We start from the raw sequence: 72089 nt of genomic DNA on the forward strand, positions 1-72089 counted from the left end.
GAGGATGTGTTAGATGTTTTCCACCATGGATTAAATCAGGTGGTGTCTTTTTGTCCATCCATCTGTCCTTCTGAGGATCATCTAACTGTCAAACGGCCCAGTTCCAACAAGCAGCAGCCTGTAATCTGTGCAAATTATATTCTCCATTCACAAACCGATTAGATATGTAATCTGTTGAATCATGATGACAGAAGCAATCACATTACTGCTATCTATTGCCTCTGAAATTGTTCCCAGAGATCAAAGCATTCTTTAACCTAAAAAAAATGGCACAGATTCATACAGTATTTTAATGGATTCTAACATGGTTTGCTTAAGGTTAAGCGACAATCCATTTTTATTTAATTTGTTTCCCCCCCCTTTCAACAGCCCTATGCCCCATTTTTGACAACCCATTATTTTTAAAATGAGTCATCATTTGCTTGGTGTAGTGAAAAGTTTCACCTCAGGCTTTGCATTAGCCTTAAGGAGAGGGAAATTTAATTTAATTGTGTGGAAATGTCATATATTTTAGACTAATGTGAAATCAAACATCATTATAGACATGTAAGTTCAGCTTTATACAAGCATCTGTCATTATTGTTCAGGTAATGGGGCTCATTGCCATAAACATAATTGCATTTTTGGTGATTTAATTAAAACTATAAGAAAAAATGTCAAGTATGTATGCCTCATATTCCCACTAGTATTCTGCAAATTCTATATTAACCAGTAATAATACTGGAGGCAAAGAGCAGGCACAGAAATGAATATCATGGTGCCAAAATTTAATTACAAGCAACGTGTGCACCCTCTGTTTGACTGGCAGCTTGACTATACCTGAAGTTCCAAGAAAGGGAGCGTTATGTCTGAAATTATTGATACGGGAATAGTATTATTTTTAAGGCACAAAGGAAGAGAAACCCTGAACATATTTAGGAGCATGGAGAGAGCTGCTGCTGCTCTCACTGCTGAGTCCTGTTGCGGGTGTTTGGTTCTCATCCTGTTGGAACCACCTGTTCATGTTTGATATGCAGATGTTAAAGGTGTTCCTGGGTCATAGATTCAACTACATTTTATGCATAGTAAACGCATGATCTCACTCTGGTTTTTAATTCCAATGCCAATTATGATTTCAGAGTGAATCCTCACTCTGAGGCTGATGCCACAGATAATGAGCTAGTTTTTTTTTCCTACAGAGATATACAGATATACAGTATTTAAGCACAAATCCTATATTTTAGTTTTGTTTGTGTTTCGTCTGATGGCCTTGCACCATCCTCACAGCATGGCAATTTGCATTCAAACTGTATAATGCAACTGTTCTGAAGCTTAATTCATTTCAAGGCTTTATATTGTCTGTCATTTTCAGTTCAGAAAACATAGTCATGCATGTTTGATAGCTAAAATGTATTTTAAATGTACATTTAGATTTTGGCATCTAAAATGTATTTTGGCCCACACTTCTCCTCATGTTCACCCAATGAAGGCCCACTACAAACTACCTGAGGTAAAGGTTGCTGCATGGAGAAAGACAAGAGAGGACTGAATCAGGAGTATAAGCTCCTGTAGGTTTAAGTTCTTGTTTATCTCTAAAACACATTTCAGTTAGTCTCAAAGTGCTCAGATGGCATAGAACAGGTATGTGAGGATATGGTTAGGATAAGAAAGGAGTGAACTTATCATGTCCAGCCACTTAAAGATAAATGTGTCAAACACATTATCTCATTCACTTCAGTCCAGAGCTCCTTCACATCTCAGCAACTTTCATTCCAGCCAGTGAGGAGCAAAGCAGATGTGTCACACTTTTAAATACAGAAGCGCATCACACTTCTTCGGCATGACAGGCAACAGCTGTAAAAAGGGACTGCTGTGTTTTCACTGTCACATCCTCAACTTGCTTTGATTAAAATTCTAGGGCTGGATCCCTAAATGTCTTAAATTCAGGACACAAATTAGAATTTAGACCCAATCTGGGCCTACCGACCCGTAAAGGACAGGTCTGTGCTTCATTTGGCTGTTAACTCGTGTTACAGAAAGTCCTGTTTTGCATCTTTTGATCCTTTCATTGTGATGGAATAGGTCATACTAACTGCAGCATGATCATGTTCATTTGAGACTGAAACATAATTTCAAACTCCCAAATTCAATCTAATTTTCATTTTTTGGCAATCAAAATACAAGTATTCAATCTTGCGTTTCAGTGGTGGTTTTTACATCATTACAGATGTAACTAACAATCTAATAACCATAAACACTTTTGGCCATTTGGCATTTTTGCGAATATGAAATGACAGAAACAATTTGTACAATAATGACTGCAAGCAACAATAAGGCAGCCAAATCCCTGTGTCACAGCTTACTCATTTTTTAGCATTTGTTGAGTTAAATGTGAAACAAGTCTCTTTTTTTAACCCTAACCCAACACCACCAGGAAAATGAATCCCACAATTTATTCTGTCATTTTTTATTAGACTTGACCGTTCTGCTGAGTTAGGTGGATTTACATCTGTGGTTAGTCTTTTTTTTCCTTTTCTTTTTCAAAATAAATAAATATTGAGGAAAGACTTTAAAATAAAAACTTAGAATCAAATATAAGCTACATATAAACTAATTAATTTTGAATATCACATCAAGATAAGACTGAACATGTGTGAAATTTTAACTCAATCACTTCTCTTCTTCATGATGAATTAATTTCATCAAGATGAGGCAAGTATCACCTTGGATATGAATAAAAAGAAGGTTGACTGCAGGATTTACATTTGAACACTTTTGGGTGTTCAAATGTAAATGCTCAAATCATTTTGATCAGCTTTAAACCAAATGAATGTTTTTCACAAAATTTCATGGGGGATCAAAAGTAGAGGAAAGCTGCAGGAAAAATAATTTAATCATCAGTAGGATTCATCTCTGGAGACCATGAGTGTTGAATCAAACTTTCATGGCAGTCAGTTCCATATTTGACCAAAGCACTGTACCAACAGACTGATATTGCCACCCTTAAAGTCACACAACTAGCATGGCTAAAAATACCACCCAAAAAGAAAAAGCTACAGTACTAATTCAGGCCCAGTCCTCTTTAATTAATATCTGCATCATATTATCAATGAATGTTGATAGAATGATGTTCTGTCCAGTCTGTTCTTTCTGACTAGAAATCCGTCAACAGATGTTGGCACAAGTCTATTATTCAGGCCCAGTGTGTGTAGATATTGGATGCATTGGAGGTCTGGTAAACTCAGGTAATACCATTTCCCCTAATGCTCAGTTATACGGTAGATGATTGATATTGATCACCTTCTTTTTTTCTTTTTCTTTTTTTACAGCACTTTTATCAATTTTTGGGGTATTTACTATCCATTTATTCCTTGTCTTAGCTTTTATTTAAAGTAGTTATTTTGAAGTAAGGGCTGTACAAAGTATTCACAGTAAGAAAAGGCAGGATTTTGTAAAAAATCAAGTTAATTTTTCTGTTTAATTTTCCAACTTGCCTCCAGCTGTCAGAGGAATCTTGCTTTGGTTTGGATTGACTGGGTTGTGAATGCCAGATGGTGGGATTTCACATAACTGCAAATAACATTGGCAATTGGTTGAAGCTTTTATGTCGGAAAGAAAAACATGGAAATCGGAGAAGCCGACAACTTGAATAAAACGCCCCCTCCTGCCTCTTCTGGGTTTTTATGGTGTTCCAGGATGCACAAGTTAATATAAAATGCTAAACAGAATGGCTTTCATATGATAACAGGTTATAGCTTGGCAGTGTTCAAATACAACTCAGCGTGTTTCGTTGGTTTCTTTTTCTGTGATTCGCTACCTTTACTAGCTGAACATTTTCAAGCAAATGAGCCTGAGTTCTAGCAACAGAAGAAAAGAGGGTTTAATTGTGCTGCTGCATATAAAATTGGTCACATGTAATGCTGATGGAATGAAAATTCAAAAGTGAGCAAAAAAAACCTTGAATCAGTCTTAAAAATTGGAGTATTTAAATTGCTGAAATTGCATGGTGGAGACTAGTCTAGTCACTTTCAATGTCAATCCAGGTATGAAAAGCCAAATTAAGTACAGTATATTGCACTGTCAAATCATTTTTCAAAGTATGCTGACAGTGATTGCTAGTCTTTAGCATGGCTTTGTTGCCCAATCAAACATCTAAAAGTATCCAAATAAACTTGTGTTAAAATCTTAAACTGTCATATCCTGGTGAGCATAAAGTCTGCAATGGGAAGGGGGATTTAAACATATGTTATGGTAATAAGTGTTGTCTGTACAGCCTTTACTTGATTTAAAAAATACTGCCACACTCCAAAATGTCAAAAAAATAGGCCTATAAGAGTGTTAAATAAAGAATAAAGAGCTACAAATTGCTACAAACAGTCTGTATCCCACACCATAGCAAGGCATATTTTTAATGAATCAAAATTGTTTTGCCAAAATGTACCCAACTGGGTAAAACTTGCACAGATGCAATAATGGATTAACTATGTCCAGTCCCATTGAGTTGAAAACCATTAGATCACCAATCAAACTCAAGCTAATAGGTTGTTAAAAAATAGCACCAAGTGTTAGTGCTATTTTTTATATAACTGTTGGGTTATTTATCCAGACTACAAATTGTGTGCTCTAGCTCCTTTTAAACTTACATGTCACTGTGTATTACTGATAGATAAACATGTACCTTTTTGCAGTTTCAAATGTCCTGTGCGTTCATATTTTCATTAATATTGTCATATTTTGTACAGCTAATAATAGATTTGTGGCAGCTTGAAGGTAAAGGTAATCTTGTTGCATATGACACTGGGTCAGAACTATATTTATTAAAGCAACTCATTGTCTTGAGTTGGATTGGTTTTGGCTCAGTGATTTTTAGTGTGAATTTATGTAACTATATTACAGAAAAGGCTAAAATAGAATGCATATCTGGGATGAGGAAAAAATTATTTTACAGTCCCTTAATCATTTGAACCCAGGAGAAACAAACTTGAGGAGTAGTGTTTTAAGAATCGCTACACCGCACAAGCTTTAACATAAATACAAATTATCCCTGACCTGTTGTCAAAATGAGTTCTTGAGCTACAGCGAAAAACAGAGAGAAAGAGAGAGAAGCAGAACACTGGGCTCCACATCACACTATGAAACCCGGGTTTCACTGCCAGGATAATCTGGAGAAGAAGGCCTGGGCACAGCTGCTGTCTCAACCCCATGAGGGTCTCACGTCTCCAGGCTTGAGCCACCGTCCAGCCTCCAACATAGCTCTCTATAAAACTGCCAGAATGGCGGAGGAGTAAGTGGTGGGGACGGAGATTGTTGTGTTTGGTTGAGATGGTGGACAGAAAATATGATGTCTAAATCTAAAGCTCCATGTTTTTGTATCCTATTCTGTAGTTTATCCTTTTTGGGCCTCATACAGTTTTATGTTTCCTCTCTTCCCTCTGCCTTCGTGAAGGGAAGGAGGATGAGGGCAGAGCAGGCAAAGCACATATGGAGGTCCAGGTCAAGATAACCACACCTGATCTGTCTTGAACTGAGCTCTACCCACACTGCAGAACATGCACTCACACAGCATTTTAATGCATCCCCGCCTAGCTCAATGGATGGGCTACCATTATTACAATTGTACTATGTATGACTCACCAATCTTTATGGAACGACTGTGTAAAATTACTCCCTGAGAGGAGTTTGTGGGAGCAAAAAAAGGGAACATCTGAGGAGATGATAACGCCTGAAAAGAAATCAATTTGAAAACATTACTCGTAATCTGTTTGCAGTAAAGATATGTGACAGAGACATGCATAAATAGAATGGAGCGACAATAAAATGAATTATTCTCAAACATACTCACTGACACGTATATACAACCAAGGGGTAAAATTAAGGAATGCAGGGTACATTAGGAGCACCTGATTGTTCAGTGTTATCATGGCCAAGGTGGGAAAGACAAAGAGCTTATTTATAACACAGCAATCACTACTGAGGTATTATAGCCCTGATGGCAGAGGGGAGAAAATGAACACTTAGCCGAAGCCGATGAAGGGACATTACAACTGGGTGTGTCATGGCCCTGTAACAGTGTCTGCCAAGAGGGCAGACATCCATCACTGCATAGTATCCTAAACAGAGGAGAAGGGGGGAGGGGAGCCTCACAACTTCACCCATCATCATACTTTTTATGTTTACTTTAAGTAACAGTGAGGTCAAAACATTTGAATGTGTTGCTGTAAATATTTGAGCTTTTTAATGTTGTGTGCAGGATTTACTTACTGTTGGCAATGTGGCTGGATATCAAACCTCAGTACTTCTTTGGTATGGGTGGATATGTACTGAAATTATTATTGAATGTCAGGTTAGGTTTGTTATCATTTTTATTTGTCATTTGATTAGATTGTTCCTCACTTGAATCACAATTTTTGACAATTTCAGACAGTATTGCTTTAGGATGTTGCCTGAGCAATAGCAATGGCAGTCAGTCCAACACTTTGGTTCAGACTGAAATATCTTAATAAAATGGATTGGCATGAAAATTTCCACAGACAGTCATGATCACAAGAGGATAAATCCCTCTGGTGACTCCCTGAATTCTCTCAAGTGCCAACATGAGGTTCGGAATTTGGTTTTTTAGTGTAATGTCTTATCTGATGGATGAATTTCTGAAGACATTCGTGTCTTTGGTGACCCTCTGACTTTTCATGTAATCCAATCAAATCAAAATGTTACTTAGTCCAATTTGGACAAGTTTGGTTATGACCAAATGCTTGCAAAACTAATGATATTCCCATCAGCTTCGGCTGTGCTTTGAGTTAAGTGCTAATTGAGCTTGCTAATTGAGCATGTCTACAGTCATGACTATTTGTCTTATAAGACATCATTTAACAAATGAGAACTCTGGCATCTTACTGTAGGTAAAAAGAAAAAGGGATTTGGATTAAGTATATATTTATAACTCACAAATGCATGCTATATTTTTTGAATTTTTTTGAGAGGGGGTGTTTTTGTTTGTTTTGTAATGTATTCAACTATAAGTTTTCCTGAATATATCCACTGGGGTATTGTTGTTGTTGTCCTCTTTTGCATGATTTAATAAATAAAGCAGCAGAGGGAGTTTCTGGGCGTGAAGTGGTCAGCCCTACTTTAGATTGCTCTACTGGTGTTGCTCCAATTTGAGAGGTCCCCAGTCATCTTCATGATGTGAGCAGTGTGTTAATCTCTCTCTCCCCAACTCCCTCTCTCTTTTTCCTGGCTGCGAGGAGCAGAGTCGAGCTTTGGAAATAGATCACATCAGAAGGGACACTTGGCTCCTGATGATGGGCACCGTGTTTGTTTCATACATGCATGATGAGTAGCTCAGCTCTCGGCGGGGGCCACAAGTTACGTATGGTATAATGCTGCTGTTCATGGTCAATGCGTTGCCTAGTCGCAGCTCCCTCCTGGGAAAAAGACATGCTGTGCCTCATACTTTTGATATGTTGATATCGCAGAATGTATCCTGATGTGTTCACGTGTGTTTACTGGTGCGAGAGACAACCATGTGAACTGAACATCTAGGCTCATACAGATTGCCAAATTGTTTCAGAATCTTAACAAAATGAAAGCTTTTGTATGAGTCTGTGTTTTGCCTTCTTTTGTGCACAAACTGTAATGAGCTGTGTTTTTACTGTAGCTGTATTTTTAGGCCTGCAACTAATAATAAACCCTGTCAATTATTATCTCTATTATCATTTGGTTAATAAAATGCTGAAAAATAGAGAAGAATGTTGTTTACTTGGAATGACCAACAGTCCCAAACCCAAACATATTCAACTAGCAACAATATGAAACACAGAAAACAGCAAATTATCACAATGGAGAAGCTAGATTTAAAATGATTAATTAATTATCAATATTTTGTTGATTTTTTTTTAAGTGATCAATCAACCAATTGTTTAAGGTCGAATGTTTTTTTTGTTTTGTTCTGCACACATGTACACAATATATGCATATATGTAGCACAGGAGGTATTGGAGGTATAAGACAGTCTTGAGTTCTCACAACGTCTTATGATTAATAGTGACACACCTGGTAGAGATATATTGAATAGGAGTTTGAGCATGTAATGAAATTTTAAAGTGTAATCCAAGAGACACCAAATATCATAACTCATGGTGCAGACGGCAGAGAATGCTCAGGGTCAGCTCAGCGTGAGAAAACCTGCCACAGATGGGACCATGGAGGAGGGATTAGTTTGTATCATTTTTTAATATCTCTGGCATGGCTTGTAATGCATTAATTCAGACATGCACTGGATTTATTGGAGAACTGAGGCAGTGTGAGAGGAATAAAAGACATAGGTAACCCAGCTAGAGTGGTGACCCCCTTCATAAGCCTCAGTAGGCACTGAACCTCAGCAATCACACTATCTTAATAAATAAGAGATTCTGCAGAAATCCGCTGGACATACATGAAGGTCAGGGATTAGATGTGTTTTTTTAAAGAAGATATGCATTCTTGTTTGTTCTTTCAGCGATTCAGGAGGTCCATGGGATGCATTATTGAGATGAAAGCAACACAGTCTGCTTGTACAATCTGTTTTTTTTTTCCTTTTGGATTTGTTTACTGCAGACTGTTTTCCCATGTTAAAACTTTCTTTATATATTGTTTCCTGGACCCAAGCTTAATGGAGGGTGACCAGGAGAATTCAGTAGAGAAGCGAGCACTCCACAGGACCATTTGGTCACAGATCCCTAGTACCTCTCTAAGTCTATTTCTCTATTTCTCTGTCTCTCTACCTCTCTCTCTGTCTTTCATCTTACACCTGTCTCACCCGCCACCTGCCCGTCAAAACCTTCACAATCGAGCCTCTATCTTTCACTCCATCTCCTAGTTTCTCCTCCTGCATGCTCTCTCCACTTCCTCCTCTCCCCTGCTCCCCCACCTTGATACTGGTCATGCCTGGCCTACAACTACTTTGCCAGTGTGTCTGATTAAAATGTAGCCCTAGAAGAAATAAAATATGTGAGGAGAATTTCATAGTTTCAGCTTCCAGCTTCTTGTGCTCTGATAGCTTCTGCTGGAGCGCGCTTGTGGAGACTGGTGGTTTGTGTTTTATTTTTTCCCTTTTCCTCTCTTGGTGGTTTCTGGCTCCAGTCACCATGTTTCTCTCTGGGTGTTTCTGGATCAAAACATGGCAGTTCTCGCTGCTGAATTATATAAAATCTTTGCTTGGTTTTTAGTTAATTAGCCCGCGAAAAGAAGAAGCAGGGGGCATGAAGAGATTGATGGCAGGAGAGAGGGAGTGGTATGTGCGCAGGCGGCGAGGGTAGACTTTCCCTCCTTTAACTTGGTCCAAGTTGCCCCAAAGGAGGTTACTGGGGGGGAGTCTAGGTCAGGCCTGAGGAAGGAGAGGAGAGGAGTGCAGAGCAAACTGAACTTGAGGCTGCGTGGGCACATCAGAAAATCATCTCACATCTTAACTGCCCTCACATTGGGAAATTTCATTATACTCCTCATGCAGAGCTTAACTGTCAGCGTGTGTGAGAGGACCTTGACATGCATTTTACCAATTTATGCTTTTGATGTTATTACAGATTCTGAACGAAGGAATTATCTGTTGAAGGGCTGTCCACAGTTTGTGTGGAAGTTACCAATATGTGAGTAGCCTCGAACAACCAGCCCATACATTTTGTTCACTCACTGTGGTGTAATGAGGCTGGTTTTGTATCTGCATGTGTTATGGGAATCATCAATGGGTAGAGACCACACAAAATCCACCTTTTAAACAATTAATAAATAACCAACAACCTGAATGGAGGATGGAACAGTTTAAAACAACACTTAAAAATGATTTCCTGACAAGTGAGTTTTTGTGTTTTTTTGTCTGAGGGTCATGTGTTTTATATTGTTGATTCAATTATTGTTTTCAACATGAAGAATTTTAATTTCAACTTTTAACCACGGACAAGGTGTCCTTAAAGTGCTCAGAAAATTGAAATTTGAACATCCATGACAGCTGGGCAATTTCCATCTGCTGAAGCTTGTGTAATACAACTGAAAGCTCCAAAACAGCTCTCTGTTGATTCTAATAAAAGCAGTGCAGCCACTGAAATGTGTTTAGATATGCAGTGCCTGTTATTATTCAGAAGTTGGAAGTTGGACAAGTGGTGCTCAGCTGAAATTCAAAATATAGTTCTGTCTATTGCCATAATCTAAACCACTCATCATAGTTCACCCGACTATAGATCATGTCATGGCAAAAATGGAGCTTGTGAGATTTACACTGATATTGAAGAGAATACCATAACCTGAACTGGTGTTTGCCAAAATCATAATGCTGTTGTTTCCAAAAATGTTCCTTTATTTAACTGTCTGGATCTAGCTAATTAAAAACTCAACACTTTCTTTCAATGGATAAAAGTTCAAATTGCGACACACATGCAAACTCTTGCCTTAATAAAGATAGCTAAAACTGCAGTCCTCAGAGTAACAGCTGAATCATATATTCACATTTACAAAAAAAACCCCAGCTTTTTCTCTCTCTCTGGGTCAGGAAACCTTAAATGGAACTAGTTTCCTAAAGCCTCCGTTCACTTCGCTCACCAGATGTCACCCTCCCCTCGCCAAATACTTGGACCAGACCCCAACCTGCATGTAGCGACATGACCAGTCAGTGACATAATGTGGCACCTAGAGAAACAGACAGGGAGAGAATGAGGGGTAGAAAGTGACAGACAGAGACAGACAAAGAAACAGAAACATATGTTCCACCAGTGTGAGAGTGGACATCTCACTGCAGAGAGCTGCATGTCTGTATGCTCAGCTGAGAGAAGTGTGAACAATGTAATGCAGCATAAACAAGGAGGCCAACAGCAGCACAGATTGAATTCCTGAAGGACCAACCCGGGAATGCTGATCTTACTCTTCTTTCTCTCCTTATGACTTTGGACACAGAACTTGGCAGCAGTATAACCTTATACTTTCATTGCAAGTCTGCTTTAGTAAAATGTGTTGCATGACTGAATGCAGAAAGCTCAACTAACTACAGTTCAGGCAGTGAAAAGAAAACATCTTGATTGATTTCATTTGCAGATTCTGTGACTGATGGCCACTCCTGTACTCACTAGGACTTTAAAAACTTTCCATGTTCTACTTTTCTTGTAACAAACAAAAAAACAAAAACATCTTATTTTTGTAATGTGTACTGAATTTGTGCATCTGATATTAAATTGTGAGGTTTTATTCTGCTAGAGTACAAATCTGCTTCTCTGAATTGTAAGTTTTGTGCTCTTTTTCTGAGAAAGATCTGTGCCTAAAAGAGAGTAATTTATATTTTATAATTTTGGTTTCATAGGGGCATCCTGGTCTGTTCAGTGAGGGTGCTGTTGTTTCTTTGTCTATGTAGGCAGAAATTATTTGAATAAGCAGACAAATTATTTTATTATTTGCCATGGTCCACGGGCTTCCATCAGGACATTCATGAAACAAATAACAACACTGGGTTAAGAAAAAAAAACTTAAAAACCTATTCAGCTAAATTACCCAAAACATTGCAAACATAATGTTCTATGCTATGATAATGATGTTGTACCACAAACACCTTTTTAATACTGATTAACAGCCACACAACACAAAAAGGACAATACTTTGTACCATAACCTACAATAGCTTTCTAGCTGATGTCTCCATGATTCAGAATCCCACAGTATCACAGGTACTGGACTCAGAATCAAGCGTTTGCATCTGGACAAGTTTTGACTTCATGCTCATTAATATGGGTAGCAACATTGCTCAGCAGAGAATTTTTGAATGGCTCCAAAGCCATTGCATTGCACAAATCAGTAAATGTTTTAACTTCCAACGTTGAACACCTGCAAAGAGAGTTTCCAACTTTCTGCCAAAATCCATATGCATGTGTTTACCTGACCTTTCCTGCGCTTTAAATTTCTGCTGGTAGGCTACTGGCACCAACTCATATGCTTTAAACACAGCAACTTTGACTGCAGTGCAACTCTGGCTGTTATTCACAGGAAAGGAAGCGTCAACTTGTTCAGCCTTACCAGTTAAGATGCAATGCAAAAGCAACGTACGCTCAGAATCAGGCCACCCTCTACTGTCAGCCACATGTTCAAATAGCGAAAAGAATGTGTCAGGATCCCTTTCACAAACTTTGGCACCAGACACAAATTACCAGCCACATCAAAACGTTGTGGAGACTCTGGAGACACAGAGGAATCATTAGAACCTGAGCCCACTGCCATCTTATCATCTCGAATCAAAGTCAATTTATATTCTTCCAGCTTGAGCTTTTTCATCTCTGTTGCCTGCTTCAATTTTTCAAGAGCCAATTTCTCCCCTTTCTGTTTGCTGCTGAAACTTACCTTGTTCTAACTGCAACAAAAGTAGTTCTTTCTGCAGCACAAAAGTTAAACCACTGTTTAAACTTTCCTCACAAGGAACAGACAAACCCACGATCTTAGGAGCAGCCACATCAAAATGCCTTTCGCCTTTGAAAACCCCATCCTCGAACAAGTTAGCCTTCAGAATTGTAAGGTGTCTATCGCCCAAATCCTTCTCAAAATGGTCAGAGATATTTAGCAACTGCTCCTTCTTACAGTAATTCAAAACCTCCCCTGCTGCAGCATTAAAAAAAATTAAATATACGGCATGACAAAACAATGGTACCTAACCAATAGAGGAATATTATATACTATATATTATACACTAGCAAAAGATGGCTCAAATGCACATCTGCCTGACAAGAAACTTCCTCCCTAGTCCTCAGGTAGTTACTTGTGGCTGGTATTCATGCACCAATAGTCCAATGGAGTGGCGAGGTAGCCAGAGAACTAATGACCTCTTTGTATCCATGGATGTGCCCCTGAGATCACTAATCACGTCCACCACTACACTACAAATTCCCTCTTATCAGCAACTTCCTGGTCTGAAAACTGTTTACTTTCATGAAGTCAATACATTTGGAAATCACTTTGACATCAACCAAGGACTTAAGCAGTTTCAGTTGAGCTTAAGATGACATTCTTACATCTTAGATTGATCACTGCTTTGTTTTTTGTTCTCCATTCTGTCTTTCACCACTCTTCTATATTATCCTATACACCTTTTTTGTTTTCTAGGTATTCATTTCCTTTACAATTTTTTTCGCTCATTTTTTTGTGGTTGGATGTTTTCTAACAGTTGAGATAAGGATCCCAGTGTGATCTCATGTCTTAGTACATCAGACAGCGGAGTATTGAAAGGCCAGTGTTGTGTCCTGATGGCCTGCTGAGCCACATAAATCAAACACATGCACACACAAGGACAGAAAGGAAGAGATTAAAAATATATTTGTGAAAGATTGACTACCCTCTTGCCTTGTGGAATGGAACTGCCAAAAGGTAAAAAAAATAAAAACCAACATACTACTGTATATGTACCTGTTCAGTAGTCTGGTCTCAGAAATCCCTGCACAGACCTTGAATGAGTAAACCCTCATTTTAAGGGCGACATACACCCAGAATTTATGGTGTAGTCTACAATCTGAACATCATTCTTGTGATCAACTTTAGGACTTAACCTTAGAGTAATATCAAAAATGATGTGTCCACAAATTTTACTCCTACATCATTGTGTGCCTCAAGGTTTATCACATCCTACAAAATCTCATCAGGCAAAGCAATTTGTATTTAACTGGATGTGCATTATTTGGAGATTGCCACATCCACTAAATAGAGATTAAAATGAGATTTACAAATGAACGTTGCTGATAAATGTTTTTTTGTAATTTTCCCCGGCGTTTAATCCACGAGATCCTCGCAAGCCCCCCTGTGTCACCCATATCAATCCTGTAATTCACATTCCTCCCCACCATTTTTGTTTTTGCATTTCATATAATATACACTACCTGCTACACTTATTATTAACTACACGACATGGATTACACAAGGCTTTGAAATTTAATGTGTGTTTCAATAACGTGTGTTTCAGGCCACATTAATATTTGTGTATCCCTTCTACCCATAATACTGCTGCACCTTAACAGCTCTGGGTTTTTTTATGCACGTCGCCTCAACAATGATTTCTATTTTGGTAAGAATTGATTTTCATCTGTGATAACAAATGTTCCTCGTTCAGATATCAACCCACCGTCCCATTTTCATTTACCACGTCTGATATAGCAAAGATTAGATTCTGTTGCCAAATCGTTTCGTTAATGATTTCATTTGTGTTCTTCATTGAGATATCAAACCCCAGTGTCTCCTTTACATTCATATTTCCAGTATGTAGAGATTACATTCAGTTGCCAAATCATTTCATACTTGTTTTATAGATCATACTGAATGTCATCTTGGAAGTCAATCCTTCAAGTCTCAGATGTTGCTTGTCTGTATGCACATGCAAAAGAGGATTTGTACCAGACTATTATTGCCCCTGCAGTCAATTTTCACATTTCATTTTTTTCTAATTTTAGGCACCAAAAAAGATGGAAATTTATTTGGCAAACACATAATTGAAAGACATAACTAAGACACATCTAAGCATGAGACAAGAGAACGTCAGTGTTAGTATGTGGAAACATTTGAATAGTTACAGATCCGCAATGGTGTTCACCACCAAAGAGGTTAAATGAACCTTTTTAAACTTGAGGGATTGTACTCCTTCATAAAGTGAAGTTTGTGCCTGGGTACTTTTCAGCTACATTTTTTTTTATTTTGTGGGATTTCTTAAGCAACACTAAATCTATTTTTTTTTAATTTGCAATTGGTGATTTGTGGTAACGGGTAGGTATGTATGTTTTGCAATAGACTATCTATAATGCTTTGAAACTTAAATTATTATTTAATTGCTTTTTATTTAGTAACAAATTTGCTGTCTACTGTGGATTAAGATGTGAGAAAAGATGTCATGCAGCTCTCAGTAAGTGTTGGTGTAAAATGGAATTTGTCACAAGTGGATTCACAAATATTATTCAGTGGCTTCATAAGCTGGCAGTTTTATTTGTGAAATGTGTCATCAATTTAAATTCAGTTCAATGCTGTTTTTCTTTCTTGTTTCTAGTTAGTTTCATTAATAACATGTTCTGTGAACCCTCTGAAAGGGTCATAAAGGAATGAAATGTTTTTTTCTCAAGCTATGAGAACATAGAAAACCATTTTCCACTGGCTGGACAATGGCCCTTTCCAAAATGGAAAGTGCTATTTTTCATAGAATATTGTTCAGAGGGGCATGAGGGCCATGCTGAAACCATTTGTAGGATAAAGGCAAAATGATGTACTGAAATATATTAAAGGTAAACCTTTGATGGTTTCAGTACATAATTTTGGCTCAGTTGTTATTGTTTGTGTTGGAGCAGTAAAAGAGGAAATCTAGTTGTTTTCTCTGTCGACTGTTCTCTCTGTGTTGTCATGACCTGAAATAGCAAAAGCAAAAAGATAGCTTTGCTGTTATTCTAACAACATAAGTGTAGTGTGTCACACATGCAGGAACACTTACAAATAAGAACCAAACTGTATTTTGAAATGGAGAAAAAGCCAATCAGTCTGGGTACAGATTTATTATTTTCTTGTCAGCATCAAAGGAAAATGTTGAGGTGGTATGCTGTTGAAAAAAATCCACCCTGTATTTATTTTGCAGAATTCTTCAAATGCTATTTTTGGATGATTATTACAGCAACTTCTACAAAAAATAAATGTAATTTTCACTACACTTTTATAGTAATTGGCTTGTAGTGGATTAGAAACAATTCTGGCACTTTTCAAGAATTCTCAGTTTCAGTTTAGTTTTCAATTACAAGCTAATTAGGATTGTCCAGGGGCTGTGAGCAGCTTTACCAAGGACCCCAAACAAATGTGTAAAGAGTGGACTGCTGGCTGTATTGACCTGAGGGTATATTGGCAAGGCTAACTCAGTTTGTTTAGACTGTTGTGTTTGTGGGTTAATTGTTCCCTTCAGACCGAGCCTACTGAGATGATCTGAAGAACTCTGTCATCCTTCCTTGTCATTCTGAGGCCGCTGGAAAGGTTGATAAATAAGAAGTGTGCGAGGAAAATGACTGTCTATCTCTGCGGAGAAGATGTGATGACTCTATAAAGGCATGAGAATGTGATAGATTCATATATTTGAGGTTAAAGGGGGAGAGAGAACATTGTGGCCCTCATTCTTCATTCTACTTTTGTAACTTTTTGTTTTAACTCGTGGAAAGTAACTGAGTACATCTAATCAAGGGAAATTCTGAGATACTTGTACTTCACTCAAGTGTTTTATTTTAGGCTACTTCTACACTTACATTTAAGAAGGAACTCTACCATATTCATCTGACAGCTATAGTTTGCAGTTACATTGCATATTCAGATTTTAAAAACCTGTAAAGAGCATATAAAATATGATCAATTGATATACAGTAAATTAAACTACCCAACAGCAGCTTTACTGTGCAACATTAAAATGCTGCGTCCATGTCAATGCATTAGTCAATGTAATGTAAGTGTGATAGTTATGCAATAGTTTAATACAGAGTAATAGAACTGTGACAGAGACCATTTTTGCCTGCATAATGCCTGATTTTATTTCTATATTGAGAGAGAGTTATATGTTGATAATACTTACTGTATGTGCTTTAACTTGGTACAGTTTTATATACAGGATGTTTGCTTGTAGTGGAAAATGGTAAATGCATATATATGCTACCTTACTTTAAGAGACAAACATTTTAAAATGTTTGCCTCTCATTCACCCATACGCACACTCTACCTCCTGAGCCACAGCTGTCCACAAAGTGGAGTATTTTTACAGAGCAGTATGCAACTTTTACTTCTTCCACCACTGTTGTCACTTCACCCTAATTCCAAAAAAATATTATAGTCCCTGAAAAAATTGTTTTCCAACTTACCCATTGTGGTATTGAAGCAATGCATTAGTTTAGAACTGCAAGTTGATTAACTGATTAGTCGATCAACAAAATATTAATCATCGACTATTTTGATAATACGTTTGATTTTGAAACTGTTTTGTTTTGAGTAATTTGTTAAAGCTCCTCTCTAGACATGTTTTAAGACGTATTGTATATAAAATACTTTGAATTATATTATTTGTAAATATGTAAATAACACCTCTTCTTTCTCCCTCATTAAACATTTCTAAATCTATTCATTCAGATATTTGTAATTTCTAATATTTTCCTCTTCACCACAAGATGTATCCTACTTCACTATAAAGTCCATTCTCAGTGTATGTGCACTGGAGGCTTCAAGTTTCCACATCACATTTGTGTAAGTTGAACACTGGATCATGATGGCTTCCTAGCTATTTGTTATGTCACAAATTTTGCATGTAGGCCCACCCTTTAAAATTGGGTCTTCAGTGAGCACTTGATAAACTTTCCGCTTTTAGCAGTTGGATGTGAACTTGCAGGGTGAAGCTCAAACATGCTGTTCAACAACAACAGTAAGAACAAAAAGGAAAACATATTTTTGGATGGTGCTGCTAAATGCTAAAATGTTCTGGTTCCAGCTTCTTAAATGTGAATATTTCATGGTTTCTTTAGTCCTGAAAAACTGAATATCTTTTGGATCTTCATTTTCATTATCTGAGGATGTGATCTTGGGCTTTCAGAAACAGCGACTGCCATATTTCAGACATTTTATAGACTGAATGACTAATCGAATTACAAATGAATCAAGTTGAGTTGAATCACTGCTGTAGTTTTAATTGTTTTTGTTGTATTTAGCGGGTTTCATACAACCAAAGAAATAGTAAGCAGGACATTGTTAGTGTTTCTCGTACATCAAACAAAAGCCCCATTACATAGTGGCAGAAATATTAAAACCTGAGAAAATAAAACCAAAACCCAAAAGAGGGATGTGATGTTTGGTTTGATTGATTTGGCTGATGGCTTTTGATAAAGTGCAAACATATAACATCACATTTACAGCTGTCCATTAATGTAATAGAGTTAAAATGGGTAGAGTTCAGATGTGAATCTCCCCCATTCCTTTTCAAGGTTTGATGCAGTACGAGCAGAAATCAGATTGCTAGAAGTTAGTGTTTGCTTTGCTGAAAGCTTGAGAGTGCAAGAAGCATAATGTCATTACTGATTCAGTCAGCAGAGGGGGTTGTCAGGAAGGATGGAAGGAGTGGAAGAGAAGAAAGAGGGGGAGGAGGTGGATGAAAAATAAAATAAAACAATCTCAGCTAAAATTAAAAACTGCCACAAAATGAAATAAAGATGAGTGCTCCACTGAGCCACAGACTGCATATAAAAGACAATCCTGTGAAATATACATGGCTGGTTGGAGTATTGAGCAGAATGCTAAGCTCAAAACTCTACCTGTAACTTACAATACAGACCTTGATCCAGAGCCTGTTGATCAACTCAGAACATTTGGGGATCAGAGCAACCGCTGTGATAAGTCCAATGGAGCTGTTTCCTGCTCACCTTGGCAACAACAGAGAGGAAGACATAGAGGGGAAGAGACCATCTCCCATATTTAATAAGATTTGGTGTTATTTTTCCCTGTCTGTAATGCCTTTATTATTGCAGATTGGCTTAGTGGTGAAAGGTATCGATTGTGAGGCAGAGCCCCAACTGGGATTGAAGAGAAAGAAATATAGATGGAGAGATGGAGGGTGTGAGCTGTTCCTATCAGGTGATTTGTATGCGCTTAAAAAACATGTTCTTTTCCCATTAAACAAGGTGTTTCTTTCCACCATACTTTAGTCAAACAAGTGGGATGCATTTGTTTAGTTGAATGAATCAAAGCAGCTGTATTTTAGTCTCCGATACAGGTTGTTGTTTTTTCCAGAGATTTTTTCAAAACGAGTGTGTAGAGAGAATACACCAGTTACAATCGGTGTATGGTGTGTTTACTTGCATGTAGCAACATGCCCAGTGAATGCTAGAAAAATACAAATCTATGTGTAATATCATCTACAAGAGACAGCTTGAATAAAACACAAAAAGGAGAATATATTTTGAGTTTAAAATAAAAGAGAGACATTAAATACATCTTCCATATTGATTTGGGAGTTTAGATAATGTTCATAGTTTATTGATGCTTAATTATGTTCTGTTGCTCATTCAATCCCCCTTAAGCCAACATGTACTACAGGAGGATAGTTAATTGTTTTGCTTTCTCCAGCAAACCCTGACCAGAAATAATGACTTGGCGGAGCAAGAAAGAAAAGATATATGGAGATGATGAGTGAGTGATTGTGTTCATGTTCCTATTCTTAGCCTTACAGTGGGGAAGCAGGGCTAATGATGCTTCCTGACCTTAATGCCTAGCACTCAAGGTCAGCCTGCCACTGATGCATTGTGGGCAAGGTGTCCTGGACCGCAGAGGAGCACTGCCAGATTGAGTTTGTTGTTGTTTGCTGTGACTTTGCCCCAGAATTTATCACTGTTCTCCCTGAAAGAATAACAGATACAATCACAAAGCAAGCAATTTATTCAGCAGTGCGGCTGTGAGGGAACTACTAGCACTTGTTGTACAACTTACAAACCCAATCTTTCACTTTCTTTAAGTTATGCAGTGACAACTCTACACTAATGCTAATGGGAAAATAATGCATGAGAGACAAAAGATACAGGATTTTCAGAGAGTCAGAGAAAGTTGTGATTGAGCTACCTGGCTAGCTGTACTAGTAGTTTATCTCTGCCTTTTAGACTCAAGACCATTTCCTCCAAATATATTACAACCAACTTTATTTGCCAAGTATGTACACGAGGTATTTGATTCTGGTTTGTAGGGGCTCTTGGTGTACTCATAACAATGTTAAGGAGATGCACATGGTCATCCATCCAAAACAAGGACAACAAAGCTGAACCATAGACTGTATATATAATGGACGTAACAGCCGTGACAGCCGATTTGTGGACTGCTGCTTTGAGGCCAATAGTATCGGAACTGAGCAGCGCCATATTGAAAATTTGAGGTGCATGTCGGGAAAAAAAGAACACGGATTCGACTTACACTTTAGGAGCAAGGAGACGGAGTGGGGGAGGTTGTGAGGGCTGGATCTCAAGGAAATTGCACGCCTAACTACCACAGTCTACACCGGCAACCTGGTGATGCTAACCAAGTTAGCTGTTACAACTAACTATAACCACAAAACTCCAGAGAAAACTGTCGGTAAGTTCACAGCAATTTCCATATAGTCTATCTGTCCTTTTGAACACAAAACAGTTGCCCCCTGGTGGCCTTTTGATAGAATGCAGTTCTAAGTTACTTCTGCGTTGGCCTCATTGCCTGAGCTGAACAAGTGAACTCAGATGAACGAAAGTATATAGGTAAAACTATTTTTATAAATTGTAAAGAGGATACACGTAGTGCAAAGGTGCGAGTGCAAGGAATGCTGAAATAAATATTAAATGGATAAATATTGTATTTTTCTTGTCCAATAGAGACAAAACTTGAGCATGCAAATTAAACCCTTTTCTCATAATTAATTAATTTATCAGAAACAGGCTGTTTTTGCACACCGTTGCACCACCCTTAAGTGTTTCTCTCACCTGTCTTGAAAGGAGCAAAATATCTGACAGAGATAGAAAAAGGAGACAAACAGAAAAGAAAACAAGACAGAATGAGAAGCCAATGCAGAGGAAGGTGCAACTGGGAGGAAGGCTAAATGTTGACTAGAGGGAGGGAGAGTCAGCCTGTCTTTCTAGCTTGGATCATTAATTTGTGTTCTAATTAGCAGGAATGCCACAGTTGGAATGTGACGCCTGCGTGAGGACGAGGAGTGGGCGAGTGCGTGTGTGTATGTGTGTGTCCTGTGTCTGTGACCTGCCCCGGCTCCAAGTCTCCTGGCTTGTTAGAAATGACAGATTGACGCTCTCCTGCACCCCCCACCCACCAGGCCCACCCCAGTCCCCTACCCAACCCACCCATCTGCTCTGGAAACAGGCCAGATCTTTAAACCTGTCTTGTGTTCGCGCTGTGTGGGTGTTTGTGTGCGTGTGTGTCAGTCAGTTTAGTTTTGTCATTGCAGGGCTGGTTGGACCAGTGGGGAACACGAGCAAATTCTGGTCATTTTTTTGTTGCGTCTATCTTTTTTTTTTTTGCTACCATGAATGCCAAGGCCAAGCTCGTTATGTTGATATAAGCTGTTTTGCCTTTTATGTGCAGTGTCCAAACTGTGGCTCTGCTACATAGAACATAATGTCATTGACAGTTTTCAGTCAATCAAGTCTGTTTGGTCAAGATGCCTTAGATTCAAACTCACCAGCTGAGGGAAACTATGAATTCTTGTGAAGATTCCCACCCGCTAACCGACAGAACAGATCTGTGCAAGAGCTGGAATTGACTTCATAGGTCGTTGTTCATTTCCTGTGTTTTCTCACTCATTGTGGATAAACTGCTTCAGCCAAGCTTTTCATCAGCTGTCCCCTGATTTTTAAAGACCCAGACGGTGCAGTGAGCCTTTGCCTCCCCAGGGCCTGAAAACATTCATTTAGATAGTGCCAATATCCAATCTTCCAATACGTTTCTTGTGGACATATCTTTAAGGAAAAAAAAAAAGGAGAGAAATGTATTAGTGTTGATATCCTTTGGTCAGTGACATCACATTTATAAAGGCTGTGTGTGCATTTGTGTGGATGGAAATGTGTGTGTGTGTGTGTGTGTGTGTGTGTGTGTGTGTGTGTGTGTGTGTGTGTGTGTGTGTGAGAGAGAGAGAGAATGTGTGTGTGTGTGTGTGTGTGTGTGTGTGTGTGTGTGTGTGTGTGTGTTTACTGAAGCTATTCCAGTAAAGCATCTAGCCCAGGGACAGGGGAGAGCTGCCCCACACGGTAATTGAACCACAGATCCTGCTGGACCATTAGTCACAAGTCTTGGTCTGTCCAGAGCCTTTTATCGCTGTTGAATCAACACAAGCAGTGTGAATCAGAGCAGGTCAGTAATACAAATCCACAGCTATCATACTGTAGCAGTGCCATATATTCCTTTATACAAATCAGCTGCTACAGGTTGTCCATACCTGAGAAAAACTGCTTGAGGCTTTTTGTTTGCAGAAGTCACAAAAAACAGTTAGGCAACATGATGATACTGTGAGATGATAGCAATTTGTCCACAGCAAGAAATGTATTATTTAAATATATTTACAAGTTCTTGGTACACAGTGACACAGCTTCACAGAAGTGGTACAGGGCAAGAAAAGAGTGGACTGAGAAATAAACAGGTTTTAAACATATTCTTAGTCAGATATGCCTCAAAAGCAATATATTACTCAAACTGTCAGTCATAACCAGAGGTGGAAAGAGTACTGAAATATTTGACTCAAGTAAAAGTACCACTACTTTGAAGAAATTTTACTTGAGTACAAGTAAAAGTACTGGTCTAAAAATATACTCAAGTAAAAGTAAAAAGTAGCCTGTTAAAAAAATACTTTGAGTAAAAGTTACTTAGTTACTTTTATAACGGGGGTGGGTGGGTGGGGGGGGCGGCTGTAGGACAAAGTGATGGCTCATAAATCTCTAACTAGTTGTTTTAATTAAAGATAAAGGTATACATTTACAAATTCAGCTTCAATGACAAAATATGTCGACACACAACATTTAAAACATTTATGGAGATATGTGTCATTTTAGTGAAGACCATCCCATAAAACATTTTCAAATAACACAACCATTAAATTGAAGGTGGCATAATTGTGGATTCTGTAAACTCGGAGCGATTTTAGACTTTTTTTTTTTTTGATTTTCTAACACCCCTAAATTTGATCTTAACACCCCTAAAAATAAATGATAAACCCTCCATAGTCTCTAAATATTGTGTGGGAAACAATGAATGATTATTGGGGGTTTTTAAAACACTTGCAGGGCATTGAATGTCAAATTCTCATTAGGAGCTGAGCCCCTCTAAAGCTCTGATCCTAGTCCTACAATCACCCTGTTGTAAACCAACAGTCATACTACATATCTATGAATCACTACGGGTCAAAGTCACAAGAGCAATAACTTTTCTTTAAATGACCCAAAGAAGACCAAACTTACCCAAAGTACCCATGTTTAAAAGGCTGTGCCCCTGTGCAGCTTTCGCTAAATTCTCTCATTTCCGACGCTGTCCTTTACATGTGAACGCATCATGCTCAATGCCTCGTCCTACACGAAGAGTGAGACAGATGACAGCACAACGTCTAACGGACATTTCTTTTAGTTTGTTGTGTTGTGTTAGAGTTTATATGTCGCTATGAGAGCTAGCTGCCAGGTGTAACAGGCTGCATGAATGTTAAGTCATTGTATCATGCTGGTTAATGATTCTGTACGATACTCTTTGCTTTAAAAAACATGCGGCCAACATTTTTTACTCAGTAACGGATGTGATTTAAAATGTAGCGAAGTACAATACTTCACACAAAACATACTTAAGTAAAAGTAAAAGTACATATTTTTAAAACTACTTTAAAAAGTACAAATACACAAAAAAGCTACTCAATTACAGTAACGTGAGTAAATGTAATTCGTTACTTTCCACCTCTGGTCATAACCATCCATCTTAGTTCACAGACAGAGTGATTGATAATTATTAAAATTCTAGGTATGCTCACAGCTCAGATAATCTGGTTAAACTGCTACTTCTGAGATCATCAGACAGCTTGTTTTCTTGCCTGGTTTGAGTTGTAGCCATGTTCCCATGTTCCCAGATATCAGCAGTACAGCTAGATACAACCCCATACAACCTATATATATGTGTATCAGCATATATGTTGGCCAGTGAAAATAATAGTAGGCTACAGAAATGTCAAAGTTGTGTGTGAGGTAAGTAAGTATCTTCATTGTGTTTGTCCACCAGAGAGGACTGATGTACAGCTGGGTAGATCAAAGACACCACTCTATAATAACCAAATTTAAAGGACCATTACCAAAATGATTTCATCTGTTTATGTAAAAAGAAAAAAAACATCAACCATTGTATGATTATCCATTTTCTTCCAGCATCAATATTAGCCTCAAAAAACAAATATTGGTCAGGTTCTTTTCAGCATATAACAATATGATTAAAGGGTAATTATAAACGAAAAACAAAGCAACAACAAAAAAACACTCAAGCTGTAATAAACACCACAAATCATTTTATTCTTATTATCTCTGGTTGTGTTTGGCCATTTTCAGCCAGTGTTGCAAATCAATAGCATTGATTATTATGACATTAATGGATTTATAGATCATTTCACTCTGATAAATTAATTTAGGTATTGAATTGTTAGGTTTTTAATTCACTGATTTCCCAGAAACTGACTTTACCATCTAGTTTTTTGTCTTCACATTTTTTAACATTTAATTTACAAACAGTTGTATCATATGAAGAGAGCTTCTGTTTGCTTGTGGCTTCAGATACTTAGATTTCTTAATTTTCCATATTGTATACACATGGAGAAATACTTTGTGAGTTTTCACTTGTTAAATCTCAATTGCCACCACAGAAGTATGCATTCTATGTATTGTATTTACACGATTCCACGTTTTCACGTTTATTAATATTATCAAGTGGATTTTACTTTCTATCTTATGTACATTTCATTTTCATGTTTTTATCTTCATTTTATGTCTTGATGTGAATCATGTGTGTACATATTTATTTTGTTGTAAAGTACTTTGAGCTGCATTTATTTATATAATAGGTGCTATACACATTTATTACAGTTATTATAATAATAATGATTATTATATTGTGATTCATATCAATATGAAATACCAGTGTCACCCATCACTACTAAAACATTACAACTTTTTCATGATTTCATTCTGTTCTACAAAATTTAAAGGATAGACTTCAGCATTATGACCACATATGTATCTCTGTAGCATGCACAGATGGGTTCCTTTGAATTTACGGTCTAAATGTGGGCATCCGCAGTCATGGATGATGTCTATGTGTATGTGCACATCTGGGTGTTGACAGTGACCAAGTGATCAGCCACTGGGCAGTGCCCTGCAGGTGAGATGACCTGAGCTGGTACAGAGAGCAAGAGAGAGGAAAGAGGAATATGGCTGTCCTCAGTAATGTTCTCAGCCTGATGGAAAGACAGCAGGCAGGCAGACTGGTAGCCCAGAGAGATATAGGTCTACTTACACCAGTGGATGGTATGACACAAATAACCGCAGTGGACACAATTGTCTGTGGAAAGACAATCCCGTGTTTCTCATTTCTGTTCATATCTAGTTTGATATTGGTTCTCGGAGTGTGAAACCAAGTTGAATGATGAAGGACCACAGTCTCTGGAGGAGGGCGAGCAAAGAGGAAAGAGAGAGAGAGAGAGAGAAAGAGAGAGAGTGTGAATGAATGCTTCGGACAGTTCTGGATGAGTGGAGACACTGACAGCTTCTCTCTCTTTTTGTCTGTCTTTCTCTCTTTTCTCCCTCTCAAAATATCATTACTGCTCTATTCAACTTCTCTTCATCTCCAGAGAGGATTTTCTATGAAGTTCAGTACACACTAAGCAGTCGTTGGATTGATTAGGTTTCTATCTACAGTATACACCCGCCCCCATCTTGCTGCTCGTCCTGAGGAACAGAATGAGAGCAGGGCCGCTGGTCAGCACTCTGGTTTTTTGCGTCCAGATGGTGGATGTGAAAGATCCCAGTTAGGGGTCCCAATGCTGTGTCCTTGAAGCTGGGTGATTTATACACTGGCAAAGGCATCCAAAAGGCAGGAGAGGAGAAAACTTGTTATACATTGTGTGCTTGAATGTGTATGTTTATGTATTGTCTGCCTCTTGTAACATGTTGTTTCTTAGTTATTTTCATGTGATTAATACAACGGAATAGAGTTGTACTGGAGCACATCTAATAATACTACAGGAACCTTGTCGCTTCAGCCTCAGAAGCAGGTGTGTGTTTGTGTGTGTGTGTGTGTGCTTAACCTTGAAGTGAACAGGGGAATGTCGCCGTGCCCTGCTGCCAGAGTCTCTGAGGGATTTTATTCATTGGCACCTCCCACTGTTTTCTCTCCAATTAACTCTGCAATCAGCCTCAGTGAAGACAGTTCGCCCCAAGTCAGAGAGCCATGTATCCCCTCGCAAGTTTCAGCTTTGCCCCCGCTCAGCCTCACTCAGCCCCTAACGCATGGAGAGCATCCTTCACAGCAGGGGAGGAGCAGATATGGAAATGCTTAGTCTTTTCATCTTTGTCTAATCATCCTATTACATCCCAAAAGCGGACTGACTCAATCCAGGGAGAGAAACTGGAAGGCTCTGTGTCTGGCAGCAAAATGAAAGGAAAGTGGGGAGGAGGGAAATATGGATGTTTCGAATTAAAGATGAGGGATGAAAGAAATTAAGGATGGAAGTATCAGGAACTAGCAATAATTTTGGTCATGTAGTCAGGGACGAATGGATGAATGGATGGATGGATGGATGGATGGATGGAAGAAGGAAATAAAGTATAGATGGTGGTAATGTGACAGAAAGGGATAAAGGGATGGAGGACATATAGGTTGAAAAAAGGAAGGAAGTAGGAGCTAGCTTATGATTCTAGTCATTTCATAGTAAAATGAAGGAGTAAAATAAAAGAAGGATTTGGGGAGAGATGAGGAATGATAGAGCACATAAGGGGAGGAAAGACGTTGTGATGAGAAAATTGATGATTGGAGGAATGGATTTAAGGTTTGGTAGATATTTCAGAATGAGAGAAGGATGGAAGTCTTAGAAGTTGATGAATAGAGAAAAGAAGGGAAGTAGGAAATAAAGGGAGGATATTTAGATAAATACAGTCATAGAATAATTAAGGAAGAAATATTCAGGAAGTACTTGTCATGCCATAGTCATTGATGGATGAAAGGAGGGAGGACATGAAAAGAGAATGGAGTGATGAAGAAATTAAGAAAGAATGGAGACAATGATCACAAATAAGAGATGGAAGAAATTTGAGGAGGAAAGATGAAAATAACAGGAGCTAGTCATAATGAAGTCAGGTAGAATGAAATGAAGAAAGGATGGAGGGATGAAGAAATAAAGGAAGAAAGGAAGAATGTAGGGATAAAGGGCAAAGCTGAGATGAAAGAAGTTCAGGGTAGACGGCAGTGTCAGGAGCTAGTCACAATTCTAGTCATGTCATAGACACGGATGGAAGCACGGACAAATGGTAGAAAGGACTGAAGAAATAAAGGAAGGAGGGAAATAGAGGGATGAGGATGGGTGAGACATTGAGGAAAGTGTCGAGAGCTTGTCATAATTTTTCATACATCAAAGTCATTGATGGGTGAATGAATGGATGGATGGAGTAATGCAACAAAGTGAAGGTATTGAGGGACACAAGGAAGAAAATGGATGGATGAAAGGATAAGCAATTAAGCAAGAAAGAGGACAAATGAGAGAAATTCTTGAAGCCATATACTTGAAAGCAAGCATGAAAATGTAAAAACTGTGATACCCCAAAAAAAGCAGTGTATGTAATACACTAAAGCACACAGGACAAAGAACAAGACACAAACAAAGCCAGATTGAAATGAGATGAAATGGGTTGCAGGCAGCGTGACTGCAGGTGGCTGCAAAACTGGGAAGCGAATGGAAGGGGAAAAAGCAGGTCTTTATTATGGTGAGTAACTTTGACATGCTCGCGTTGCGCCCAGTGCCAGTCCATCCGTCATCCAGCTCTCCTACTGATGAGCACTGGAAACAAATCTGAGGAAGCCGGGCTTTATTTTGCCGCCTGGGTGACTTGTCGGAGTCGTCACAGGCCCATGTGTCCCTGTATCCCTCCCCAACTGATGTCTCCCAGGCTCAGTTACACCCGCTGGGAATCTCTGCCTCTCTTCTCCTTCCTTTCTTCATCTCATCTATTCATTATGTAGATAGGTTTTTTTTCCCCCTTCCCTCACACCAGTCCCTAGTGTTTATTTTATTTTTTTTATCTCAAATGTTTCTGCTGTTTATCTGTTTGCAGAGTGTGTGTGTATATATGCGCTTGATAAGTTACGAAACACAGAGGGCATCAATCACTGTCACTTAACTGCTCAAAACGTCACTCATGTTGCCAGAGCCTGAGTACACCGCACCACCTCCGAACCTTTTCTTGCTTAGTCTAACCTCGATGAATCTCAAACTCTTTCAATACATAAATCTATGAGAGAGAGAAAGAGTGAGAGAAGGCAGAGATGGTGGGTGGGGGGTGCTGTTGCGGGTGCTGAGGACAAGCGCTTTTGTGCTTTTGCAATCTGACTCAAATATATGTTTACACGTTTACAAATGAGAAATCCAAGAGCGCGACGTCAGTTCTCATATTCCCCATGGCCATGGCAGCCTGCCTGGAGCTGCAGCCCCCCTTCGGTAGCAGACTTCTGCAACAGTTATTTAGATGAATGATTAAAGTTAAGGCGCAGCAAGCAAGAGTCTCACCACTCTTATTTAAGGAAGAATGGAAAAGCTGTCATCTTTTGATGCATTGCCTGCCATCCCGCATGCAAACGAGACACCCTCACTCCACCAGTGCGGCCCAACTCCCCCTCTCCTCCTTACTCTTCTCCTCCGTCCCTCTCTTTCTCCTAGATGTGTCCCAAAAGAGTTGCCTTGGGTTATTGATCAGGTGCTGTGGCATTGCCGCAGACATGTGGGAAGTCTGCCCACCCAGCCACCCAAGAAAAGACACTTCGGCATGCTGATCTGATGTGATCAGTAAGATAGGAGGAACAAGGGAGGACTACTGAACACAGTTGATCTATGGCCACTGAAGTCAGGCTCCTGAGAGCAAAATCCTCTAATGGCTTCATAGATAAAGCATACTGCGGATTGTATTAACTTCCCTTGTCTACCTTTGGGCAAGCAGTGTAGAAGGATGTTAGCAACACTGAATGCAGGATGTGCAACATTAGCAGTGATTTCACAGTCCAGTTTTGTAACTGATTTAAAGACTGATTATAGAGAGTAAAATAGAGTGTAAAATACTCTGCATTCAGAGAATCAGTTAGTTGACGAAGCTACAATTTGTGACTTTAAATTTATTAGATTGTTTTTAATGTTGTCAATAAGAAAAAGTGATGCTTCAACTACTGATATTCAATCATCATCATATAAATCAATACTCAAAATGCTCACACTGCAATAATACCTGTAGGTGCTTTTTCCACATTATGACCAAAGGACAAATCAGTAACAATAACTACATTCTTTGTATACCCATCCAGCACATTCTGAGCAGCACAGGACTAATCATTATTGACCTGATTCTTCATTTTTGATCATTATAATTTGTCTGTATGGGCATTCTGTATCCTACATTAAAAGGCCAAGATATACAGTACAGTCAGAGTTCTTAATGTACCTTGAATCACATACAGAACATCTACCCTTTCTTGTCATCCCATTACATTGTCCTAATGTGTTGAAATAGTGTGTTGCATATTCATCTACATGTACCAGTGCGCAGAACAATCAGCCTGAAAAGATCTTCTTGCTGGCTGTGTCAAATTTCTTCATCCAAGTCCAAATCTTTGTGTAAAAATCCTCTTAAGACTTTTGCTGACTGCATGCAAGGTAGAATGGTGGCCTCAGCAAACAGGTCATTGTGAATCTCTCAGTTGGCTGCTTAACTTGGTTTGTGGATGAATTGTTTTATGCTGTTTTCTCCCTGGTTAGCTGGCTCCCCTGCAGATTGTATAATGGCACTTGGTTGCAGCTTTAGTCCAGTACTTTAGGAAAGGTCAATTATGGCCAATACCCTTGAGATTTCTACCTTGCTAGAGGCATGTATGTAGAGCTGCAGTAATTAGCCAGTTAACTGATTAATGATTTGGTGATTGAAAGAAAATTAATCAACCGCTATTCTGATCATTTATTAATCCCTTTCAGGCATTTTTAAGTAAAAATATCAAATATTTGATGGTTCCAGGTTCTCAACTGTGAGCGTTCGTTTTGGTCTTACATGATAGTAAATTGAATATTTGGGGGTTTTGACGTGTTGAAAAAATAAGACATTTAATATTATCACCTTGTGCTCTAGCATATTGTAATGGGTATTTTTTCGCTGTTGTCTTTCTATTCATAGATTATTCAATTTATAAAAAATGAAATCAGTTCTGGAAAATAATGATTATTTACAGCCCTACATTAAAGTATCCTCTCAGACTGTCAGCTGCTCTTTTTGCTTTCTGGCTAATATTAGTGTTATACGGCATGTTTAAACACAATGTACCCTGACTGGTTTTCTTAAAGGGTTGCTGCCACATTTTAATCCCTTAGTTTTGTTTTTTGGGTTTTTTTGGAGGACTTCAGCCTTCCTAAGGCTGTTTCACTTTGGATTTGTCGTGTGATGTATTATAAAGGAGTGTTCTCATTGATTTGGTTGTGGTAGGATTGTTTTAACATTAATAAATGAAAACTCCCACATGCAATTCTGGCACTACTGCCCATTGTGCTGTTAGGGTTGTATGATCATCTGGCAGCATTTCATGCCCACGTGGTGATCATCCAGTTTAATATCTTACATTGTCTCATAATCCCACCTTGTTTTGATTTTTACACGAGTAGTGGTGTCTGTTTATGGCAGTTAAGCTCTATGAGTATATAGCTTTCCTTAATTCCCTTGTGCTGTACAGGCAGTAGACCAGTACTTTCTTTTCCCCCACAAATGAAGGTATAACAATTCATTTCATCATAGCTCTATTTTGCGGTCATGGCTGGCTTTGTTCCTCCTACATTTATGATTCACTGGACTGTGATCCTCTTGTGCACTGGAGTAGCTTACGGCTGAGTGTTGTAGCAGATGTGTGTTTAGATTATAATGGAAAGAGAAAATCTGCTTCAAGTATAAAATTTAACTACTTCAGTATTAATGAGTTAAAGGGATTGTGGGATTTTGGCAGTGTATTTCTAAACTCAGCAACATACTGCAGCTGTATTGTTGACAGCTACGTGATCCAACTAAATTTCAAGAAAAGATGGGAGTGTTTAAATACATGACTGCAGAATATTTTCATTTCCTCTGTATTGTTTTGTGGGTTGATTGATTCGCTCTTTAACAGTACAGGTATAAAGGTAATGACCTCTGCTTCCACTGGATCTCTGTAACAAACTCTACTAGTAGAGATATTGAATTGATTGTGATAAGTAAATGGTAATAATTGCATTAATTAAACTTAAAAACTCAGTAAACAAATACAGCAAAACCTAACTCCTTGAAGAACCTTTAAAAGTTGAGTGTTTGTGGTACTGCACATTGTGGATGTCTTACCTCACATTTCACAACTGGGAATTTCTACATTTCCCTCTTAGTCCAATCTTGTGGCATCTGCAGTATTTTGCAATATTGTCAGCATTTTATATATATCATAAATCCTCTTATGTAGACATCAGATGGCAGAGTGTACTGTTCTCATATCTTTCTTTCTTTCTTTCTTTCTTTCTTTCTTTCTTTCTTTCTTTCTTTCTTTCTTTTTTTCTTTCTTTCTTTTTCTCTTTCTCTCGTGGATGCTGGATGCAAAAGAAACAAAAAACACCTTGATATACTGTAGCTTTTTTTGTTGTATATGCCACAAAATGCTGGCCTATGCGAAAAGTACATATTCTTAAAAGTGAAACTTTTGCTCATCAACCAGAATACTTTTTAGATTTTGCCTGATACAGTACATGGAAAAACGACTCCATCCCTTCTTTAACTAAAAATTATTTCAGAGCTGAGCTAGTCTTCTTGAAACAATATTGCAGATATTACTTCTCAAGAAACCTCTGATTATTCTCTATGGGGTGAGTGATTCTCATTTTTGTCTTATTGCACTCAAATCTCAGTGTGTGCCGTATATATATTGTCTTTTTACCTTTTCTTTCATTTTTTTGCACTCTCCCCTCATATTGTCTTACAGACCTCTCTGCTTTCTCTACACTGCTTCTCTTATTCGTTTTCTTCTTCTCTCTTACTGTGTTATCTGTCTCGGCTCCATTTCCTTGCTCCCTGATACTCCCTGACTCAGTAGCTTTCATTTTCATGATAATCCAGCGACACCACTGGACTGCGAAATCGCTTTCACAGCCTCTCTCTCTCTCTCTCTCTCTCTCTCTCTCTCTCTCTCTCTCTCTCTCTCTCTCTCTCTCTCTCTCTCTCTCTCTCTCTCTCTGTCTCTCTCTCTCTGTCTCCATTTTTTTTTCTCCCCACTGGTTTATCTTTTTTCCTCCTGGCTTTATTTTGCTTTATGTAATTAAATGTCATTTTCACTTCTCCCAGTTTTTTGGAAGAAGGAAGAAAAGTTTCATTTTTTCATTATATGATCGTTGTCAAAACAGAGTGGAGTCACTGCTGGTAAAATTGAATTGTCTGAGCCACAGTACCATGCTACCAGCACTTAAACATGTTCAGTTCACCTTTCTTTGTGTTATTTGGTCATGGTGGCAACAGGCTAAGTAACATAGCCCGAATATTCTTCCTTTCAGTCATGTACAACATTTTCAGGAGAAAGTGTTCATAGGTCAGTTGGGGATGTAATCCCTGGGATGAAGCCTCTGGGTCTGCCCCAGGGTGCTACAGTAAATGAGAAGTCCTCACCACTGTCTGTGTTGCCTTTGTGTCTTAACATTCCTGCCACATGCCACAGGAAACCTGTCACCTGCCTGAAACTTGTTTTATTCATTTCATGAGTTGGTGCTAGTGTCCCGCTGATACTGTTTGTTCACCTGAGTCAAACATCACAGCTGAAGTGGGAGTCGTTAAAATTTCGGGGTTCAGCTCTATGTTCCCACACCCATCTGGGTCTACGGCACCCAGTATCACATGTGACACTGGGTGCCGAAACAAACCCCAGTCTTCAGCATGATAGTCAGGCATCAGCAGATTGGATAGAACTTCATCATTTAAATGTTTTAAATTTGTGAAATTTGAAAATTCAGCTCCATAAGTCCCTGGTTATGCCAATGCTCAAAGCCCATGTGCTGTGCCGTATCAGATGGATTGGTTAACCCAATGAGGAGAAAAGCCTGGTCTACCTGATCTTGCGAGTGCAAAAAGACGGCCCAATCAGTGCAGCTTTGTGCCCGCCCCAGTGCTTAATTTGTAAATTATTGCTCAGGGACTTTCACTCGTAGCCTCACAGAGGTACCAGGACCCCCCACATGTCTGTGGGATGGAGGGCTATGGGAATAATCTCTTAGAAATGTGGGAACATAGGGCCTACATTTGAATAATTTCTTAGAAACGTGGGAACATAGAGATGTGGGAACATAGAGCTGTAGGAACATAGAGCTGTAGGAACATAGACACTCTCCCAAAATGTCAGGGTCTTACGACACAACTCATAACTGTAATGTTCAGCACTACGATAAGATTGTTTTTTTTACCTTAGTATTTTTAGCTTTTGACCAAAACTTTGAACAGATTTATGTTGTTTTCTTTTAAAATTGGTGAAGGCATTTGAAGTAAACAGTGACTTCAGAGTAAAAACGTATGTACATTCAGCTTTAACATTTCATACCCTGATTTAGCATTCTCTGACTGCTCACTAATAATGTCTGGAAAACATTGGCCCATAGTCTGTTCATTGGATTCTTCTGAGAGGAAATATGAGATAAAGCTGAACAAACCCCGAGAAAACTACTGTAAAGTAATTTATGTTACTAATCACAACAAGCAGTAAAGTAGTAGAAACATAAAGTAGCTGGCATCTGAGCTTGTGGTTTGAAGTGCGGTGGGAGTGGAACTGTACATTTGACTCTTCTCAGTGACAGCAGATCAATGCAGCCTGGAGCACAGATAGAAATGAATTGATTGTCACCAATAAAACTCCAATTAAACAAAGGAACAAGCCTGGGAGAGAGCTCCAAGACAAGCAGCTCTCATCTTCTCATCAGTCCTCTGGGAAGGATTGCAGGGCGGGAGGCGGGAGGAGAGGGAGTCGGATGTGGGCTGGGTAGCTGCTGAGCGAGGTCCATTTTCCTCTCAATACTCTCTCTATCAAGGTGGTGTGGAAGTTACACATGAACGTGAAAGTGAGCGAACTGCAGATTGAGGATAAAATACCCGATAGACAGGGAGAGTGTGAAAGAAAGAGAAAGCAGAGACAGAGGTATCCTTAATGAGGAAAAGGGATTGTCATGGCATGTGATAAATCAGGTTTCACCAGTCAGTTCTAGAGCTCATCTGACCTTCTCTTATTTAATAACTTGGTGTGAAGCCCCTCACTGTGCAGTCTGTTTTCTTTTTCTAAACCCCTCTCTACCTTAGCTGCATGTGTGTCTCATACTATTTTTCTGTCACTGAGCTACACTGATAATCTCCTCAGTGAACAATACTTACATTTCATTCTTGCATGTACGTACAGGTAGATTTATAAGCCTCCCATCTGAGCAGCAGCTAAAGATGCTTTTTGCTCATGTGAACCTCCAAATGAAGTTAAAGATGATTAATGTTCCCCATTCCTCAAAAATGTACGAGATATCCTTACTCTCTCCTCTCCTCATCTTACTTCTCTACTAATAACATTTTCTTCACTATCTCCCTCTATCTCCCAAGCTCTGTAATTCGATTATTCTTTCTTTGATTGTTCTGTTATCGAGTTGGCTGTATCATACATATGTATAAGTCCACCATAATGCTTATTCCATCTTCTGCTACAGTTTCCTCCAGCATCCTACCAAACAGAAATCTCTTTCCTAAATGGAGGAAACACTAATGATATGTTGACGTGTGTAAAGCTGTAAAGCTTCAATGTGGGTAATGTTGCAGGTTGGCAGACCCAAATGGCCACAAGAGGTTAAAGCATCCCCTCAAGTCAGGTTTCCGACCTTTATTCTGAAGTTATTTTTAGGAGGCTGGAAAGATTGAAAATAGCATATCATGATTAATAAAGAGTGAGAAGAAAAACTCATTTTCACCAGGAATTTCATATCCTCACAGCTAATTCTACCTCATCCTTTTCAGATTTAGTAAACAACATACATTTTATAATACAATAATGACAAAATAATGTCAGGAAAGACATGTAAGCAAAATTACTACACCAGTAGCAAAACATATTTCAAGACAGTTTAAAAATAATTTTGCCACTACTTTTCTCTGTTATTTATTGTGCTTGCATGCTTACATTTAAACAAAATGAGATACTTGTCATTACAAAGCTTTCATATCTACAAATGAGTTTAAACCTATATATTGTGTTAGGAAGAACATGAAACACAATTAATAAGATCAAGTGTACACATTATAGCCAAATGTTACAGCTGAGGTAATCTACCCTGCTTATCTATACTTTCCCCACAAATAGATCTCCAGGTCTTTATTTATATTCTGCTGGAATATCTTTGCATGATTTACAATTCAAAAACAGTTTATTTTATCTTATACTGGCTTTCTATGCAGCCCCTGAGTTCAGCCTCTGTCTGAAACAGCCCGCTTTAGCTCCTATCTCTTTAAGGCCCCCCTTCTGATGAGCCTACTCTGTTCTGATTGGCCAGCTTTTGAAAGCTACCTTTTGGCTGACTTACAGCAGTGTCTGTGCTACATAAGCAAGCAGAACTTATTTTTCTTGTTCTTCACTCAAATTGTCAACTTCTCAAACATGCAAGTGGACAATACAAACAAGCCATGGAGCAACCTCAGCAGCAAACACAATGGAACAGACAGTCTTTTGTGGCGAAGGAAAGAACAATCGGATGTCGTCACGAGGAGGAAGTAGGAGTAATATTGCAGAGCGGGGGAAGGGCCTGGGCTTTTGATTTGTAGAGACGATTTTTACATGTGCTCATCTCAATGTTTGGAACTTTGAACATGTTTAACACAGATATCGGACATCATAACAGTATAAAAATAACAAAACTCACAAAAAGCATCATAAGTCCCCTTTACACTGCACCTAACAGAACTGTAATGGAAACTATGGAACTAAAATCAGTTTTGCATAATACCATTCACCACAAAGCATACATTGTAATGTGTATTACGGTCATTCTTAATCTTATGATTGTGTTAGTAACAAAACTGGATTGACGGGTGACTGATGAATCTTCTTGCTTAAGTTCCTTTCAACTATAACACACAAGCCTCTCCAGTTATATTTCTCAGAGTGTGAAAGTAGTGTGCTGTGTGTTTGCATGTATGGGTGCATCAATGTGTACCTACAGTCATCACTTCTTCATCACCCCATCAACTTCTCTTTGGCTATTGCTACAAAAGTTACTTCTTACTCATTGTAACCTAAATGAATAGAGGGCAAGGAGGAAGAAAAGTGTGAAGCTGTATTTTTCAAAGTGTCAATCTTCCACTGGTTGCGGCAGCCTGACGTGACCTTATAGTAAACATCCGCTATTTTGCAAAAAGTCTATAGCTTATGGATTTCATGTCACGAGAAAACATTTGATATTTTTTCTAAGAAATCCTCACCCTTTAAATGGATTTACTGTCAAGCACAAACAATTTCATATTTATGCTAATAGAAAGTCCATTGGTTTCTGTTGGCATTTTATTACTTTCATGCCACAGAAGAAGAAGCCCTCTCTCCATACTCTTCTTTTCCTATTCAATCGATATTTGTTAAAGTTGCTGACTGTGTACAGTTTGTGTTTTCCCCCTCAGAAAGACTTGCAACAACTTCAGACCCCAACATAAAATCATTTAAGGGGGATGTGCTTGATACAGTTGACCCTGAAGGTTAGGTTGAGGTTCATGGTGTGATGCTGCTCCTGAAGTTGGTTAAGGATTATGATGATGGTGCTAGTTTGAGCTCTGTTCCATCAGCAAGAGAAATGATTAGGATTGCACCAGCAGAGTGTTAGCCTGACAGATGGCAACACACGGAGCTAGCTGACAGCACTGCTGACAGCGCATTCACAGGAAGTCCCCATCTTGCATGCACTATATACACTGTTTGTTGCTATATGTATTCTGATGTTTTTCTGCCACCAACTGTAACTTATTCCTACCTGTCACCCCGCAAAGTCAACTCACATTACCAATTCACCAACTTAAAATTGTAAGACCACTGCATCGGCCTCCTCACATGGCATCAAAGGGTGTCAGGGTCTGGTTAAAAAAAAACAAAAAAACCTTCAGTAGGTCATTATCCAAGTCACTAGTCATTTGTCAACACCTTCCTTTTTTTGTAATTCATTCCTCCAGTCGTCAATGAACTTTCAGTTATTTTCCCCCTCAATCAATTTAGAAATCAGCTCTGCACGTTAATGAATGGCCAACAGAAATAGATGCATTAATTGAATGACTGAATACATTAGGAGCTGTATTGAGTGATGCACTCTGCGAATAGCAATATGGAGTTATTAGGTTCAGTGATTGATGAAAGAGGAGGACAGCTTTGGCACAAACCTGTCGGTTCCACTGCCCCGGACAGAAATGAAGGGATACAGAAAATATCCTTGCATGAGTAGACACAAATATCTGATTCTGTGCTTGTTTTAAGATGGTGTTGTTTTTTTGTTTTTTGTTTTTGGTATTTCTGTTTGTATTGTTTGTTTATCTGCATTTGGAAAATAGTTTTAAACTTTATCCAAATGCTCCTTCCTTCGAGGAAGCACATGTACTGTAACCCCTTTGAATAGGTGCAATACCTCTCTCTGTCACTCCATGACATCTTCAAGCTAGAAGTCTGCATGTGTGCGAACATGTTGTGTGTGTGTGTGTGTGTGTTTGTGTGTGTCTATGTGTTTTAAAGTGCAAGTGTACATATATGCATAAGGATGGGAACATGTCACTGATGTGATTGATGAGACATGAAAGACAGCAGAGGAAGATTTCCAGTCAATCAGCCCTGTGAAAAACCACCTAGGTTGTGGATTAAAGGCAGAAAGCTGTCTGAACAAACAAAGGCTTGCATCCACTATCTTACATGCAGTTGTTTTGCTCTCTGGAGCAACTCTGACAACAAAATTAAAATGTGATAACAAAAATAGATGGTTTTGTTGTCTTGAATTCAGGAGATGAAACATTGCCACATCTAACAATTTGGATGCTCATGGAAATAAAAAAAATCTTGATGAGGTAAAAAGATCTCTATGGAGTAGTGACCTTTACAGCATTTAAGATTATAATCATATTTGTAAAATGAAATGGGACACAATGGAATTATTTTAATATTACGGTTTTGTCCAGACTGTTGCAAGATTGGACTGGACTTTCATTCTAGATAATTTAGCCTCTCTGTTCTGTTCAGCATGACAGGAGAAGAGACCCATCAAAATTTAATTGCAGGTTGCTGGTTCAACTTCCAATACTGACAGCAGAGTGTATTCCAGTTTGAGCAGCGATAGGAAGGAAGCTAATGCTTCATTGACTGCATGGTGCTCAATGTTTCTGTTATGTGCCTTTGGGCAAGACTCTGAACACCCCTACCATGAATGCTGCACTGTGGGCGATGCCAGACAGATACTGTATGGGTTAAAGCAGATTTAAAAATTGGGCCCAATTTCCACCAGATTGGTCTTTGGACGTTAATTACGGCTCCGATGTCTGGCTGTTGGATGATCAGATAGATTTTGTCAGAAATTTTTGTCAAAATATCTGTTAGCATCTGTAGTGAGCTTATTTTAATGTTATTGAAGTCATATGTTGCATATAGTGGCTAACCGTGACTGTGACTTTTTTTTTTCTTCTTGCATTCTTTTCAAACTGCAATTGCCGTTCTCTTTTCAACAGCATTTTTGAGGATGTAATCATGTTGTTTGAATAAAACTATTGGAATTGTCAATGTACAAACTCTGTACAGTAAGAATAGAAGGCTTCTTGATTGTGCAAAAAGGCCCATTAAAACATGTAGTGCATGTAATGCAACATAAAAGATTGATAAAAGTGTACATTTGGGAAAAAATATGCATATTTATAGGGATTATTGGGTAACTGTGTGGATACATGAAAAGACATTTACTGTAATAGCCTTTGGCAAAATTAATAAAGTTTTCTTCCTTATTCTGTTTATTTCTCCTTCAGGTCCAAGGTTTGGAGAAGCAAGTGGACTTCTCAGACCTGCGCCCAGTGGGGTCAGTGATGAAGGCTCTTCCATATGGCATAGGTGGAGGCACGGTAGGGGGAGCAACAGGAGGAGTGGTTAAGCCCCCATACCAAACCCACATCCTCTCCACTTCCATCGACCAGACGCCCATGAAATCTAAGCCACCGACCTACAATTTCTATAACCCGTACGACTCGGCCCGGAACCAGTCCCTGCTCCTGGACCAGACAGGCTACCGCTCCAAGCGCAAGCCCTCACTAAAGACAGCCATGAAGACCAAGAAGATCTTCGGCTGGGGAGACTTCTTCTTCAATGTCAAGACCGTAAAATTTAGTTTGTTGGTGACGGGAAAGATTGTGGACCACATCAATGGGACGTTCACTGTTTACTTTCGCCACAACTCGACCAGCTTGGGGAACGTGTCGGTCAGCATCGTGCCGCCAACTAAAGTGGTAGAGTTTGAGGTCCTCCAGCAGCAGCAGCTGCACCCTCACACCCAGCAGGCTGTCCAGATCCAGGAGACCCATCAGTCCACCATCGACCCCAAAGAGGTAAAGACCTTTAACTGTCGGGTGGAGTACGAGAAAACCAATAGATCCAAGAAGCCCAAACCTTGCCTGTATGATCCGTCTCAGACCTGCTTCACAGAGCACACCCAGTCCCACGCTGCCTGGCTCTGTGCCAAACCCTTCAAGGTGATCTGCATCTTCATCTCTTTCTTTAGCATTGATTACAAGCTGGTTCAAAAAGTGTGTCCGGACTACAACTTCCAAAGTGAGCACCCTTACTTCGGATAAGTAAGTGAGACTGAACTGAAAAGAGAAAAAAAAGAGACAATGATGATGACAAAGATAATGGTGATGATGATGATAATGATGGAAATGATAGTCATATTGATTACAATGAAGATGCAGGGGACAGTTTTTTTGCCTCTTAACTGCTGTGAATTGTGGATTTAAATCAAGTATAATCAGAGTTATGGATGGTTAGGATACAGCTGATTTCTGATCTTTTTTCCCAACTTTGTATCTGTTAACTTCTGTTTATATTTGATTTTGTTTTCTGTAAATAATGTACTCAACCTCAGCACACTTGTTTTTAGATATTTATTTCTCAGTGTTATTACCTTTTGCAGTTGGAGAACTGTTGAAAACAGCTGGAATCAGTATGCCCTCCGAGTACAAAGTGATCCTCTAAGGTGGCTGCGCTATGTCATCACTGTACAGCAGCCGTAATGTTATGGTAGACTGACTGTTAATCATCCTCTCAGCTCTACGTTTCAATCCCTGGATATAAGAGAGTTATATGTATGAGAAATGCTATGCTGGATATGCATACAATATACTGTATGAAAAAGCACATTAAAATCTCTTAAACTGTCTGTCTGTTACTTGGTGAACGTGTTCATTCTGAGCTAGAGGCACATTTGTAGGCGACGAGCTGTGCAGAATATTCACGTTATCTAACTCAGCAAGGACACTATTATGAATTAAGTTACATTTCATTCTGATTAAGAATTCATGCCCAAGCTTTCTGTGAAGATATGTAATTTTAATTTTATAAAATATATTGAAGGAACATTTGTTACAGATGGAATTTCAACATGAAAACCAACCATGAAAAATTCTTAAGATGGTGATAATGTTTGCCTCCTTTTGAGTGAGTTGGTATGTACAGTAATGGAATCCAAGGGAAGTATCTGATATAATTTTTAATTACATTTACCCTGAAATGAAAAAAAAACTGTTATATTGGAGGTAATATGAGTGACAGATTTTTGTTGAATCATGTAAGCAAAGGAAGTTTTCTTGCACACCTGTGCAAACATTTTTCTGTGGCACCTAAACCTTCAGGTGGCTCCGTCACAGTTTATTGGCTGCTATATTACTGGTGCCACCATTATAATTTCAGCTGCCTAATAATATTTGCTTTGTCATAGCTTTATTTATACTCAAAATATGAGCTTATGGGAAAACTAAGCATCATGGCATCATCCTTGCAAAAATGAGCACAATCAACTAACCCTTGATTAAATTACACAAACACATCTAAAACACCAACACTCCTTCTGCTATCTCAGTCTGTCTCTTTCTCTCACTTGTTCACACTCTTTTTTGCTGTCCCAGCTCAGAGTCATTGGTCTTATTCTGTACACTTTTAATATGATAATAATGGTGATCACAATTTCCTTAGAAAACACACAGTCGATGTTAATTGAATCTTCATCTCACTCTGACTCAATACCCTCTTATGTTCTTGATCAATGACATTGAGATGAAGGTCCAGGGAGGTCCATGTATCTTTTTTGCAGACAGTGGGGACACAGAGATTGATGGACTCAACGCAACCCAGATTCTCTGGAGTTCCCATCTTTTTTACACAGATTCTCTACAGTGGTCTGGTGATGAATCACAGATGCAAAGCTACACATGAATCCTTATGTGCTGCTTTGATTGTACATGTGATTGCATGTTTGTGTGAGTGAGTGAGTGAGTGAACGAAAATATACAATAGTATTAAAGATTCAATGAAAATGTGTAGTAAACTATTGTGTGAACGATAACAAACAATAGTATTAAATATTGTAATACCTCACAACAACATAGCATCACACATGGATCATATGGTACAAAAGATAAAGTTTGTGGACTATAAAATCCTTGACTCTGGAGTCTAATAAGAGCAGCAGTTTGGAGATACTGAGCCCACTCGGGTCCACAACTGTCCTGGAGAAACATCTGATGTCAAATACCTTTGGAGGAAATCTCCAAAATTCTAAATCTCTTAAATTCTTCCATTTCTATTGCTCTTCTAATACACTATAGGCTTCTCCACATTCATTGGCATAATAAATAATTTAACCTGACCCTTTTATACAATGAGTTTTACGTTGAGCAAACAAGTATCAATTTGATGTGACAGTTACAGCCCATTCACTGATACATATGGTAGTAACACTTGTAATTTCTTTTAACATCATTCAACAATAAAATATTACATACACAACATCTGTAAAATCTATGTTGCCAGAATTGTTTACTACAAAAAGCACCATGTACTAGTAACCACTGGTGGAAAGTACTATTCTTTAGTACAGTTTTGAGGTACTTCTACTTTACGTGAGTATTTCCATTTGATTTCCAACCTTTTTGGCTTTTGATATCTTACAAAAAGCAGAGTGTAGTCGGGGTAACATTTCAGATGTCTGTGAGTTGTTGAAAGCTTCACCCTCTACACTTATCACATGGTTTAATTTTAATAATTGTTCAAATCATTCGATATTTCATCAAAAATCAAAGATTAGAAAAAAAAAATTGAAAGCAGAATTGTGTGTCAGAGCCGTTCCTTCTTTTTCTCCCATTAATCATTTCAGGACCCCTCACATTGATCTGGTGGCCCTTTGGAGGGCTCAAAACCTAGGCTGGGAATCATTGGACTAAATTAGTTTACTGTCTATAAAGTAGTTTTATACTAGCTCCACCTCCAGCAGGTACAGCAGTAACATGGTGCTTACAGACTGATACTTTAGTAATAATAATCTTATGATGTTATATATAATAACAGTCAGAGGGACAAGGTAGTACCATGTCAATTTTGCTGCTAATACTTAGCCTATGTGATTTTAAGTAGTAGATCTGAGCACTTCTTCCACCAGTGCTGGTAACCAGTTTGAACAAACAGACTGAAGAGTCTGACAAAAAAAGGCACACTCATAGGCTCCACCAGAACAACAGGGGAAACTTGGTCAACACATAGGAGCATGCAAAAGGAGCCCTTGGCTCCTTTATTGTATACCACAAGTACCTAAACTGGTTAAAATGTACTATTAGATTTCTCTTCAAAGCTATGAGAGTGCACTTTAACATGTCCATGAACAATTCATTTTACATCTAAATGCAAAACTTGAAAATATGTGATTCAAGGTAATAACTGTATATAGCGACAAAGACAAATGAATTGAAACAAACTCACTTTCAATTTCAATGCTTTTATTGTCATTGCACAGCAGCACAACAAAACTGCGTGTCCCCAGTGGCTAATATATAAAATCAACAACAAACAATATACATAAAACAACAGACAATGAGACACATACAAGACAAACACAGTGAATGATTTAATTAACAAACATAAAATAGTCTATGTGTATAGTATAGTATGGTCAGTGTAGGGGAGTAACTAGTTATATGTAAGGGTGTTACGTCATTTAATTAAATGATAAATGTAACTGTAATCCACTACAGTTACTGAGAAAAAAATTGTAATTGAATTACAGTTGCTTATAAAAATGGGATGAATAAAGTGATGAGAAATAAATCTTGCTTTATAAGAAATGATCTCCCTTATACATCATGTCAGTATCCATGAAAAACATCTGAACTTTGATTTTTGTGGGCTTAATCGGTACATCTACCCCAACAGTTAAAAACACGTTAGAAAATTAGAAAAGTAATCACAAAGTAAATACATGTAATCAGTTATATTACTTTGATTAAGTAATTGAAATAGTTACATTACATTTTAAATAGGGTAAGTAGTAATCTGTAATCTATTACATTTCCAAAGTAACCTTCCCAACCCTGGGTATAGGCCTCGTGAAGTAGTACAGCAGCCACATTGTTGGCTTGCGTAATCTCTTTACATTGGCCTACATTTCCCATCAGCCCTTTCGGCAGCACGTAACCAGCCGTTGCCAACAACTTCAAGCAGCCCTTTTTGAAGCCCATCAGCAGTGTGTCGCCTGGCTGTGCTGCCTCTTCGTCTGGCCTGGTAACTTCAAACATGCTGTCCTTCGCTCTGAGACAAGTCACCCGGGTGAGTGTATCATTCAAATAGATGTTTATGTCATGGTTGCCTTTACAGTTTGTTTGAGTTGGACTAATACATCAGTTTGACTGTAAGGTTGTTCGCTAGCTTAACGTCAGTGCTTGGTCAGAGTTTACAGTCGTAGGGGGGTTTTAACTTGCCCACTCCGGCTTCAGCAAGGTGTGCAGTTTTCACTAAATTAACCCATATTTAAACAGAACCAGTTAACCATTAGCTGTCATTTTTTGTCCTGTTTACGTTGTACTTTTGGAATATTGACGGTTGTGAGCTAGCAGAAGAGCTAGTGAGCTAGCTGAGGGTGAATGTATAGCTGTGTTCACATAATGATGCAACAGCGACTACTCAGTTTCATCATGTGGTAAACCTATAGGACACACAGGAGCATCATGTGTCTCTGTAGGACTAACTGAGGTTATTTATCTGTGAAAGCATGATAAAGATAAAACACGCTCCCTGACCATTTTAAAAACTGTAATTTACGTAGTTGTTTTATAGTTCAGCAGCATTATCACTGATGGAGTTCAAAGGGTACGACTTGATAACAGCATGCAGGTTATGCCACGTTAAAAGACAATGACATTTATTAACTGAAAAATGGGTGACCCTGCTCCCAATAATGTTCAAAGTGCAAAGTTATGTTGAAATGTGTTGCACCAAGCAAATATTAACCTATGATATTGTTAATTATGTAACAGATAAGGCAGAAATTTGGTCAAACTTTGGTTATATGATCATTTTTTTCAACCTTGTCAGCAGCTTCTTGATTGTGCAGTAATGTATTACAGTAGTGCAGCTGCAATGATAATGAATTACCTTCATTTACACAATGAATCAACACCTCACGCTGTATTAATGATGGCAGATTGAATATTAGAAACTATTATAACTTATTACAACCTTAATGTGAGTAAGTGTTGCAGGGCTGTTGTGTTGGACTAAATTAGATTTTACAAACTAGATTGTAAATGAATATGGATACTGGATACTGACATTAATATAACTCTCTTGGTTGACCTTTTAAAAAACCCAAACATAAATACACAATATAAATAATCTTGATATAAACTACAGTATGTAATGATGACATTGTTCCTGTATTATCTCTAATTTCTCTAGTGTGGCATTTCTGTACTGCAATCTTGTCACTTATCAGTCGACATATGTACACCATTACTGATAGATATGCAATGAGCTAATAATGATATAGCTCTTTATCTACCACACTTATCAGCGAGAGATAAATTCTAATAAATTACAATACAATTCAATCAACAGCAATAATAACTTTACATTTTAAAGTTCACAATGATTTAAGTAATTACAGAACTGTATTACAATGCACAATGGGTTATATTATCCTGTTGTAATTGTTGTATGTATTATCATATTATATATTACTTAGATTATATAGTACTTGTAGCCCATTTGATACATAAATTGTTAATGAACAAGTCTCTGTCCGGTGATTTCAGTTCAAAGTAGAAACTCAGTGATGGAAGTGTTGATGGGAAAGGAGAGAGAGTTGATTAAGGGCTACCAATAGCCTCATTTTAAACTTCATGAAGTGACCTATTTTACAGACCAATTTCATGTAGTTTTTCAGAAACAACTAGGCTATCCCAAGTTTGTGCCAAAATCATGTGGCATGTATTCAGACCTAGTTTTATAAGTCACTGTCAGTATGTCTAAAGTTTCCTAATAACGTTGACAGATTCACGTGCTTTCATGCTTTTCCCATTGATGCTGATTGGTTAAGTGTGCATCTTTATTGAATTTCCAAAGGACTCATGAGAAGCCTTGCTTTTGTGTCCTCACAGGATTTGTGCATGTGAGGGAGAGATTTTAGTCCTGTGCATTTCTTGTTGCTGTTAACTATTTCTTAAAGAGGAAAGTTTTTAGGATGAGTTTATTAAGATGGCCAAAGGGAAACTTTGTTTTTTATTGTGTGTTTTAGCCATTTTAGGCTGTTTTTGTAGGAGGAAAAAAAAGTTAGTTCCAGATGATGGGGTAGATTTCAATTGACCCTGCACATTTTGAAACTTTGAAGAACTTTTGAATTCAAAATGAAATGGGGTGATCTCAAGTGCAGCAAATTGAGTGTGAATATCACTGCGTAAACATCTGAGGAACAGAGGAAGGGAATGATCTAAGATCCAGTTCAAAAGCGCAATAACATTGGAGAGCATATGGCTCACTGCTACTTCCACTGACTGCTGTTCATCTATCAGAAACCTCTTTTTAAATCACTGATGTTTGTAAAACCAGAAGCCAAAGGTCATCATTTCACAGCTTGGGATCAATAAAGTATATCTATCTATCTATCTATCTATCTATCTATCTATCTATCTATCTATCTATTTATATGGAAAACTCTTTGATGTTTTGAAGTCCAAATGTTAAACGTATTCTTCTGGACACTCCAAAAATGTTTGGATTTGTTTGATTATAAATGTATCCTTTATTTCTGAGTGTAAATATCTAAAATATCTAAAAAAAGAACAATGATGTAAAATGTAAAAAGTTTGCATACCTGAAGTTGTTTATTAGCCTTTCCCCACTGCTTATTAACAAACAGGTGAGCTGAAGCCTGCTGCAGCAAGTCTAGTAAGAAGGGTCAAGCATGCCAGTTATGTAACCAGGAAACCAAGATGAACTTACATTGAAAGAAATAAGCTTTAAAAATTATTTTTTGTTGATAAATCCTTTTTGAGTACCTCTACTCTGCCGGCCATAAAATGTTTGGTTTGTGGCGGGTATGTGCGAAGTTAGTGCTACAACTTTGACTGTAAATACTGTTATTTTTTGACAATATGCATCTTTAGTTAAGTCACAATTCAGATTAACTTACAATGTCAAAATAAAAATGTAAAAGTGCTCATTTGTTCAAATCAGAACCAAAAGTATGCATACTTGTGTGTGCAGTGTACTGAAAGAATGTTGATTGTTTTGCACAACTTGTTTTGCGATGCTGAGCAGACCCTGCTGGCCTTTTTGGAGTTTGGTGCGTAACTCCTACTCAACATGTTTTTGGCCTCTGAGCGAGTATGCAAGTGTTGTTTCCCTCTGAAAATGACAATCAGTAGTGGTTTAATCTGTGTAACAAGTGGAGGAAAAAAAAGAAACATTTTGTGGGAACTGATTTGTTTGTTGGCGTTTTCTTTCTCTGTTATAAATTATGTTGTCAATATTAACCAACAGCACGGTAACGTTACATTCAACATCACCCGACAATTTATTATGTTTTATTAACTTTTTTTTAGCTTGTTATAAAGAGGTTTAGGTCACATCCTGAACCCAGCCTGTGTGGCTTCATGACCTCCACCTCTGAAATTCCACTTTAATGATGTCTCAGACTGCAGCTTGTTAAATAAACATAATACAGTCTTGGCAGAAGAGTTAAACCTTTTTGAAGCCAGTGTTATTCAGTTTGCAGGAGCAGAAGAAACAACAAGTTTTTCATCATCTATTCATGGCTTCATTTTTCCAAGTTGCTCGGATATGCACTGATTCCACATTTCAGATTTTCCGTCTTTATGTCCGCTCTGATATAAACTAACAACAAGTAAACACCCATCAGTGTCTTAGGATACCTCACATGACTACTGTAGCACTATCTGTCATTTAAACCCTTTTTCCTTTTGTTACTAACATTTGTATGAACTCTGCACACAGAAACGACACAAAAATCCTTGACGTGTTGAATGTATGTTTATGTGTGGAGCAGATCAGTTTTTCTGTCAATCTCCAAGAGCGGACCTGGTTTTGCTTGGTCTATTTTCGTGGGCAGCATTTTAACAAAGGACATTTTTAATTGAAGACCACTTAGAGCAGCGGTGTCAAACTCATTTTAGTTCAGAGGCCACGAAGATCCAAGTTTGATCTTAAGTGCGCCGGACCTGTAAAACAATTATACATTAAGTAATATAACTTTACTATATGAGTGCAATTTCAACAATATTATGCTGTTATTATTATGTTGTTTTCCAGATTATTTTGCACAGAAGCTGCTGATTGACATTTTGCATAATTTTCAATATATGAAAGTTTTAAATAAATGACCACAGTATGTATTGTAGTAGGCCGGATTGTACCCCTTTGGTGGGCCAGTTCTGGACCGCGGGCCTTATATTTGAAACCCTGGACAGAACATCATCGAGTTAAGAAATGTGTATGGAACAAACAATAATCTTGTGCATAAAGTGTAAAATGATAGCACTGAGATTTCAAATAGCTAACTGTTTAATATTTCTGCGGTGTTGCTGATATTTGGTGTCATTTTATTTTGTGGGTTTTCTGACAGAGCATATCACACTGATAAAAACTTGATTCAGTCTACTGGGTGGGAAGATCCCTGCCTGTAATATTTCTATGTATGGATATCATTAAAATGTATGATACTAGTACTCTTTATTGGTTTGGATCTTTACAGATACTCTTATTGGTTATTTTTCAATCTGAAATAACAAAAAAGAATAAATTCATAAAGGATTTGAATGTTTTTATATTTAGATATAACTAAGTGCTACAGCAGCAACAGTAATGTTTTCAATAGCAAAGTCACCTTTATAAAGTAAATAATATCTCACTGGAAGCTAATCTAATAATGTCAATAACATGTGAAGGGGGGGGGGGGGGGGGTTCAATAATTTGCCAAATTTGAAGAAAAGTAGTAAACTAAGATGTCAGGTTAACTTTTGGCCACGACTGTACATACAAACAGCTACATTGTTTTAGCTTGTTTGTAACAATTGGATATTAGCTGACCTAGCGTTTTGTACTTGTTTAAAAGATAGCGGAGGTGGATGGGAGACTGAGGACAGAGCAGATGAAAATATCACTTTTCTACATGTTTATGCTTGTTGAACAGGCGTATTGATAAAGTACTGGATTTGTACTCACTCACCAAAGTTTATTGTTACAAGTGTAACTGTTCTCAACTTAAAACTTTGGTTCACCGTCTCTGCTTTTTCCTCTGTGTGTGTGTGAGGAGTTCAGCCCTGAGGCACGCAGAAGAGAGGCGGCTGCATGACAATAAATTACACCACAACATAAAAAACTACAGATTAAAAGAACTGGCCTTGAAAATACCCCGGGTTGTTATAGAACTGGTTCCTACTCAGAACCGGGTTTCAGGAAGGACTCCCCAATCAATTAACAAGACATCACTGTTACTATTTACTGTCTTAAGCATTTTCTGTCAGTTTAAAAGCTAAGAAGATAAAAAACTTTTTTTATCACACACCCTTTTCAAGGTGGTGTTTACTCTAGAGCTGAACACAGCTGATTGGAAGAAAGTAAATTGGAAACAATTAGACAATTGATTAAGTATGTTAATGATTTCTTTAAATAAATAAAAATACCAGCCATTTGCTGGTTCCAGTTTCTCAAATGTGAGGATGAACTGATTTTGTGAATATGATGAACATCACAATGAGCTCTGGGAAACTGAACTGAGACTTTTTTCACTGGTTTCTTACATTTTTTAGACAAAATTATTAAAATGATCAATCATGAAATGTTGCAGCAAAAGTTAGTAAGTTTGCTACACTTGCTGTCTTTTAAGTTTTACTATGCATTAAAAAAAACAACATAAGCGTTTTTTTTTCTTCTCTTTTTTTACGTCAGATAGAATGACATCACTTACTTAAAAGCATCACAGTTAATTTGTGTAAATCTGGGATTATTAAAATAAAGTTTAAGGGCTTATTGTGCCCTTAAAGATACTTTAGTTGGCTCAACATTTTACAATGCAACCAAGATACGTATTTCTATAACAGCCCGACCGATATAACAGTTGGCTGATATTGACCTATCACAGATTGGTATGGGTGAATATGTAAATATTGTTTAAATTTACATAGGCATCACTTTATGTATATTTGACCCTTTTTAAAATATGTTTATTTTTGGTCAGTGTGCTTTTTTTTAAATTCATAGTTATAATTATTGTATAAAATGACATCAGTGCAGTGAAACAGTACTGAACACTGGGCCTTTAATAAAGTTTATTGTTGAACTGTAAAATGCCTTCATTACATATCTTTGTCACAAGTGTTTGATAACCCCATTAAAGGGATCATTGCAAAAAAAAAAAGGATTATGTTTACATTATCGGCCAATACACTGTAATCAGAATTTCCAGTATCAGTCGGGCCCTTATTTCTATTTTGTCGGCCATGAGGCGTGACCCCTACAATGTCACAAATGTGCCCACAGCACGCATCCAGACTCACCAAGTCACCTGGAAGCCCGTTGTAGAAATCTCTCACCATCGTCTTTACCACACAGTCAGATTACAGCATAAATGTATCGTTCCTCCTGAAGATTTGGCTTTGTTGCCAGCATCACTTAAGTCTCTGATTGTCACCCTGACAACCCTTTGACCCGAATAGAGTAGAGTCGCCCTGGGCTGTGCCTCTGTCCCTTCACGCCTCTTCACCCTTCTTCACCCCATCCAGATTTCTCAGCCTACTGTCATCCAGACTGAATCACGGAGCAATTTGTAACGGACAGCCCAGCTATTAGTCTGTGACAGGGAAAGAGGCAACAGCGTGTCAGACTGACGGATGCTGCTTCTCTATTGACACTTCTTCTCTGCTACCTTACATATCTCTTCTTTTTTTTCCCTTTTACTGTTTCTCCTTTCTAGTGCCTTCTTTTTTTTCTTGTGTTAGCAGGCTGATTGTTGTTTGCTATAACCGCTGATGGACAGCAGTCATCTGTAAAATTGACTCGCCTCGGGAGCTGCTTCAGGAAATGGGCAAAAATAATACAGAAGCAGGATTAATGAAATGATTTTCTTTCTTTCTTCTTTTTTTTTTTTTTTTCTTCCTCTCTGCTATTGTTCTTTGGGCACAGATATTTGACAGGAAAGGCAAACTGCCAACAATTACCTTATCATTGTCACGCAGATGCGGTACATCTGTGACTCCGCCATTATTTCGTGCTTGCCGCCCAGCTTGATGTGGCCTATCCCGCCCCTTTTTCTCACAGAGTTTTCATCAAGCTCACCTTCAAACGACAGTGTAATCTGTTGCCTAAAAATAGTCCCACTGTGACATATTTGGTGCTTGTATCTTGGCTCTCACTTTGCTTGGATCTGTTTATGTTGTGTTTATTAATTAATCTCCCGTAATGATCAGGGCTGGGAAATGAAGCAGGAAAGCAGAGAGGTAGACCACGGGGACTGACCTGTGTGTTGTTTGTTGAAGCCCACAGTTGTCCCATTTGGATGCCGTGGAAGTGATATGGATGACAAGAGGAACTAATAAAAACTTCACAGGAGCGCTGCTTGGCTCAGCATGCTTAGCAGCGTAGGGTGACAGGAGGGGGACATGAAGAGGAGGGGGAGGGGGGTGGGAAAAGGAAAGCAGGTATTAAGGTGGAGTTGAGCAAGGGGAGGAGGGAGAGACACCCGCGCCTGTTAAGCATTCGTCAGTCGCTGTATGACCACGGCGTAGTTGGCTTGTGTTAGGTTTTAGTGCCACTGCTTGTCCTGGCCTTGGTGCGTCCCAGCAGAAACGCGAACAGCAAAGGACAGTTCCCGTCAAGATTTAATGACCCGTGTGATTTCTCAGCAAGAGGCAGCCCGACTGTCTCTCCAGGCCCTCATCCCTTCCAGAGCCCTGAGGGAGGGCCCCCTCCTCTCCCCTTTCCCACCAACACCACTGCCACCGGTGACAGAAGGCCATGGTAGAGACTGTTAAAAATTGGCCATTAAGGTGCCAGTCGCCTCCTCCGCTGGTGTGTCACCGCTGTCCCCTCTGCCACCTCCGTGAGAAGAAGCAGATTGCCTCTGAGGATAAAGGGCTCTTCTTAAGTGTTCCCTCGAATCAGGATAGTGAATTATGAGCCTATTGTTGGTCATTTTTGCTTTGTGGAGAAGATTCCCATTATCTGTGCAGCTGTTATTATTTCTGCCCAACATTAACATCTTTTTTTCTTTTGGTGTTAAAAGCTACAGAGTTGGTTTCTTTGCTAGATTTACAGTGCAATAAAGCCACTACCAAAGATTAAGTTGCCCAACATTTTTTACACCACATGGAATTAGCTTAATTGCGCTTTATTTTTTCATATGGATGTCCTCAACCAGTCCTAAGCATTGTGCTAATTGCTTTTTAATGGTGCTATTAAAGGGAGGTTGTCCCTCACACCCCAGCACACCTGTACGGATGATAACTATAGTTTTCACTTGTGGGATTGATCTCAACACAGAGTCATCATCATCATATTGGTGATTAAATGACGGGAAGACGCCAATTTGTTCCGAGTGCAATCAAGCTGTCAAGGATTTTTTTAAGCCTCTGAATGTTTCTCTGCACGGTGCTCTGCCTGTTTCTTAATTGGGCTTTATAGAGCACAAACATTCATTGTGATTGAACCAGTGCAGGATTTATGCTTAGTTTTGGGGAAAAAAAGGAGACAAAGTCAGTAAAAAATTGCATGGACTCTGCACACTCACATGATCATACATTGCAGCAGAAGAACTTGCCAGCCTCAGTCCAGATTAGATAAGCGGGAAGTGCTGAATCTGTTCTCTCCATGCCTCCTTCGGTACACTGAGGCAGTAAAAGTCAGTCCCTCAGTTTGGAGAAGTGCTGATAGAGGCATAATTGAACAACCACGCTGATTATTGATATCATGCAAACACGCCAGCTTTTAATTATACCAGGCTACATATTAGAGTTTATGAGAAACTGAAGAGGGAAGGGACTTGAAATGTCTCCTTATTTATATAGGACAAATGTCACTTCAAATATGTAAAATAGTCAAATACACTCTTTGTGTTTTGTGTCTAACATCTCTTCATTGTGCTGTCCTGAATAGTTTCATCTTAACAGAAAATATAACTCCAAAATTAATTCATGTTTTATGTTAATTCGCTCTTCTGTAGATACTCTTTATGTTTTTATTTTATTTTTTCTTACAATAATTTCTTATCTTGTTAAATGTGCTTGACTACCAGACTAGACCAGACTAGTCCTGCCATTTTACAGTTATTTTATAACTATCGCAGTGGTACTGTAAGATGCTCTGATCTTTTGACCAGTGCTATTTCCATTCGTTTTTACAATAACTGTGATATCTATGTAAAACTAACATACTCTCTGTACCCCCCCCATCTGCCCACAGCCACTGTGCCAACGAGCCCCGGTTCGTCTTTGTGTCCGTGGGCAGCAGTCCCACGCTGCCACCCGTGCAGTGGATGAAGATCGTTCGTGGACGGGCCAGGAAAGCTTGGCTCAGGATGACCCAGAGATGTGGGATCTGCTGCAGAGGGAGAAGGACAGGCAGTGCCGCGGTTTGGAGCTTATTGCATCTGAGGTAAAACATCTTTCAAAGATGTAACTGACTGTTTTTGACCATGTCTACTTAATTAAACTGTTCACATGTGAGAGTGATGGGAAGGATGACAGGTGAAATGAAGGAAGATAGGGCATGAGGTTAACTTTGCATCCATCTTGGTAAATCTTTTGAACTTACAGGGACTATATTATGTACTTTTTTCCTTTAAAATGAACAAAGTCAAATTAAATGTTTGAAATACAGATTATCTAATAATCTGGGAATTCCTGAATACCATGATTGGCCGCTGAAGGGGGTCATCTGGGCAGGACCATATAAATATGTCTGTAAGGCTTTGACATGGTGGCAGATACTTTGAATGACAAAGTGAAAAGTGGAAGATATTCTATCAGCCCTTAATTTATTAATGTGTATATATTGATTGAAATCAATTTTGTCACAGAAAAAAATGAATCCATCCAAAGCTACAGACCCTTTCCACAGCAAACATTCAGATTTGTCAAAGCAGGAAATGCACGAGCCAATTCAGGGCTCTGGTATTGTGGGACTCTTCATGGACTGGAGCCATCATTGGTTACACCTGTGCTTTTACTGCTTTGACAAGTCAAAATATCTGCCATGAAAAGGGTCTAATACCGCTGATAGAGCTGTGATCAATATTCTGGCAAAATGGGTGACTTGCTGGCCTAATGCATATATATGTATCCTGATTGTAGGTTTTTCCATAGTACTTCTGGAAGCCTTGACAAATATAAATTAATTTTTTAATGTTTTTTGTTTAAAAATAATCTTGCTGTTTTTAATATTATATTGTAACAAAGTTTGAAATTTTTCAGTAGTTTGCAGGGCCAATAAAACTATGACCTGCTGGCTCAAAGATACAAATGGTAAAAGAGTAATTTTGAACTCTGACAAAGTGTTGTATTTAAAATAAAAGTCATACTGACTTCTCTATTCATGTATTATTCACCCACTGACCAGCCAGTCATTCAATCCTGACTTCTTTTATAGAGAAAATGCTCACAGAGCACAGCACTTGCTGTTGGCAAGAATAGCTCAGTTGTCACAAAAACATTTGGGTAACTCTTTGTTCCATTTTAAGGCTTGACGGTGTGAAATGGAAAATTTAACCATTCAAAAGAGCAGACAAGGTTTTATCCTGTATTGTTCTTTCTCTCTCCTCCTGTTTTCTTCTTCACCACAGTAGTTGTTCAGTGGAGTATATCAGCCCCCTCTCAACACAAAGCCTGACCGCTCTAGTGTGAGATAAAGCTGATATCTTCATTCTGCCTCCTCCCCACCTCACTCTACACGACACATCACAGTACAGCTCAGGCAGGCATTCCTTGAATGAAAAGACATACATTTTCCAACACGTGTCCACCCACACACACTTTCTTACATGTATAAAACACACAAACACACAAATGTTGAAGAAAACACATTTCCTCTTCTAATATATGCACAGTCGTGACAGACGGGTGCAGCAGAAAGCTGTTACTGGAGCTGTTATCTCCCTTCATCTCCTCTTTGGTCCCAGGTGAAGCATTAGCATAACCACGCACAAAACACACACTCACACACATACACACACTCACACACCATCACCCCAATGTGGCAGAGAGTGGAGAATGTATGTTTGTGTGTGTTTTGTGTCACACCCTTTTACTGGCCAGTATGATAATACACAGTAATAGTGTTGAACCAAGGGCGATGGCTACTATCAGCTGCATAGTCCAGGCTGCACAAAATTCTCTGTGTAACAGGTTGCGTTTTTTTTTTGGCATAGTTCATTATCACATACTCAAGCAGCTTTGTGAGTCCACAACAGCAAGAAGGGATGTCCCAGTCATGTGCCAGTTTTTTAGTTTTATCTTATTTGTATTTTATAATACAGTTGCACACTTGACCCAGAGTAGGCTTACATTAAAATGGTTAAAGCAGCTTAAATATGAATGGCTTTAAATTTAGATGTCCTCTCCTTTTGACGCTTTCCTTTCCTTTGTTTGTGTATATTGATGTCCTAAAATGTCCAAAAATGTGTTATTATATCCATGGTGAGTAGTGGTGTTGGTGTGGATCTGTTGTAACAGGAAGATCCAGGCAGGAGTTGGTGAGCCTGTGTCCAAAATACTGAAGTTCAAATCAAGTTTTCAATCACCAGCAACATGCAAGCAAGATGTCCTTTCCTTGGAGGACAGGGAGATGGAGGAAATGGCTATTACAAGATAAACAGAAAGTTGTAACTGTCAGTAGAAGTGCAAAAATGGGATTATAGTTCAGCAGGGGGATTATACATTTGTCCTGCACCAATATAGAAAATATGTCTTTTCCAGCACATGTAGACAATATAAAGCAGAATGTTGGGGGTAATTATTCCCTTTTTACTGCAACTTTCACACACTAAAATTTGTTTTTCTTGGAAAATGCGTTGCAAAATGATTTAGAAAAAAAAGAAAAGGCCACACCAATGTATCTCAGCAAGTGCAGAAAAGTTTATTACATTATCTTGTATCCTGGAGCAGCACGGTGATAAGCATTGTGGAGTACAGCATGTTAGTCCATGGAAGTCCAGAGGTTCAATACTGTAATGATTGCCTTTAGCTGGAGGGGGATTTCTCACTATCACTTAACAGACTTTAATTTGCCGTCCTTGTCCCTTCTGTCCACTCGCACCATTGATCTGAGTGTGTGTGTGTGTGTTCTCACCGCAGAATTTTTGCAGTCGAGCCGCTCTGGAAGCTCTGGGCTCCTGTCTAAACAACAAATACTCCGAAGGCTACCCGGGAAGAAGGTGAGTGTGTTTATTTAGCCACACCCTGGTTTATTAACACTTTTAATATTTTCAGCTTTAGGATATTAGCCAAAGACTTACACACATAGATACACACTGGTTTATACTGTGGTCTCTATCTTGCCCTATGATAGTACATGCCAACCACACAGCAAATAATCCACAGCCTCTGCACTGCCAAACAAGATTCCTGAGGGGATACATTGTAAGAATTTAGTGCCCAGGCTGATAGTTTTATATTTCCAGTTTTCCTATTTTCTGTTATTTCCCTCAGATAATTCACATTTTTCAGGAGCAAACAGAGCTGACATGTTTTTAGATGTTCCTCATTTGATGGCTTTGATCTCTGCAATACGAGCCTACCATAAATCTCCTTCTCACTGTATGTGTTTTTATTTCTCCCCCCCCCCCCCTCCCTGCATCCTAGTCATCTGCTGTTTTACACTTAGATGAAATGAAACAAAAGGGTGATCTCATTGACTGAGTGGTTTCTATTGTAGCCATCTGTTGCGCTCTCATCTGTAATTCCACTGAAAAGGTTTGATAAGCATTTTCACCTGAGATTACCCTGATCTGCTGTGGTACTTTCAGGTCAACATTAGTCTGAATTGCTATTTTTTTAATTGTGATTTTTTTTTTTGGACCAACAGTGACATTTGTGGCAAATTGTGAAAAGTAATATATATTATTGATGTTGACACTGTTGACAAGAGTGATGCATTTGTTGAATGACTGTGAGGGCTTCATTTTCATTTATAGTAGATCACACCCCCCCCCCCCCCCTTTCTTCCCCTTTCTCTCAAACCCTTTTCGCCCACATGTCTGTAGGTACTATGGTGGAGCAGAAGTGGTCGACCAAATCGAGTTACTGTGTCAGAAGCGAGCCTTGGAGGCTTTTGACCTGGACCCAGCTCAGTGGGGTGTCAATGTCCAGCCATACTCTGGCTCCCCTGCTAACTTCGCAGTCTACACCGCCGTGCTCAACCCCCATGATCGTATCATGGGCCTGGACCTGCCCGACGGAGGACAGTCAGTACTTTCTGCTGCTTCACTTTTTGTTCTTGATTTCCACCCTCTCACTTATTTTCTCTCGACCTCACACATATCTAAGGTGCCCCAGTTTCTTTGCTGGTCAACACAAATGTTTCATGAAAAGTGTGTGACATTCACTCACATCAAATAGTTTCATAAACCATATAACAAACATACAGAAGTTTCTCAATAATAGTAATAAAATGTTGTTCATGTTAAATGTGTAATATCACTCTTCAGCACATCACCAAATTAAGAAAAGCATGACTTGCTTAAGAGCACTCTTTATTTCTGAATATTGATGCAAAAAAGATTGACAGTTTGTATTTGCCTGTTTTTGTCACACCAGTCTGACCCATGGCTACATGTCTGATGTGAAGAGGATCTCAGCAACCTCAATCTATTTTGAGTCCATGCCCTACAAGCTCAATGTAAGTTGGGACCCTTACTATTGATATCAACTAACTAATTGTTTACTGTTTTATACCAGTGAGTCAACTGATGGGGATGGAGCAGCAGGGACAGGGGGCACAAATTGCTTTTGTGTGTGATTGTGCTTGTATTGCTATCTTTTTCAAGTCATCATTGTGGGGACATTTTGGCCAGTCTTCACTACTTTTAAAGGGCTGTTTGAGGGTTAAAGCTTGGTTAGATTAAGGTTAGAATAAGGTTTAAATTTATAAATATTTTTTACCTGGTGTTTTCTCTATAGAAATAATGTAATAACAGGATATTGATGGAAATAAATAGAGCAGATCAGAAAAGAAAACAGAAAAATGTAGTTTGTTTAGTACTGTGATCCCCTTTTAGGAAATCCTGTTTGCTTTTGTGGTCCTAGAAGGCGGGCACAAGACAGTGTTGGTGGAGATTCAGTTTCTAACTCAGGGAAGCTTCAGCCAAGCATACATTTGCTGAAAGGTGTTTGCCGACAGAGGAGCTTAAACTCTGATCTTTTGGTTCCACCCACAGTGAAACCCATACAGCCTTATTAGTTTAGTATACTACGTAAAATGTCCAAGTGGTGTTTTCCACCAGCTTGGACATTTGAACAATCAGGGCCCCTCAGATGTGACAGGTAAGTCTTTGAGTTAACATAAAGATATGATCAGTGTTTTGTATATTAGTGTATAGTATTTTATTCCTGGGGTTATAGTTGTGTGGTAGTGGCTGATGGATGGCCGTGAGAGTGGGCATGTCCGGGCCTGCTGATATATGGGCAGGCAGGACCCCTCTGCGAGAGAGATAATGGGAAATCGACAGGCTGGCCAGCACCACTGGCTCTGTCTTCACAATGAGCAGCTTGATGGAGTGAGGGGGCATCCATAGATGTGCTCTGGAGATGGGAGATTACCAGGTTGTCTAAATAAAGCTTTCCCTTCCCCTTCACTCTCTTCTTTTCCTTGTGTCTCCCTTATTCTCCATCCTTTCTGTCTTTCACTTTGTATGCTCCATCCTGCTCTCTTTCTCTTGCCTGTATTGTCTCTCTTTTCTGATTCTTGGAGGAGGGGGCGCTGGGTAAAGCTGACAATGTAGGCACTAAACACTCTGGTCATCTAGCTTGTATGACCTGATGTGACTCTGAGCTACATTCACTGAGCAATGGATCACCTAAAATCAGAGTCAGAATCATCTTCATTGTTTACGCATACAAGTAATTTGACTCCAGTTTAGTAGCTCTCAATGTATTAACACACAACAACGCTAAAAACTTCAGAAATCTATACCAGGAATCACTATACAGGTTAAATACATATAGTACAGTATATAAGGTAACGTCATTTTCACTCATTCATTATTAACATGAGCCTCAAATTGCTTATTTCAATAAAGCAGGAAATGTCTCCAAACCAATCTCTGATCTGTTCAGCCTCATCACACCAATTGAGCAAATCCCTGAAAGGTTGAAATAGGATAAGTAGGGGTGCATTACTGCAATTGCTCCATCCTCCTACTTGATATGATAGGTTGAAATGTCTCCTTTTTAGATAAAGATTTCTGCCCCTTTAAGGTAGCCAAAGTACTTCAAATGCTGCTGCTTCAAATGAGCTTCAAATGGAAAAAATCTCTCTTCCGTGTTGATATGTTTGCTCTTGATCCTTAGATATCTTACTTTTTTTTTCTTTAATCCTCTCATGTTTCTTTTTTTTTCCCTCCTGACCCTCACTCTCGCTTTAATATTCTCATATTCCTCCTCCACTTCCTCTTTATTCTTTCCTCTTGCTCTGCCTCTTGTCTGTTTTCAATCTCTCTCTCTCTCTCTCTCTCTCTCTCCAGACTGCAACAGGACTCATAGACTACGACCAGATGGAGTTGACGGCCAAGCTGTTCAGGCCCAAGCTCATCATCGCTGGCACCAGTGCCTATGCCCGGCTCATTGACTACGCCCGCATCAAGAAGGTGCACGAAGAACTCTCTCCGTATTCAAAACTCACCTACCCTTCACCCCATCTTTTTTTATCGGTTTCACTCTTTCTCTCCTGCAACCTGTTTTCTCAACTATTAAAAGGTCAGACCAGCTTTGTCCTTTTTTTTTTTCTTTTCTTTTTTTAAAACTCATTCAACCTTTTCCACTGAACTGTTGCACACACCTGCTTCCCTTATTAACAAGGATCACTTCAGGCATGCAGGTGGTCAAGTGGTTATAGCGGAGCCGATCCCGGTTCGAATCCTGATCGGAGGTCCTTTGCTGCATGTCACACCCCCCTCTCTCTCCCATGTTTCCTGTCGGTCTACTGCTAAATAAAGGCGTCTATGTCAACAAAATATTTTAAAAAACAAGGATCACTTCCAAAACATAACTTGACTAATTTCTGCCCCACAGTAGAGACTACTGCCTGCTCTCACTGATCATTCACATTTTAAACATTAACATTCCCAAACATACACCAATTTTTTTAGGGTGTTTCTCACTTTCACGCAACAACACAGATGCTTTCTTTCACTTTTGCCTACTCAAACGAACTGAGCGTGGACACTTAAACGTACACAGTAGCAACTTTTAACAGCACACTTCACTGCTCTCTTTGACAGTGCACAAGAGGCCCCTTTATCTGTTTTGTTATACCCACCCGCTGATTCACTTCATTCGCTTCATGACTGCTTCCTTTTGTTGCAGAGCTGCACTTGTCCTAGTACCATTAGATGGAGTGTCCCACCATTACAGAGCTGGGTTTTTATTAAGCACCATAACTACTTTGCCACTGGGCCTGAAGTGGGGCCATATTTTCCCTCTGGCATGTCTCTGTGGAACTGTTCAATGTTTTATGGCAAAATCTGCCGGGCCGGGCTCCTCTCCAGATTTTTAGTGTTGTTACCTAGATTGGAGCAACTTTTCTTTTTTTTTTTTTAAATCTGAAATTTGTTTCACTATCAGTGTTCATCAGCTACTGCACATCACCCTCTTGTGTTCTTTACCCCCTCCAGTAACCCTACCATCTCCCCTGCCTTTTAATCTAATAAACATGTGCTGATCCAGTTTTGATATGAGAGGAAGGGAGATTGTCATGATAATGCATATTAATTGGAGCACTAAAAAGATTGTTTACTGCTCTGATCATTCGCCAGCAAGTCATTTGCATGTTAGCGAGCTATTTATTGTTTGTGCCTTTTTCAGTAAATGCTGGCAAGAGACAGCAAGGATTTATTGAATTGTGCTGTAATATTTCGGGCCTCTGTAAACTGCTGAAGTGTAATTACATCAGCTCCAATTTGAAACATCTGCCCTTTAAGAACAAAGGTACAGCTTACAGATGTAGAGTTAGTTAACAAATCTTAACCGTGGGGGGAAAATGTAAATTTATTAGTACCAAGAGATGTTATCTCACTTTTTTTTATCTCGCATTTCAACAAATACAGAGTGCAGGGGAATAAAAAATAAAATTAGGGTCACTGGTGACACAGACTAAGGCAAGTTGAAGCATGTAGTTCTGTTTTATACTAACAATAGTAGTTTCCTTCAGCACTCTATATATATCAAGAATAATACATATACAAACACAATGTGGTTCCTAATTATTTGGACATTGACACGTATTTGTATTTTACCCCAACATACTACATTTTAAATCAGTGACTGAGGTATTAGGTTAACAGTGTAGGATTTTCCCTTTTTTTTTTTTAGTCACCCGAATTTTAGATCAATAAGGAAAAAGAGTTCTGCAGGCTGAACAGAAGAATGCAGTAGGCAAGCCAAGTCAGTCAGCTGACCTTAATCCACCTGAGCATTTGGTTCACTTGCTGGAGACCAGACAGAAGGCAGAGAGACCTTTGTAACAAAATCAAAGACAAGATGACTTGTAGAGCATTACCAGAACAAATACAAATATTTCTATGAGTCAAAGGCCTCACTTTTCTAACTTGTTACTGAAGCAAGAATATTTGTTAATTTTGCCACTAGCTTTATGCCTCCTTATGAAGGTAGACTGAGCGCTTGTCATCTCAGCACCTAAACTTTGGAATAGTTTTTCATCTGCTTGTTTGATATTTAATGTGAAGCATTTGTAACTTTTATTTTGAAAAGTGCTCTACGACTTACTTACTCACTAAATTTTGGTTAAAACACCTTTTTAAATTTAAAGGTAAATGCAATCAGTTCATATTCATTGTGTTATTTCAGTTCAGTTTCCTTAAGTCAGGACCTACACACAAAAAAGCATCACTCTCCATATACACACTGTACTTAGGTTTAGAAAAGTAATGACATGATTTGGGCAGAAAAGGCATTTGGATCTCTTGAAATTTCTCTGAATTTTAACTTTGTTCCATATTTTCCGTCCTTTACTTCCTCAGCTATGTACTGACATTAAGGCCTACTTGCTAGCTGACATGGCCCATATCAGTGGCTTGGTGGCAGCCAGAGCTATTCCCTCTCCCTTTGAACACGCTGACCTGGTCACTTCTACCACACACAAATCCCTCAGAGGAGCCAGGTAAGAAGTACAACAAAGACTTTCAGTAAATTTGAAATTTCTGTTATGCATTCAGGCTGGTGCCTCAAGTGCAGGATAATCTGTCATATTGCCTTAGAGAAGCCAGGAAATTGTTTATTTTTATAGTGATTTACCAGAGATGTAACCTTGGTTGAATTTTTGAGAACGAAATATGTTAAAAATACTTACTGGTGAGTAAACGCTTTTGTTATATTATCCAGGGCTGGTCTCATCTTCTATCGTAAAGGTGTGCGCTCTGTGGACAAGAAGGGGAAGGAAATCATGTACGACCTCGAGGACAAGGTCAACTTCTCTGTCTTCCCCTCCCTGCAGGGTGGACCTCATAACCATGCCATCGCTGGTGTGGCTGTGGCACTGAGACAGGTCTGCAAAACAAACACCTCATTTAATTTCTAAAAGAGCTAACTCAATTTGCATTGTGGTAATGCTTTACTACCCACGTCTGCTGTTTACTAATAAAAAGTTGATTACTGGTATGTTTGATTTTACAAGTGAAACAAAATCTTACTGCTGAGATGCTTTTTGTGAAATTTGACTCAGAAGCCTGTTCACTAACCAACTGGAAACATCTGCTCCTTGTCTCTCTATCTCTCTAATACTCTGTTAGATAGCTACTGAAATCTAATCAGAGAAAGAGGATGGATGATGGATGATGATAAATAAGGAGCTGTTTTGAACTGTGAATCATTCAAAGGTGTTCCAGTAGAGCCCCAGAATAAACATATAGACCTAGAAATGTTTATAATAGGCCTCTTTTAATGCTGTTCTTTGTCATGAAAGAACGTAAACTGAATATGTGTTTTGGACTGATGTTCGAACAAAACAAGGTTGAATAATATTCACATGTAACAGGAAAATTTATAATGGTTATTTTTCTCTGTTGTCTGAAATCAGTTGATTGAGAAAATAAGCAGCTCATTAATCAATTCATAATTTTCAGTCCTGAAAAACTATTCTTTACATGATAAATGCTTGTACATAAATAAATTGTTTTCTAAATACCTCATAAGGAATGTCTTGCTCCCCCACCCTTTAACACTGAAATAGAGTTAATTCTAACTTATACATGTTAGTGACCAACCTTCTGTCCAACTCTAGCTTTTCTGTTATTTCTTTCCTTGTCCAGGCACAGTCTCCCATGTTCAAGGAGTATATCGCCCAGGTACTAAAGAACTCCAAGTCCATGGCTACAGCTCTTCTCAGCAAAGGCTACACCCTGGTATCAGGTAATCTAACTTGTATTTAAACATGCTTTTTATTTTAATTCCCAAAGAGACACTGGCTCAGCAAACGGCAGAGAGAAATATCGGAAACACACATCAATAAAGAGAAATGTCCTGTCACAGAATGCAAATTACAACGGGGGAAAAAAACAGAACTGCATTTAAATTCATGATGTGCAAATAGGCTAATGTCAGTGTAGCAGCCCTGTCAGTCAAGTGAATAAAACCAGATGAAAGTGGTCACATTGTGGTTGTGAGCAAATGCTTGAATCTTGTACTGCATTTAATATGCCGGGCTCAGCTGTTTTTTGATGTATAGCCTTCAATTGATGCGTTAAAAAAATACAAACTTGTCTTGTGCTTACATTGTGCTTTGCATTGCTTGCATACACCCTGAGGAAAAAGGGTGTTGTTTACTGTTACAGTGCATAAGCAACTTGTAAATAGGCACATATTCTTGCTCAAGTGAACTGCTAAAGTTAAACATGTTTGTAAGAGGCACTCATCTATCTAAATGTTGTGAGTGATGGTGTATTTTTGGTGCTTCTACTAAGCACACAAAAGCTAAATTCTCTTTCGCTTATTTTATCCAAGAATGAAGTAAAAGTATGAATGCAGTGCACAGATTTACATAAAGCAGATACAAGCAACAAATGCACGAGAAGGTATGTGAAGCATGTGAAGAATTAGAGGCCTCAGGTCATACTACCCAACAGTAATTTTGTGCCATCGTGAACTGCATTCAGTGTAACAAACTGAGTATTATGAAGAGTTTGTTTGCACTTATCTCCACTGATGAGTTAACCATTGACACAGGAGCCCAGGATATCTATATCAAGATGAAAATGTTCATTGCAACTTTGTAAAGTGACAAATTACATTTACTTGCGTGACTGTAATTGAGTTTTTTTTTTTTTGTACTTGTACTTTTTAAAGTAGTTTTAAAAATCTGTACTTTTACTTATGTATGTTTTGTGTGAAGTATTGTACTTCGCTACATTTTAAATCACATCCGTTACTGAGTAAAAAATGTTGGCAGAATTTTTTTAAAGCAAAAGGGATCGTACAAGCATGATACAATAACTTAACATTCATAAAGTATTGCAGCCTGTGACATTTATTTTTAGAGGTGCTGAGATTAAATTTAGGGGTGTTAGAGCATCCCTAAAAAAGAGTCTAAAATCGTCCCTGGTTTACAGAATCCACAATTTATGCCACCTTCAATTCAACGGTTGTGTTATTTGAAAATGTTTTATGGGATGGTCTTGACTAAAATGACACATGTCCATAAATGTTTTAAATGTCGTGTGTCGACATATTTAATTTTGTCATTGAAGCTGAATTTGTAAATGTATACCTTTGATTTATGGGCCATTACTTTGTCCTTTTTGAACCCCCCCCCCGTTAAAAAAGTAACTAAGTAATTTTTTTACTACTACTACTTTTTACTTTTACTTGAGTATATTTTTAGACCAGTACTTTTACTTGTACTCAAGTAAAATTTCATCAAAGTAGTGGTACTTTTACTTGAGTAGAATATTTCAGTACTCTTTCTACCTCTGTCAGTAACCCGTCTGATGCATGATGCCACCATGATTCTGAAGAAACTGTCCTCTGTGGATAGTCTTTAAGCCTTCACAGATAGTTTCATGAATATGTCCATGAATGGTCTTACTCACTGCATCAACAGTATATGAAATGTGCCTGTGGGTTTTTCGTTCTACAAACAAGGGCAGATAGTTACTCATCTATGTGTTTAGGGAGTCAGACAGTCATGTCCTCTGACTTTGGCATGTAATGCTGCGTCACCGTTATCAGTGACTCCCGCTTTCCCCAAAACACCAGACAGCTGCCCAGTGTATCAAGGAGAGAAGACGGTGTCTCTCTCTCTAAGGTTAAGTGCTGTTTCTACTGTGACTTCAAGGCCTGTGCTCGACCTTAAATATGAAAAATTCCCTAACACTGAGTAACATTACGATATCCATGTTGAACATAAAGATGAGATGGTCTGATCAAAGAAGAAGTAGTGAAGTATGTGTCTACAAAGCCGTAGACTTTCCCTCTCTGCAAAAGTTTTTTACGAAGAATGCTGAATATTTCAGGAGGGACCGAAAACCACCTGGTCCTGGTGGACCTTCGGCCTAAGGGCATTGACGGGGCTCGGGCTGAAAGGGTGCTGGAGCTTGTATCAATCACTGCCAATAAGAACACCTGCCCTGGGGACAAGAGTGCCCTGACTCCTGGTGGTCTCAGGCTAGGTAAGGACCAGCTTCACTTTACACTGCCTTTAGCTTGACTCAGACAAGATCAGTTATCATATTCATTACTATGGAAAAAAACAAAATGGTCCTGATTTTTGTGTCTCACCTTGTAGTTAAAGTAGTTTTTGTGATATTTACTTTGCACCTTACATAATCTTGACTTCATTTACTTACTTTTTCAAGATGTTAAAATGTAGTTCTGATTATGGAAATTAGTCAACCACCAATTAAGCCACAAGCACTGAGCACATCATGATTAATTAAGCATGTTTGGGTTTTTAATCATCTTCCAGGAAGTTCAAGAGCTCCATATTTACACTGGCACAATTTTAGCATTAAATTAAGGCGAGATATTTTATGTACTGTATAACTATCTGCATTTTACCTTCTTATTTGTCTATTTTATTGAGATTTTGAGTGCACTGTAGTGACCCATCATTCATGGGCATCAGTGTACGTTTGACAAATCTGTAGTTTGTGTGGATTCATTGCTAGAATTTCAAGAAGCTCCAGCATTTTGCTTTTATTACCCCAAAGATTTCATGGTTCCTAAGTTAAAAATGCAATAAAATGGATTAGAGACAGTTGAACTTGAAAAACTAGAGGAAGAAATTTACTTACTTTACATTTCAAGCTTAAGATTTTGTGTTCTTCTCTGCTCCAGGCGCTCCAGCTCTGACCTCCAGGCAGTTCAAAGAAGCAGACTTTGTGCAAGTTGTTGAATTCATGGATGAGGGCTTTAAGATTGCCTTGGATGTAAAGAAAAAGACAGGTAAGCCTACAGCACAGTAAGCAAGGAGACTGATTCCAGTGTTGCTTGATGGTTAGCAAGAACATTTGCTTGTTCAAAGCAGTTTGAAACTTTGTATTCATGAGAAAGTGCAACATTGTCTGTTAAAGTAAAAACAACAGGTTCAGTGATGATACAACAAAGGAAGCTAAAAATGGAACCATTTTTTTTCTTTCTATTCCAATGTGCTATGCAGGAAAGCTCCAGGACTTCAAGAACTTCCTACTTCAAGACCCTGAGACTGTGGCCCGTATCGCCGACCTGCGCCACCGCGTCGAAGGTTTTGCCAGACCTTTCCCCATGCCAGGCTTCCATGACCATTAGGCTAGATGATATGGAGTTAGGGGGGCATAACTTCCAGGTGGCAGAAAGCTGGCTGGGAGGAGGTGCATCTGGGGAAGGAGAGGTGTTATGCTACCAAAATGTGGTTGGTGGCTGTGAATTGGGATGACTCTTGAGTTCCCTTTTCAAATATGTTCTGGGAGATCACATTGTTTTTTTTGTTGTTTGTTTTTTTTTTTTTACACCTTTTGCAGTTTCCATCAATCTATTCTTGTAAAAACATGACCTTCGTGTCGAGGTCCAGTAAAGAAACAATAACATTTGACAGAGTTTTTGTAGAGCTGAAGAATCTATTTTCTATTCTAAGTGTAAAGATCTTTCTCTCAGTTTACTTCACATAATTTCTTTAACGAGGGTGTTTGAGAGGACAAAAAACAAGTCAAACAACGACCAACAGTTATTGATGTCATGTGACTCTGTGACTTGATTAGTGTTTAATTAGTTAGAAAAGTGAACCACACTGATGAGTCTTACCGCTGTACAGCACCCTAACCAATGTTGGTTCATGTTTGCCTTGTACTGTCATTTTCTGTTTATGAGACCAGGTGCAGGAGGAGGCTTCATGAGATGGAGTAGTGTTCCGCCAAACAATGTTGTGTTGGCCTTTTCACTTTTTCTAGGGGGAAATTTTGTTGAAAATCAGAAATTCAACCAAAAAGTAGTCAGAATGTCAAATTTGAAAGTTTTCCCTTTCATTTTCCTTCAGTAGAGATTTCTGCAAATTGTCTCCAAAGTGGGAAGGTCAGATGTGAGATTATAGGGGACTAAATATGATTATCATGTAATAGACTGTGGTCCAATAACACTACAAACTGTGCTCACAATAATAGTGTTAAAACACATTTCACACTTAACGTAGACTATCATAAGCTGCAAAAAGTAGAATTCACTTTTCTTTTGCTGCTGTGGTTATTGTCATCTTCTGTTCTCCATCATATCACAGATGTCACATTTTAATTGCTATGTGCAATGTCATGACCGATAATTAACCAAATGACAGTAATGTCATCCTGGATTATTTCTACTTTCCTTTGTGTGTTTACAGATTATATACTTTTCTATATATTATTTAAAAAGAATTAACTATGTAACTACCATCATTTCACATGTATCTTAGGGTTTCCAATACCAGCTGATTTGTTGTACTGGAAAAATATGATTTGTAGTGCGGTCTGCTTGATTTAATTGCCTGCCTGATCTGATTTATTTCTCTGTGGCGTTCAACAATGGAAACCGTGAAGCAGCTTGATTTGATACAACATTTTCAGAGTATTTTGTTGTCTATCTGGTTCACAGATTGGAAATGTTGTCATTATCACTGCATCAGTGAAGAAGCATGATTTCTGTTTGTGAAATGGTCTTACAGCACAATCGAAAAAAGGGCGTTAGACATAACGTGGTATTCTCTTCCTTTGCACAGCTTCTAAGGTGAACCAAATCATATGAATTTTCCTCATCACCATTTTCTTTGACAGCCAATAGAATAGACTTTGCCAAAATATACCAGTGAATATTTTACTACAGTATTCATGTGTCTACTGTTTGTTATCATCTCTACTATGTTGCCAGTCAATGTACATCAATACAGTTTGAACTAACTTCCTTTTACAGAACATTTTGTATTCATTTTAGCTCAGTCCTAATAAAAGCCAATAATTCACATATAGTTATCTCATTGATCATTGATCACTCGTGCTTTTTTTTTCACGACCACAAGTTGTGGAAAGATGTCATTCTGTTTTTTTGACTGATTTGTAGCAGTTAGAGTGGGAGCATATATTTGTGTGTGTAGAGAAAATATGAGTGGAATAAGAAATATTTAATTTGTTACTAGCTATCAGATGATTAGTGGTTGGGTTATCCATGCCAGACTTTCTCCCCCTCACCACTCTGACTTAACCACTACTATATAAATAGTTTAAATTGGCTCTGCTCCTAAATACAATAGAAAAATGCTATTTAAGGCTACCTAGTTAGCATGGAACAGTATTTTCACAGGATAAATGTTAATACATTTTCTTACAGGGTATGAAAAGGATATAAATACCTCACTGCTACTTAGCCTTAGAGCAAAGTCTGACGAAGAAACAGCTACATGAAGTTTAGATAATTAGCCAAATTATCATTTTCAGCTGTGTATGCTGTTAAACGGTGTTATTATTAATGAAAAAACACGTTGACGAAACCTTCACACTTGTTTACAGATCAGTAGTTGGCGGAGCTTCATTCACACATGACATGCTCTACCTGTAGTGACACAAACCCAGCGCACCCTTTCTGATTGGGCGGGCTATTTAAAGCGCTGGCCTGCTGAGCCACGGCTTGTTAACTGTGGAAACGCCACCAAAACACTTCCAGCTACCATAACTGCTGCTTCTACTGCTCATGTATGTAGCTTTTGTTAACCTGCCTGAACTTGTGGCACCATGGAGACTTTGTGCAAGAAAGAATGACTAATTTTAGTCAGACATTAGTCAAACCAACCAAAGCATGCAGAGACACTTGTGCTGTGGAGACCTTCCCACGATGGACCTAAAGCATTCAACTGACCATCATCACTAAGTAAGTGTTTGCCGTTACTGTATCTCCTGATGATGTCTTGGTTCTGCTTTTTTGTGTTTCTGTGCTTTGTTATTTACAGTACTGTAGGTTACTGGTTGTTTATTGGTTGGTTGGTTGGTTGGTTGATCAATTGACACTGGTGGATTGGATTTTTATCTCTGCCAGGCAGCTATAATCTGTAGAGTAGACTCATCAGCCTAACATTTGTGTGCACATTTATGACTGTATGCTCAAGGACCTCTTGCAATTGCTGGGATTTTACAATTTTTAAAAACTATTTTATAATGCCAGCACTGATTGCTGACTCCTCATTCTTAAGTGGCCAGTAGGGGCCGCAAGTGAACAGCAACTGCTTTAGTTTGGAGTGTAGGTTCAGCTAGGGGAAACCATCATGCCTCGATGCCATGTTAGATTGATTGGGGATGAGATCTGTACCTTGAAAGTGGGTTATTATAATAGTATTGATAAGGTTTGGTCCCTGCCCTATTACTTTTTTCGTATGATCCCAGCATCAGATGCTTAGCACAGGATACACATAGGTCTAGGCGTCTAGCATGACCATACTGAGTTTCATGCATGTGATCCATTCTTAGTCAGGTTTAGACAGGCAGTGCATTTCAAGTACATTCAACAGCATACATTTGGTGTCACAGTCAATATGTTTTGACAGGTCTGAAAACAGAACAGTCAATGGTAGATACGCATTTAATGTTTCTTCAGCAGCTAAAGAAACATTTCATATCTTTAAAAAACAATAATATTTGATATTGAAACAAGTTATGCAAATTTTAGATTGCTGTTTGGTATCCATACAGGTTATATGACTTGTCTATAGGCAGGGATGGGCACAAATACATCAAAATGTATTTCCAAATAAAATACCGAATACCCACCTTAAAAATGTATCAAAATAAGCTATAAAATACAGCAGCCAAAAAATGTATCTAAATAAAATTTCAGATTTTTTCAAAATACTACAAAATACTTCTGTCTCCAAGGCAGTTTTTTAAACAACCTTCTAATAGCCTTTTTCATCTATCCCTTCACTTGTACACTACCTTGAAAAACATCTGAAAGCACAAGACTCCCATCATCAGTCAACAGATTATATATGCTGACCCCTCATGTTAGAGACATCCCAATATAAACCCCTGCCCTGAGAAATGTTTGGTAACTCAAGGAACCCTTCCTTAAGTATACTTATTTACTCTTTTGGTGTAATAGATTGCCCACTATGAATCAGTGACAATAACTCAAGGACAAACAATCCAAATAGATGATTTATTTAGTAATATAAACTAGGTAGCGTTGTAACCTTTTCAGTTATTTAACACCATCACTACCAAACTTATGGTGAGTTTCATCACAGTTGAATAATTTTGTATTATTCACAACCTCTATCACCTCTATCAATGTCAATACAAAAAAAAAGTTAAAAAAAAAAATCTGGTTGTCACATTAATACCGTCAAACCAGCCAATTAGAAGGCAATAAATATGACTATCTATCATTTCTTTGAAATGTGCAAGAGATTGGAAATGTCCTTGTTTGAGGAAGGCAATCTGGTCAAGTCACCATAGCACTGAAATATTTCATAGGTCAGAGAACATAGACAAATTTAAAGTCTAGAAAAAAACTGTAAAACAGAAAAATGGCAAACTCTATCAAAGTGCTGCTATCACAGCTTGTGAACTCAAGTCCTTGTGCTGTCCTTGTGTGAGCCAACGAGTATGTGCAACCTTAGCCACCTTAGCTAGTGGTGTCTCCTCAGTTGATGCCTTTAAGCACAACTAACTTCTCAAACAGTGTTGCATTTAGACGACGCCTCTGGGGAGGAGCAGTCTGCAGACCCGGAGACCTGCAGATTCAGACCTGCACTTTTGGACCTGCACATTCAGACCCCTTGGTTTTTTGCTACAGCGCCCACTGGTTTGTGTTATGCTAATGTTACCTACTCGGAATATGGAGGACGCGTCTGCAGACCTGGACAAAAAGGTATTGAACGTTAATCACATCATTCGTTTCATATAAAAGTTTTTGTTGAAAATGTGTCTGACAACGTAACGAACGTTTGACTTATTTCTGAGTACATTGATGGTTCTTCTTCCAGTATTTATCATTTTGTCTGTTTTTCAGTGAAGTGGACGAGTTCTGCAGGAGGCTGGAAAGGCAGATGAGGAAGGAAGGAGCACTGCCATAATATAAAGGCTATTTGTGAAAGCCCATGCAATAAAACCATTTGAAACTATTTCATTTCATTCATTTCATTGTAGGCTATTTTAAGACTGTTTTGTCATTATAACTCCATGCAATAGAACATATAAAAGCATGTTATTTCATTGGAGGTTAATTATTTAGTCCAAAATAAATTTCAAAAAAAGTTTGAAAGTGTTCCAAGCTTCACAAATAATTAGATCTTGGTGTTTATTTGGATTTTATTTATTTAGTCCAAAAGGTTTTTAAAACGTTTAAAAGTAATCAAAGCTCCACAATTAGATCTTGGTGTTTTATTTGGACTTTGCCCTGTCGAAAATCCATAAGGGGTCTGAACGGTCCAGATTGTGTGCAGTTGCAGTTTTACAGTCAACCAGTAGGTGGCACTGTCAAAAAACCACAAGGGGTCTGAATGTGCGGGTCCATAAGTGCGGGGGTCTGACTGTGCAGGTCTCCGGGTCTGCTGCGACATACTATTGCCTAAGAGGCCTGTTAATCAGTCCAGCAAAGGAAAATAATCGCCCGCCCGTAGCGTGGGCAATGTGCATGCCTTTTATACAGTCTATGGTGCATGCCCATAGTAAGTGTGAAACAGCGCCAAAAATTCCCAGTGGCCGAGAGCGGTTTCACAGGAGCTTGACCATGCGAGGGTGCCACAGAGATTTCGGAGATAGATAGATAGATAGATGTCATCACTGTATTTTACAGTATTTTGAAAATACAAAAATACACAGCAATGAAGCATATTGATACAAAATACGAAGGCATTTTCATAATCTCAATAAAATACAAATTACAAAATAGTATTGTATTTGAAATACATATTTTAAATACATGTATTAGAAATACTGCCCATCCCTGTCTATAGGCATATGCACTTCAGATTCTTTCAGGACTGCTGATATTTTGAATCAGAAGGCAACTGTTTTTGACCTACATGAGGCTGACCCCATTAAAAGCACATACTTTTGAA

At 38.5% G+C, this 72089-nt stretch overlaps 2 protein-coding genes across 2 annotated transcripts; both read left to right on the plus strand.

Moving 5' to 3' along the window:
* Positions 1-5111: 5111 nt before the first annotated feature.
* On the plus strand, positions 5112-39613 carry LOC128355310 (neurexophilin-2). Its single transcript, XM_053315555.1, has 3 exons — positions 5112-5263; positions 5365-5449; positions 38741-39613. Exons 1-3 carry the CDS (start codon positions 5112-5114, stop codon positions 39611-39613), a joined length of 1110 nt encoding a protein of 369 aa, XP_053171530.1.
* Positions 39614-43522: 3909 nt separating this feature from the next.
* Positions 43523-68000, plus strand: shmt2 (serine hydroxymethyltransferase 2 (mitochondrial)). Its single transcript, XM_053315871.1, has 12 exons — positions 43523-43631; positions 52776-52967; positions 55664-55743; positions 56572-56772; positions 57125-57206; positions 59050-59172; positions 61564-61703; positions 61925-62087; positions 62851-62950; positions 65050-65205; positions 65873-65980; positions 66195-68000. The coding sequence occupies exons 1-12, from the start codon at positions 43599-43601 to the stop codon at positions 66320-66322; spliced, it is 1506 nt and encodes a 501-aa protein (XP_053171846.1). The 5' UTR covers positions 43523-43598; the 3' UTR covers positions 66323-68000.
* Positions 68001-72089: the final 4089 nt, after the last annotated feature.

Source organism: Scomber japonicus, chromosome 3 (genome assembly GCF_027409825.1).
Source record: "Scomber japonicus isolate fScoJap1 chromosome 3, fScoJap1.pri, whole genome shotgun sequence".
Classification (NCBI taxonomy): domain Eukaryota; kingdom Metazoa; phylum Chordata; class Actinopteri; order Scombriformes; family Scombridae; genus Scomber; species Scomber japonicus.

What these genes read in the sequence shown, in the direction of transcription:
- LOC128355310 (XM_053315555.1), top strand. Translation starts at nt 5,112, where the DNA reads ATGAAACCCGGGTTTCACTGCCAGGATAATCTGGAGAAGAAGGCCTGG. An exon ending in ACTGCCAGAATGGCGGAGGA is followed by an intron (nt 5,264 to 5,364) that starts GTAAGTGGTGGG and finishes CCTATTCTGTAG; the next exon opens with TTTATCCTTTTTGGGCCTCA. An exon ending in GGAGGATGAGGGCAGAGCAG is followed by an intron (nt 5,450 to 38,740) that starts GCAAAGCACATA and finishes TTACTGTAATAG; the next exon opens with CCTTTGGCAAAATTAATAAA.
- shmt2 (XM_053315871.1), top strand. Translation starts at nt 43,599, where the DNA reads ATGCTGTCCTTCGCTCTGAGACAAGTCACCCGG. An exon ending in GAAGGCTACCCGGGAAGAAG is followed by an intron (nt 55,744 to 56,571) that starts GTGAGTGTGTTT and finishes ACATGTCTGTAG; the next exon opens with GTACTATGGTGGAGCAGAAG. An exon ending in AGGCTACACCCTGGTATCAG is followed by an intron (nt 62,951 to 65,049) that starts GTAATCTAACTT and finishes TGAATATTTCAG; the next exon opens with GAGGGACCGAAAACCACCTG.